The sequence below is a fragment of the Theobroma umbraticum genome, unplaced genomic scaffold (assembly GCF_002168275.2).
Source record: "Theobroma umbraticum cultivar Fairchild unplaced genomic scaffold, ASM216827v3 scaffold_4.1, whole genome shotgun sequence".
NCBI classification, from domain to species: domain Eukaryota; kingdom Viridiplantae; phylum Streptophyta; class Magnoliopsida; order Malvales; family Malvaceae; genus Theobroma; species Theobroma umbraticum.
Genome location: NW_018397258.1, coordinates 5,006,397 through 5,075,030, shown reverse-complemented (window position 1 = coordinate 5,075,030; position 68,634 = coordinate 5,006,397). Strand labels below are relative to the sequence as shown.

The window sequence follows — 68,634 nt, the reverse complement described above, 5'->3', positions numbered from 1 at the left end:
TGCAATAGGACCTTTTAATTCTTCTAACGAGATAAAGTGGAAAGCACAGCCTTTACACAGAAAAAACCGTGACAAAACCAAGCAGGCAGGACGCATCTATGAAATTGTCTTTTGAAGAAGCAACTGGAATTATTGCTGCATTTTAACTATATCATAAAAATTACAATAAAAGAAAAAATTCTGTATATTGAACACCTCTCTCTCTCTAACAAATATAAAAGAAAAAAATAAAAGAAAGAATCAGAAATCACTCCGACGTGGTTGTAGTGGTATAAACTTTGTTATTTTCTACTCCCAGTTTTGCGTTTCCCATCAGCCGGAGCTGGCTGCCTCCCATTTCGATGCAAAGGGTGGCTAACTCCATTGGCTAGTTTCCTAGATGGTGAAGGCCCTGACATGGTATTTAAATTTTTGCTGCAAAAATGAAACGACCCTTTAATAACATGTCAAAAACTTAAAATGATTGTAGAGGATATTGGACATGATAGTATATGTTGCCTTACGTCAGTTCTGGGTTCCTTGCTGATTTGGAAGTAGGTTTCTTAGTCTTTGACTCAATTCCGTTGGTAAAGCTGCTAAGTTTGGACTGATTGAATTGCCAAAGCAAATCAGGCTCGGATGAGTCACTGGTAGCAGCATCAAGATCATCTATGTCATCAGCGCCAGCCATGTTGAACCTGTTACCCCCCATGAACATATTATATGATTGTTCTGGGTAAATCTTTGAAGAATCTTGCAGATATTTCTGGTAAAAGACATCAGACAAATTCCCATTCTCTGCTTCCCAACATCCTAGGGAGTTTCCTACTCTGTTAATGGCATCTTGCTTGTTCACCATAACCTTATCCACCCACTCACCCGACCCTGGTTCTTTCTCATCATCCCTAAAGTTTTGGGCAGGACTGATAACAGGAGGCCAGGGAGGTGAATTTGCTAATAGCTCATCAAGATCAAAACTTTGCCTCTTTTGCCTCAGTGTAGAGTTGGTGCACACCTGCAAGACCAGAACAAGTTATCGAATTTATACTCTAGGTCTACAGAGTATCTATATATCTGTGTATGTGTATGTCTATCGAGAATCCATGATGATGATATGAACAGTCAAGCTTTCTAGAGCATGTCGACTAAACCTGATACATGAATTACTAATGTATTTGTAAAATTTGGCAACATATTCCAACAAAATAATAACCAGAGAATTTCTCCCCATCCAACCAACTTTAATGGGGAGAAAAAGGAAATAGAAAAAACTGCAGAAAGTATTACGCCGCTATCCCCAGTATCATTCACTACACTGCACATAGCCATGAATTCAAGGAAACCATTCATACTCCACTATTCATGTCATCTTTAAATCATGAGGAAGAATCTGGGACTTGTGACTGATGCTGTTCGACTTTATTAATGAAATCAAAATTTGCATCCAATCATAATAGGAAAGCAATAAGTACCTCAATGTTGCCCACGTCACCCATGGGTTGTCTGGAGCCCAACATATCTCCAACCCGCTGATTAGTACTGAAGGGTGATAAGTCGCTAGCCTTTGTTCGGTATTTGTCAGAGCTGGCGGATACAGAGTGCCGACTTTGCTCTGTTTCTCCCTCTTTCCTTGCCAATGCTGCCTTAAGGGTAGCAATCTGAAAGATGATTCCAACGTATTACTAAAAGGAATAGAATCACATTTGCCAACTATCTCAAAGTAACCATCTCGACCAATATGTAGAGGTAATTAAGAATACAATAACCTGTTCTTTGAGTTCTTTAGCATCTGCAGTGTCTTTGTTCACTCGGGCAGCACCAAGTTCAACAGTAGCCACACGCTCCGCAAATTTGAGAGTGCTCATTGTTTCACCTATGGCATCAGGCTCAGGGCTTATGTGAACAAACATTAGTGTCTTGGCCTGCCCTCCTGAAAATTCATTTCCAGCCCCAATATTATTAAATTTTTTAGAAGGAAAAAAAAAATGAATGCAGTAAATGAAGCTCCTATATAGAACTTAAAAAACAACTATTTTGACTGTTTAAACTTACCAAGTGAATCCTGAAGAAGTTGAGTGAGTTTGCTGTTTCTGTAAGGAACATGTGGATTCTTTTGAGCAAGGGAAGCAATCACATCTCCTAAAGCTGAGAGAGATTTGTTTATGTGCTGTGCCTCTTTTAGTCGATCTCCTGTTACCTCAGACTTGTCTACTCTCTCACTTCCTGCAAGATCAACAAGATGCATGCAGCCACGGAGAATACTTCCAGATGTTAAATCTCTTCCTTGAGCATGGACAGTCAAGCAACTGCAAAGTAAGAAAAATAGAATTTAGCTTTTCAGAAGGAAGAAATATTTCAGGATCAAGCAGTAGAAATGTAAAGACATAAGAAGTTACCTATGAGAACGGCTACTACGGTCATTTAGGGCTGTTGCACCAACTGCACGATTCCTGTGTCCTAGGTTCATCAGATCGATAACATCGGATGTTGATGAAACAGGAACGAGGTTTGCATCTGGTACATTGAGACCTGTCTGAGAACTGTTGCGAATTTCTAATGTATTAATAGATTAAGGGTAAGCCTGGAGCGAAAATTGACTGGCAAGGACCAACCATTCAAACTTTTTTGAAAGTAAGAGACTTAACATTTCTTTTTCATTTTTAAACCAATTTCAAGTTTCTTAGCCTTTTATTTTCAGAGCATCACCCAGCTTTTGATCAAGTTCTAGATGAAATTAGAATAGTAAGACAGCTTTTCTAAGTTATCAATCCGTCAAAACAACTTTTCACAGATTTTAACTGAGATAACATGATCTAATTTTATAAACTTGTGGGACGTAAAACTAAATGAATTGAAAAAGGATATCTTTTGTTACTTCCATCTGAAACTAGGAGATCTCTGACTTGCTCGTTATATATTTCAATCATCTGGACAGCAACATCATAGCGGAAGGTATCCTTTCTTTGTTCTGCCAGAAGAAACAAATCGCCTAATGCCCTATAATTAACACCTTGATTTTTCTCTGTCAGGTCTCTAGGTCCAGCCTGGAAATGTAAAAACCAAATAAGCCAATAAATTCAAAAGAAAAAGCTATATTTTATTAAACAAGTATTAATGCATCAAATTATCATACTTCTAGTAAACAATCCAACCATGTCTTACCATAGTGTAAGTTTTTCCTGACCCTGTCTGGCCATATGCAAATATGCAAACATTGTATCCATCAAGAACCGACCGAATCAGTGGCTGCATATCAGAAAAAACCTCCGCTGCAATGCAATAAGATATAACTAAGTAAAGAATGTGAAAATTGCAGAAACATTATCAATAAGCAATTAGCCTCTTAGTGAAGCAACCTTGAGTTGCAGATTGCCCAAAGACTTTGTTGAAGGTGAAGGACTTGCGTCCTTTACCATACTTTGATGGGGTGTTGATGGTGATGTTTCCCTCTTCCATGTAATCCACAGTGCTCAGATAGCTTGACCGTCCAGACAAGAATGGTCTCACACGGCAGTAAACACGGATACTTCCTGGTTAGATAAAGTAGATAAACCTTTCTAATCAATTGGAGGACACAATACAAGGACAAGCATGATGATGTTTAGAACTTATGCAAAAAACAAGTAGGTAACTTACCTTTAAGGTCCTGCACTTGATTGTATAGCTTGCGATTTTCTTCTAGAACCCTATGGTAACCAGAAGCAGCATGAGCTAGACCATGAATATGCATACCTGTAAAAAAATGCATTAACCAAAATTAGAGAAATACCATGCTTAGCGCTTCCATAAAACAACAAGAAATACAAATAGATTCTTCTATTAAAGCAAAGTAAGTATACCAAGATTGTTGAATTCTTCATGAAATTTCATCTGTATGAATTGCATGCCAGTTTTTGTCGCATTAATAGTATGCTTTAGCTCCTACAAAAATTAATAAAACATATAAGTGCTCTAGCCAAGTACATAAATTGACAAGAAAATAGACGATATGACACAATTAGCTCCCACCTGAATATCTCTTTGTTGTTGATCAAATAACATTTTCTGTTTTTGAGATCGACCTTTTAATTCCTCATCATCAATGAGGTTTTTATGAAAGGAATCTTCTTTCCTCCAGATTTTGATGTTCTTTTCCTCAATCTAAATCATTACAATTACGGGAAAAGAAAAAGTTTCAGAAACTCAAACTACGTCACTAAGACATCAAAGTAAAGTCATCTAGTGACCTCTGCAATAGATAAGGATCATTAGATACCTTTTTATTCCCAGGAGTCGGTTTTAGTAGAGACTTGTTGCAATGAGAAGCAGTGATGTCTTTTGATGTCGTTTTCATCTTTCAAATTTGAGAAAGATAATAAACAGATAGTTAGTTGAGATAATAATTATATAGTAAATGACTTTTATTCTTCTGTAAATTTTGAAGCACAAACTTCACATAGAAGAAGACTAACATACCATTTCACATTGGCTCGCAATCCGATGCTCAAACTCCTCTACAACTTTACTGAGCACAGATTCAACAAGCTATTGACAACCAAAGATGACCCAAATAAGTAACAGAAACAGCAAAAAGGATAATCTTCCTTTATGATAGCGGTGGTGATAAATAAAGAGGGTGCAAAAACTAAAAGAATATCACGCAGACATGAAACGGTTGCACTATTAGTAGTGAACACAACAAGGGAGGAAAATTGGAATCTTGAGGAAAAGTATCCTCAAGGTGCAAGGCACCCAAATGTTAATTAGACAACCCTGCATTTGCAATCCTATGATTAGGGCAAAACTAACACATGACTACTACAATGCGATCATTCCACTATCCCAGCCTAGATAAGCAAAGAAGTACTACACAAGTTTGATATGGTTTTTGACAGTAAGGAGCCAATGAAAACTTACCATTGGAACTTCTTCAGGCTTTTTGTCTAATAGAATGGCACGAACCAGCATACTTAACGAACCAGAACTGGCCTGCTTGTACAAGAAAAACTTACAGCATTCATTCTCATTGAAGTAGAATATAACACAAGTGAATACTTTAAACAGTTAAAGCTCACCAACCATTTTATTAGGATCAATTTCACTGGATTGACCATTCAATAATTTGTCATTCATGGTCGAGGTCCTTTGCAAGGAGTTCATGAAAGGCTCTGAATTTTTTCTTACAAATGCCTTTCCCAAAGTGGTGGTGGCAGGTTTTACATTTCCACCAAATTTCCACACTCCATTTCCGCCTGTGAGCTTCCATTCGCTATAGGACTTAAGTGCTAGAACACAATTCACAACCCTTGCAGATTTGCCTCCCTAACAATTTTAGGCAGATTAAAAATAAATAAATAAATTACTCAAAAAAAAAGTTTGTTTTAAAACAAAAGAATTGTTAAAAAAAAATTACTTGGAAAACATACTTGTTCTAGGTCAGATGCCTCAAAAGTAGGAAGCCCCAATTCTTTCCCAGCTACTAAGAAATTCCTTACATTTTCAAAGTACTGAAATGCTGACAATGCAGCTCCATCAGGTATGAGAGCCGCATCACATGGACTTTCCACCACCTAAAAACCAATTACCCCAATGAAATAAACCGTAATTAGAAGTATAGAATCTATTTGAAAATCCAAAATTAGAAAGGTTTTACCTTAGGCACAGCTCCAGTTTGAACTTTATTGAGAACATTGCAGAGGATTATTCCACTCCTCAAACCAAGCCTAAATTCTTCCTCTGATGGCTCTGCCGGCAAATCTTTAGCCGCCACTACTCCAACCATCTTCCTCAGCCATCCAGCCGCTTCATACCTTCTTGATGCTACCATAGAAGATATCATCACATTCAGCTTCTTTTCTTTCTTTTTTTTTTGTTTTTTTTTTCAATTCACAAGTAAATTATCTCATTTAACTCTTATTTCCAAACATGGCACAATTCATCTATCTAAATTTTAAAAGAGTGTAAATGATCAAGGATCAGTCTTTAACAGATGACATGAAACCACAGAAAATCAATCAAGAGCATCCAAAGAATCCATAATAGTTTCAAGTAAAAGGGGTTTTTGTTTTCTATTTCAATATCCGGTTTAATGCATGGTGCATAAGAAAGGAAAAAGGTGGAGGGGATCAGAGAAGGAATTGGGAGAAAACAGAGTAATTTTCAACAATTTTTCATGGAAATCGATCGTTGTGACTAGTTAAAAGTATAGAAGAAATCATTGTTTTTATTAGAAACTTCATCAACAAAATCCAGATGCTGAGAGACCAAAACAAAAAAAAAGAGAGAGAAATGAAAGAGCAAAATGAAAAACAGTACCAGCTTCCTCAGCTTTCCTAGACTCCAAATCAAGATCTTTGGAGCGATTGCCATGCTGTTGCAGAACATCCTCCACAACTGAAGCTACTGAAAACGACAACGTTCCTTCTGCCGCCATTTTCTCTCCACGAATGATTCCAAGAAGAAAAGAAAAATTATCACAACTCCACCATCAAAAATTCTTCCAAATGAGAGCAAATGTAGCTTGAAATGAGAGATCAAACAAGGAAGAAACAAAAGAAACCATATATAGAAAGAGAAAATAAAGCAAAGTTTGGTGGGGTTTTTTCTCTTTTCTTTTCCTCCTGTGATATTTTGTGGGGAAGTTGGAGTAGGAGTTGAAGATCCTTTATGATATTAACACAGAACTTCTACAACACAAATCACATTCTCTATACGAAGTGGAAAAGAAAGCTAATTCTGCTTTATACTCTCAGTCTTCTTTGAATCTCTCTTTTCCCCCACGGCTCCGAGCCTCCTTCCGAACCTCCCGGCTTCAGAAGCGAACTCTTTCTCCTTTTTATTTTCATCTTATTGTTGAATACAAATACGTAGGACGGTGTTCAGGTGCTCCCTTGGCGCGTGGGTTCAAATCATGATTAAGGAAAGGACAAGTATGATTAAGGTAAGTATTAAGTAATTAAATCTTGCGATCGCGGGAATGCGAAGTTTGGTTGGGTTGGCCAATGGCCCCCTTAAATGTAAACTCCGGCGTGGCCCATCAACAACTTGAAAGCTTTTAGACTTTCACCTACGGAGACCAGCCGAAGCTAACAATCTCACTGCTTTACCCTTTATTTGCTTTACAAATTACAATTTATCTGAGACAAACAAATAAATAAATTGGGTTAAAAGAAACTCTAACGTATATTCTAAAAATGAAAGGTCGACGTTCAGCAATTAGAGGAACATAATTTGTTTTTCTACAGCCATATGAACTTTATGATAAATTAGTGCAATTTAATTAAGGTTTTCCATATTTATCTTTTGTTTTTCTTTAATTACCAAGGGACTTCTTCCTCTGATGATAGCATTTATAAGGAAAGGTAATCGCATGCTCTAAAAAGTGATCATAATCATTTCATTAGATAGATGTTACTATGTCCCTTTGGCCTTTAAGTCCATTTGCAATGCAAAGCGAAGCAACATTCTATATAAATCTACCATGAAGTAATTCAAAGCAACCCATTTTGATACTTCATTCTATCAAAGAAAACAACACAGCCCATTTCACAGTCTTTCCTGCCAACAACCCCAAAAGAAAAATGGAATAGAAAGGACAGTCGTCAGCAAGGAAGTGCATACGCATACAGCTGGAAATATATCAAGCTTGATCGATACGTTATGTGTTCCTATATTCTTCCACATACTGCCGCATTTGAAGCTTCTCACATTTGTGGACTGATCTTCCCAGAATTTTCCTTTTTCCTCAGTTGCTCTTGATTTGTTTAATAACAAGCTTAGCTTTTAAAGCAATTCCCTCCAACCCAGTTTAAAGAAACATTTGAACATTCAAAAATTTGGGTGGACAATGGTCTTGTTTTGTAGGTTTCGTTTGATGCTCTTGAGCCAGATAACGAACGTCACAAGAAGTTCAACTTGCAACCGGATGACTTCCTTTCACAAATTATTTGGCAAAGTTCAAAAATGTGGTTGGATTTAGTGGGTCTTTCTCTAATCTCTCATTTTCAAAATTAAAGAATGGTTGGGAGCAACCGAAATGTTATCTCAACGCGGATTTGGAAGCTCATTCAGTTGGATCTCTCATACTGACAAAGCCACAAGAAATGGAGTCTTTGTTGCAAAGCTCAAAATGCTATCAACAAAAGACGACTTACCACCTACCTTGCTCCCGCGTTTAGCCACATTGTTTTCAGGAGCCTAACTTTGTTTACTGTTTGATTAGGTTCATTACACGTAAGTTTGGAACTGGTGGGTCTATGAGGAAAATTACCAAGGATTTGAAAACTATTAATTCTTTTCTGTTACAAAAACTAACTTATTATGATTTGTTAATAAAATAAAAATGCATTAAGAATATTGTTAATTATTAATGAGTAATTATAAGCAAAATATATTTAAAGGTACAACATTAAGTCCAATTACTTTAAATTTTAAACATAATCAATTATTGTGTTTTGTGGAATATTAAAACAAATGATATTTAATTAATTAAACTTATTGATTTATTTTTTTAAAATGAAATTTAAATACTTTATGCTTATTTACATATATAATAAAAATCATACTCAAACACATGAGTGTAAAAATTTAATTCAATATTTAATTCTTCCATAATGTCAAATGAAATGATCCAATATTAAAATAAATCAATAGTCAAACTCAAAACTACTGATTAGTCCCATGACACTTACCTATAGAACCAACCACTTGGTGGTTAAAAAGCACTTTAATTTAACCTTGCTGGAGCGTCTTGGTTGAGTTTGAAAGCCACGAAAATAAACAGCACTTTGCCACTTTATTTATATATGTAACTGTAATCTTAGGCATACCAGCAATGTGTCTTGCATGCGCTGGTTAAAAAGTTTGAAAGCTAAAACAATTTCAAATATTTTTTTCTAATTAAACCAATATACTTACGTGGAAAATGGCCCACCCCAATGGGTAGGCAACAGGCACCTTTCGGTGGTGGAAATGGTGGTTGAAAACTGTTATCAAATGAACTTTGGGTCATCTAGGAGGCAATGAAAGCATTAACCAAATGCCACTATCAGTGTTGGACGTGATGATCTTGAGGCCTAAGTAAAGGAAAAGTGGAAACCTATCTCTTTCCTCTTGGATTTCGCTGTGCCTTTTTTCTTCTTTTCTTTTTGCAAATTGAATGAATCAAACAAGCCTTTTACTAGGGTTGGGACGAATTTCGAATGATTTTGCTTTATATGTTGATTTACCATTACTACAAACTCACCTACACTTTTTGTTATCACTGGAAAGGTAGCAAACTCTTGAAGGAATTATTCACAAAACTAGTCATAAACCCCACACCACATGCATTTCAAATAGATTAGTGAGAGATTTGTACTAATATATCATCAGTGTTTTTTTTTAACACCAATTTATGATCGTTTGTTAGGTTAATAGACTAATTATATCAAAGTAGTTGAGATATTAGAGAACCCTATCTAGAATCTAAACTCCCTTAATAACGTGGATAATATGAAAAATACGTTGTCTATAAAATGTTGGCAAAAGCATTGACATTATTTAGGGAAATCCATTAGAAAAATTTACATAAAAAAACAAATACTTATTTTAGGGAAACAAAAAAGGCAATCCAAACAAATATAAAAGGAAAAACTTGGGCCATGTCAATATTTTTAGGTAGATAATAACAGCCACAATATTTGAAAATCGAAACTATTTCAAATACCCATTGAATTGAACGGCTTATATATATATATATAAAGAGACAGACAGGGAAGAAAAAAAAAAGAAAATGGCCCATAAAAATACGATAAAATATAATAGTCGCAGAAAAGCAGACGTTGGCTTCAACGTTCAAAAATTTCAAATCCCTGGTTCGGTACCAAACCGAACAGGTCCGGATAAGAGCGAGGCCCACCTAGAGCGGCCATGTCGGGTCCCACTTCACGGGACATCGGCAGGCCTTCATATATATTTGTTTTTAAAGGAGGGGGCATGGGGCCCCTGTTTCAATGCCCAGTACATGAGCATTGTCTTAAGACAGGCAAATCAGACGTCGCCGTCTAGCATAAGCAAACGTCGTAGTAGCTACGTGTCATGCTCCTGGTGACAGATTTACAGACTTAAAGAGTTACTTTATTCTCTTGCCACGTGTTAAAGCTTCACTCTTTGGCTTTCTAGCCAAATGGAGTCATTCACAGACCCACCCGCAGCTTTGAGCGCGTGCGATGCATCATTTGTTCTTGACTCGGACGGGGCGACGGCTCGTTCATTGAGAATACCCAAAGCTATTAAAGATTTAAAGTATCTCCCAAGGACGGCTTAAATGCCAATTTCATTTTACTTATACAATAGAAGTAAGTAATGCACTTAAATAAATATATAATGTAAAAATAGGAAAATGTGGGCATATGTCTTTGTTTGACTTTTTTTATAGAGTTACTTGTCGGTTGGCATAAGCCTCTCAAGTAGTAGCCAAGCAGAGAATTGACCGATTAGCTTATAGCTTAGCAATCAAGGCATAGCAATTACTATTTAGAAAATGGCAAAATCAAAAAAGAAGGGAAAAGCTTATCCCAAAATTGACAGACAGAAACAAGCTACAGTCGAGGAATAATGCCAGTAGGGGGACTCCATTTTTATCATTACAGCCAAATTGGAATAGTCTAGCTGGAATTGCACAAAACTGTAGCAAATTTTCCATAATCCAAATCTCTGACACTGTTTCGTTTAATCACTACAAAAGAGAACCATTAATGTGCATCCACTCCAAGGAGGAAAGAAAAGGTCCATCATGCCATTGACAGAAATTTGTGCCCTTCAAATTACCTGATATTATTAATTCTAGACAACGAAATAGGACTTGAAAAGGAGAAGAAAGAAGAGAGAGAAAAGGGAAACATCCATCAATGGAGTGAAGGCAATGGTATAGTATTTCTGAGTGAATCAGAGCCCATATTTTTGGACAAGTGTGAGATTAATTATGCAAGTCCCAAAGCAAGCTTTATTCTAATGATGGAAAAACAAATGATTAATCATTCCTAATTATACATGAAAAGAAAGTTGCTTAATTGTTAAACTATAATTACAATACTAATCAGAGCAAGAAAGCTGGTGATCTTTACAGTTAATATTAGAGAGGCTGAAGTTATCATTTGGGATGAATGCCCTTTTTCTCTTTAACACCTTCACATCACATGTTAAGTGAACCCAACTATGTTGACGCTGGCAACTAAAGCCATGATTATATTCATGGATTACAATGTCGGGTGGGCATCACTTTCTGGTGCAGGAATGTGCAGGTTCCTGCTGCGAAGATGGGAAGCCACATCATACAATGCATCCACATGGGTCACCTTATCCTGAAATCCTAAACTGCCCAATGTTTTTTCCCTTGTAATTGTTTTTTTTTTTGGGTCGTTTTAAGTTTTCAGATTGGGTGGAAGACGATGTTTGACACAATGTTTTACATACAGGATCAGTGGTGTACAAAATGAACTAATAGGATTTTTTAGAGCAAGAGTTAGGACCCAAAAGCAAGAGAAATCCCAAAATTTCCAATGCAAAGACAAAACATGGAAATGGAGTAAAAATTACTATCTTGATTTGCTGACAATTTAATGAAGGGGCAAAGTCAAACAAGTGATGTGTGATGATTATTGTCACTTTTTAATTTTTAATGTTTTTTATTATTATAAATATAAAATTATATTATTTTATAATTACTCTTTAATCACTATTTATTCAAAATTTTGAATTCCAAACGGTTGGTTTGATGGTATGGAATCATACATTGAAATTTGATCAAAAGAACCTCACAGATATAGCCAAGTAGTGGACCACTGGACCTCTTCACAAATTTGATTACACCTGTTATTAGTGCAAACATAATTTTGGCACCCTTTATTATCGCATGGGGTGCTGAGGGATAAAAAATGCATGCCATTTTCAAATGAAAGATTTTTCTTTTCTCATGATCATCTTCTGCAGAAAAAGTGTGGAATTTTTCCATCTAGGGTCGTTAATTTCTTCAATATCTATTGCCCAGAAAGCTATAAAACCCGCCACTTGCAGCTCCAATAATAACAGTTACTTTAGAAAGGGTAAACTTTAGCGTATTCCCATTATCACATTTAAGGATTATATCCACATAGTAAACGAATAAATAGTCCCCATGTTATATTGGAAAAGTTAAAGTATCCTTCATCATGATAATTATTGTTGTTGGCTGGCCTGGATATTAAAAAGTCTTTTGAAGGAAATTTTGGATCCGAATCCCATCTGGAAAGCAAACGCCAGCCCAATTTCTAACCACACATATAACAGTTAAAACTCCAGGGCAAAGCTAAATATCAGGTGGGTGGATAGAAAAGAAGACTTTATTTTCAAGAAAAGGGGTTGTTAACAGGCCAAACCATGGCAGTAGGTGGTGGCGAAGGCCTAAAAAATTAGAAGAAGTGGCTTGTTGTTAGAATGTTTGGTTTAACCTTAATCAATCGAAGAAGGAAAGGCAGAAAGAAAAATTAAAATAAAGAGCAGAAAGCTCATCGCATTCACAGGTTGTCCCCTTTTTTTTATTAACTTGTGGGGGTAGGGCAGCCAGCAGTCTCAAAAAATTATGAAAGCATTGCACTCCTGTATCATTTTAATGGCCCTATACTCTTTGATCGAACAAGACTATGATGGGAGGTGAAAGGGCAGTCCTTTTGTCCTCTCTCATTCCCCTCCCCTCCCCTCTAATTATACTGTGGTGGTGGTACTTGCTGCAACATTTTTCTGCTGATATTTCAGCAACAACATCACAATAATGTCAAAGAGGAAAAGTTAAATAAGGAGAATTTTTTTAGTTCCATTACTCAAAAGTTTCCAAGCCTACTCCACACCCCCACATGCCAGACAGAGGACATAAAAGGAAATAAAAGTCTAGACCATTGAGCAAGAGGAATGTGAAATAAATGTCCTATAGAAGCTATCAGGGGTTCTAGCTTATTCCAGTACTTTCTACTTGGGATTTGGGGAATGGCTTTTTCTTTTGAACTCAACCTCCATGTGTCAATGTGATGTTATGAACTGTTAATCACATCCAATGCATGAAAGGAATCGTCTTGATTCTTTTCGTATATAACATAATGGTCCACCAGAGATAGGAGAAAAGAATGCCCTTAAAGAATGTCAAGAGAGGCACTGAGGGGGCCTCTAAGTTGTCATAGTCTTCCGATGATAAGATGAAGCTCTTAGGATTCCCTTTATAAGGCTAATGAGTTGTCAAATTATGCCCACTTTCTCGTTTTTTGCCACACTTATAACTGGCGTTGGGATGGAGATGTAAGAGGAATTTTCTAATCAAGGCAATTCTCATGTAGACCTAAAGTTTTCAAGTGGGATATGTTTTGAAGAGCATACGTCCCATTCTATAATCTTTAAAACTATTCATTTTACTCTGAATATATCAACAAGAAAATGATTCAAATATCTTATCAGACATCAATAAATGACATAACGTTTTGAATGATTAAACAAAGTTTGATCAGGCTTCTTTGACTTAAATAAACTCAGCTCTTTTGGAGATAAGTTTACAGTATTGTCTCAGGTTTATGATATCTACTTGGAACTCTCACTCTCATCCTCCAACCACATGATCTAGGGACAAGCTTATTAATAAAAGCCAAGCATTTTCTGTTGTGCTCTGTTGGACTTGGAGGGTAGACGTATGAACAGTATAACCAAAAACAGTTAAGCTCGTTTGTGATTTCGTAACAGATTACAAGTGTGTTGTTCCATCAGAAAATCCCTATCCCAACAACTCTTATCCTTGCAAATCCCCATCCCAAATGCCATATACTTGCTCACGAAGCAAACGTGTTGGAATGCTTAACGTGTTTGAATGCCATATACCATTCGTGGGAGTGCTTGTATAGAAAGGCGGTTTGGGACCTTGGGTAGCTAAATTTAGTCCACAGCAAAAGCCCAAAGCTACAGAATTGGACTGGAGTCCTACCCAAAGGCCATTGGAAGGGAACACAATCACCCAAAGGCCAGATGTAGCCCAAAGGAGCGAAGAAGCAGGATTTTCGCTACATGGCATGTATGAGTAGCCCAAGGGTTCACCACGCGAACAAGAAAGGAGCTAAACCCTCAGGAATGCCAAAAACAAAACAAAAAGCACACAACTCAAAGAATGATTTTGTAGTCCCAACTCCCAAACTTGTGATGCCAGCTATCACATTTTCACAAGTACCCAAACGGGGCTCAATCAAGTCGAGATCGAATCCGACTCAAAAAAGTTGTATCCAACTGATTCAGCAAGCCCCGTCTCCCCAAGCCATTACACCTGCACAACCCAATTTACCTTTCCAGCAACCATCTACGTTCAATTTTGCCTAAGTTTTATATAACTTGAAAGTTGAGAACGAGTGAGAGAGAAAATAGGGGCAACCAGCAAAGCAAGTACGTTGAAACAAAGATAAATTACTGTAATTATCTACCAATGCTTTAACAATGTATTAATTTAAGCTCACAGTGTACTTTTTTCGTCATTATCATTTGTCAGTATATCATGTCCACACCTTCCTCAGGAAGCTTTCATCTTACAGGGTTAAAGACGAGGAGATGAGGATCAAATCAATGTTGGTAAAATCTACCAGAAGAATACACTACATAAACATCTGTGAAACTGTATCACTACCAAGATGATGTATTACTGCCCGGTCATATGCCAGGTGACAGCGTGCTATATCTTTGTTTGAGCATGACGCACCCTCACAATGTGTGAGGCTGTGGATCAGGAGGGAAAATATTGACAAGAAACCGATGAATCATCTCAAAGCTAGTGAATGTGATAACAGCTGCAGGTGTGGTCCTGATAAGATTTGTTGCACACCCACGGTAGAATCCAGCAACGCCTTCTTGCTGAAATACTTTCCTAATGCAATCAACCACACCAGAATATCGTTTCTCAGAGTGATGTCCCTGTTCCTGAAGCCTTGAGCGTACCACCTATATTGTGCAAGAATAAAACATAACCTTTTTATTTTCATCAGCTTACATAATTAAACAGCCAATAGTTAGAGAGAAAGAGATAAATGCAACTATTAAACATAGGCTAAGGCAATTAAGACATACTGACATCCCTCTTCTTTTTTACCTTGAAAGTGCAATGCAATCTTTTCAGTTTAAAGTAAGTGAGCGGTTTTAACATACTTAACCAAAATGAGTTGTAAACATTCATTCATCATACCTCATGTGGGTAAGTCAACGTGGATGCAAATATTTTGGAAACTGATGAGGCAACAGCAACATCACGTGCACTGAGTTTATCCATTGTAGTGTTATCTGCCAAGACCCCATTCAGTTAAAATATATTCGATGAATATATACAACTTAACACAAGTAGATTATTAACCTTTATCAGCTAAATATAATTTGATCTTCTCATATGTCGGAAACTGAATGGCAACATGACTGATACCTGCTAATGCAGGCACGAGACCACTGTTCATCATGGAAAATATCAGACACCATCATTTCTTAATTCAGAGCAGTTAAAAACAACTTTAACAAATAGAAATCATCAATTTCTTATTGACAGAGAAAAAAAACCTGTATAGACCCCGAATACCCTCCTCATGAGCTATTCTCCTCAAAGCAGAAAGAGTACTACTATAAGGAACCACTCCCGCTCTCATTCCTTGAGTCTAGATAAAAGAAATGGGACAGATGTCAATGCATAAAAAAGTCAACAGCTCTAAAGCTATTGTATTTAAACAGCTGCATAATACAATTAAAATAAAAACATCAAACCATGTACACTAGATTATAAATACCAGAATTCACCATAAAACAATCCTATAAAGCCAAATCGAACAGCCTAAATAACACTAATCAGTCATCCACCCTTTCAATGCAGGCATTGATTTTTCTCAACTCTCTTCTATCATTTTTTCCCAAATTGTATTTGTCTTCCTTCTAAAGGGTTATTACTTTCCTCTGGTAGGCTTCCTAGTTTCTTTTTCATTTTTGAGGGTTGATTGGCAAGAGGGACATAGGCAATTATCAAAAGCAACAAAAGAGACAATAGGGACAAAAGTTACGATATCCATTAACAAATTATAATTGGAATGAAATAACAGGCAAAATAACTAAGAAAATTAACCCATAGGCGAGGCGCCGTCTTAGCCTTCCCTGATCAGGATCGCTCCCACATATATGCCACACTATCAAGAGTTTTGATTTCTTTCATCATATGTCATTACATAATAAAATAATAAAGTATAAATTTGGTAGACGCACTTGAAGTCTTGTCTTCACAACCCAGAGAGGATTTGTGAAAATGGTTGTCGCAGCTCCTGCACCAGATGCAGCTAGCATGTTTGCACCTATCGAGAGATGGTGATTCTCATCTACACACGAACCCAGGAATAGTAAGTCAGAAATTAAAAAGAAAATGTGCAAGATGATAAGGATAGAAAAAAACCAAAACGGAAGTGTGAATCTTATAGGCTAGGAACTGACTATTAGAACAAAGAAAGCCTTTGAGCTGCTCATACATTGTAAAGTATACCTGCAAGAGGAAAGGATTGCGTCAAATTCAGCAAGTACCAAAACAAGAGACAGTCAGAGGGAGAAAAATAAAAATGACCTCTACTCAATAATTAAGGAAGTGAAGCACATCAGCATCAAAGAGAATAATTTACCATGCTATAACAAAAACCTCAAATGGAAATCTAAACAAACAGATAGATAGGCTTCATGTTTTAATTACTTCAATCATAAAATCCTAAAAAATCGAGTGTAAACTTCTCAAGAACAGAATATGCATAGTTGGGATAGGAAATAGCAAGTATAATAATTATTATGTTGCATGGCAAATCAAAAGTACGCAATGACAAAGAAGCCAGAGTTTGACATTTGTAGTTCAACCTTGTGAATAAATTACCTAACTTTTCAATAGCATATAAAAATTTTGCTCTACAAGCTTCAGTTTAGCTCAATTACTCAATTAAACTAAACAACTGCTGTAATGCCACTGCTTCTTTGGATAATTTACTTGAAATATTCAAACGGACACCTCAAATTTTATGCTATCCAGAGTTAAAAAAAGATTATAAAACAGAATTGCTGATTTTAAATCCGTGTTGGGCTATCCCTATGTACTTTGGGTAATTATAAGCGAAATGTTGCTGTCAATTACACCTGGAATATATGATATAATTTAAGGTGGAGGTGACAAACAAAGAAAATGTGAGTAGAAACCATAGAAAAAAGATCCTTGCTTTTCATGAAATACTTGGGCTACAATCCTAAATACAGCATAACTGCATAGTAGAACTCCGGTTGAAGGAAAGGGCTTAGTTTGTTTCGTGTGTGTATGCAAAATGTGAATTTACCATTGTCATAATTGAGTATGGAAGATTCAGGAAACTTAACTGCAGAGGAACCTAAATATTTTAATTTCATATCAAGTCAGGGAGTGGGGGCAAGAAAAGGATCTGGATAAATAAGCGCTGACCTTGTACTAACTGAAACATGCAACAGGTTGTTTCTTTAAGTTAAATATCCAACTGATCATGAAACAAAGCAGCAAAACATCTAACCATATTTCTTTCCAAAATTCCTGGATCCTTGCAAAATAACTCAAGGTATTGTCACCAAGATAAAAACTTTAGGATCAACACAAGCCGACTAATAATCCACTACAGTCTTTGCAAACCATTGAATTTACAAACTTTGACTTTCCCCATTACATAATAACATCCAAATTAAAAAACTCATCCAGCCTTTACAAACGGGATTGGAACTACTTAGAAATAGAAACAGGGAAAGAACGACTTACTGCCCAATTTGGAAGTAAAGCGAGTACAGTGGGAGAAAGCCCACGATACATGCCACGCAAGCCTTCCTTCCGAAATATTTGTTCTAAGCTACCTACTATAAGACTACCTGACCAAATAATTAAACAAAAAGTTAGAATTAGAAAACTTTAAACAGCTCATATTTCTGTTTTCCTCAAAAGAAAGTAAATCGGATCTGCATACCTCTAACGGCTCCGTTACCGAGCTTTGGCAGCCCATGAACCTGAAATCTTGTCTTTATAACATCTAAAGGACAAACGAATGATGCAGCAATAACACCTGCACGTGCAAAAAGAGGTCGAAATTCAGTTATTGACATAACGGATTAGGGAAAGGGAAGGAAGTATTCAACATACCAGCGGCTGCGCCGGCACCAGCATTGCAAAGGAGAACCCTGGAATTAGGGGCATGAGAATCGTTGGACATGTCTTGAACCTTTTAAATCAATCTGAAAAAAGGCGAAGATTTTAGCCAAAGAAAAGGAGTCCTCTCTCGAGAGGGATATCGCCGACAACCAGAGTCGCATTGCCAGAGGATATACTCGTTGGTGTGAGTTGCGTTAGCTTGTGAATAATCGAGTCGAATCGCCTGAGTTAGGGTTCGATCCTCGTTTGTTTTCTCTTATATATACAGGGGAGGCGCAAAAAAAAAAAAGGGGAACTACTACGGAGAGGATTGGCTCCAGAGTTTGGGTGTCGTTCCATGAGAACGAGGAATCGCCATGAGATTTGGGAAATAAGAGAGACTTTTATTCCTGTTCGGATTTAAAAAACGTGAGGCTTTTGTTTGGCTATCATCATCCTATCAGTTCTCAGCCGGACGATTCGCCACACTTGGGACCCAATGGAATTAAACGACTGATTCTGAGTTAAATAATGATGAATAAAAGGCCATTTTTGCACGAAACAGCCTCGACAGTTGTACAAATTTTGGCACCTTTGGCTTGGGGTTTGGTCCTTGACCAAATTGGGTACCGCACCTAACCTCAACCAGGCTGTGCATGAGCGTCTGGTTGCTACGAGCAACCCAATCCAAGTCAATAACTGAAGTCAATATGACCATTTACATTTTGGAATTTATTATTTGAATTGGAAAACTTTTCTGCCAATGACATAGGGTGGGGGACTGTTGTTCAATTTTGACAAGGAAAAATAAAAGAATTTTTGACAATGTCAATTGCCTCCCCCACAAGGTAATTCTAATCCAAATGAACTAAATTTGTCAAACAATTTATGGTGGAAAATAATTAATGTTCACGTACGGGCTAATTATGATTTCATGTTCTTTTTTTTGAGATAATCATTTTAGTTAGGTCTAGCAATTCATACATTCGTATTTTAACCATATCGTATAAATATAAGATATTAATAATTAAAAAAAATTATGAGAGATAACCTTCAACATAAGTTCAATTCAAAAATATTATTACTATAATTTTAATTAATTTTTAATTAATTTTAAACATAACTTAGCAACAATCTCTTTTAAACAATTTCAAATAAATTAAAATAGTTTCGATTTACTCTATCCCGCCATCCAAATAAAAATTTTAATATTAAATCATGATTTCTCTTTCTTGTCAAACACTATCTATCTCACCATCTAGTTTTTTCTCGCTATCTCATAGAGTAAAAATGATATCAAAGTATGTGTTTTAGGTTTTTGAATTTATTGATTTATATTCATAGAACTCAAAGTTAATGAGTTAGAGTTGATTAAGCATATTTGTAAATTAAGGTACTGTATAACTTTGGTAATCTAAACCTAATTGCGAGGAAGCAAATTACTTAGTTATAAGGTATTGCATTACTAATTTTTAAACATTGTGTTATTAATTTTTAAGTACTGTGTGACTGATTTTTAAGTATTACGTAATTTAATCATTGCATATTTAGTTTTTAAGCATTATATGACTAGTTTTTAAGCTTTGCGTGACTAGAATTAGACATTGCGTGATTAATTTTAGACAATGCCTAAATACCAATCACATAATGCCTTACTAACCAATCACGCAGTATCTTGCTAACTAGTCACGTAATGCCTATCAACCAATTATGCAATGCCATATCAACTAGTCACGTAATACTTAAAAATCAATCATGCAGTATCTAAAAATTAATCACGCAATACTTAAAAATTAGTCACGCAATATTCAAAAAACCAGTTACATAATACTTAAAAACCACTAAAACCATTGAATTCTATTCAATAAGATCAATAACTTCAAGCAACACACCATATTTTATTTAATAATATTATCAATAAATATGTCTACTTAGTGAAGAATATTCAAAATACTTAAAGGTTTTTTTTCTGGTAAGGAATACTCTAAAAATAAATTATTTGACGATAAAAGCTTAAAGGATATAAGTCAGTTTGAAATGTGAACCTAAACATATGTATCGGTTTCATTAAAGATAGTTTTATTCAAAATTAATTTCTTTTAGCTCAAAATAGTTAAAATTATAAGATAAGGGATTTTTTTAAAAGAATCCTAATAATTATATAGGTAACAAACACGACACAATTAATTAATTGTGTTAGGATCTTAAACATGTATACGAATATATTTAATAAATGTGTAATACAACACGACTAACACGTTTATTAAACGTGTTGGATTAAATTTTATACAACATGATTAACACGATTAAAATTTATACGATTTATAATTTATTTATATAATTAATACACAATCTATACGATTAATATGATTAAATTAAAATATGTACAAGTAAAATATGATTCTGTTATTCAAATTTACAACAAAAATTAATAAAAATCATAATATATACTAAATATAATAAAATTCAATATCAATCAATCTTAATCATCATAAAAATATTATCATTTATATAAATCAATAAATAGGTCTCACCAAGCACATCTAATTTTCCAAAGCAAAAAAAAATTAATAAATAGATCTTAACAGTGTACTAAACATGTTTACATGACACGTGAATATAATTAAATAAATAAATAATAAATAAATCACAGGTTATACAAATACACGATTAATACATGAAATAAGATTAACTTAAACTAAAATCCACTTAAACATGTATCATGTTACTATGTCTTGTACAAAATTATCAAATCTAATTTTACCTAAATATAACTAAATACTACAAATTGAGTGTTCCCTTTCAAATTAGTGGTGGTACTTTAGCAAATTTTCTTTCTCGTAAAGGATGAGTTTGGTGGGTTATATTTCCAAACATGTGGCTTAATTTAGAAGCAGAAGTTGCATCCAACTTAGAAAAAAAAAACTTTTTTTGAAATTGTAGAATAATTCTATCTTCATATTTAGATGCAATCTTTATTTTTTTAAATTTTAATATCTATAATAATTATGATGTAGTTTGGTAAAAAGTTTTTCCATAAAAAGCTTTTATTCTTTTCCTTCATTTAGAAGGGAGAAAACTTTTAAGACTAATGTTTTATCCTCTTTTTGGGATTGATCTCACTTCAAAATATTACTCTATCCTTATTGTGAGATCAAATCCCACAAATCAATAAAATAATTATTAGTGTATTTTTAAAATTAAAAGTTTATATAACATAATGTGATTATTGAACTGTTGGTAATTTTTCATATTAAAGATTGTCTCTTAATAAAGTAATATTTGAAAAACATCTCTAAATTCAAAAGTTAAGAGACTATTAAAAACAACCACCACTCAATTATGATATTAAAAGGTATCTTTTTATATTGTGATTCAAAGATTTTGTCATTTAGAATGAAAGGTTGTCTTTTTATAAGATAGTTATTGAGAAATTATCTTTATCCAAAAGTTATGTCTTGTAACATGTAAAGGTGTGTTTAAAATAAAAATGTGCCTTAATAAAACGATTGTGTTTGAAAAGAAGAAACATTTGTCAGTCTATATGAAAGATTTATTGCCAACAATTTTAAGACATGGAAATGACAAGGAAAAGAAACTGAGCAGTGAGAATAACTAAATGAAAATTTAGAAAAAGACATAAACACTTTGAGTTACTCTCTTCTACTAAAAGTATCTAGATTTCGTATCATCTACTTATTATAGAAAGTAGATTATAAAGTCAAACAATTTTAATACAAAATATTTTAGTAAAGTTACGTTAAAAAAATGAAGTATTTTTAAGAAAAGTACATATTGTATAAGCGTTTAAATCGAATCAACAGATAGTGAGAAAAATCAAAGTAAAAGATTATACTCTTAAGGCAATTATACACTTTAGACAAAGTTAAGCAATGCATCTTTTATTTTATAAAAAAAAAAAAAGAAAACAAGAAAAATAATTTCAAAATTTGGATTTACTTTTATAGTTAAGCAATGCATCTTTTACTATATAAGAAAAAAAGAAAAATAATTTTAAAATTTGAATTTACTCTAGAAGGAAAAAGGAAAAATAATTTCAAATTTTGAACCTTAAAGGAATTGAACTCAAGCCTCTAAAATTTAACATAAATGACTTACCAATATTCCAAGCCAATTGATTGGAATTAAAGAAGGGTGGCAAACTTATATATTTGTAATTTTATGCCCATATAAATAAAAAAAAATTAAAAACTGAGACTTCCTCGTCTATTGACAAGAAGTGCAAACAAAATGTAAAACGTTAGGTTTATTGTATTTATAAAACTATTTACATAATTCCTTTTTATATACCAAGTGGTGAGCATAAAATAAGTCCTAAAGATACATACCTTGAAATCCATTTTATCAGTTCTCTTTTAATTCCAAATAATCTCATTTGCACCAGCAATAACAAAACATCATTATTTTCCCTTTTTGTTTTCATCTTTTAATTTATTATTATTTTTCTCAACAAATAATCATTAATTATTTTATTTGATTATTTCATAGGAATCATTATAATTATTTTAACTAAGATATTAAATTTTTACTGTAATAAAGAATAATTAAGATCAATTAAAAAATTATATAAAATAAAAAACAAGTTTTTCACACATAATTTTTTTTTCTTTTTATTTCTACGTTATAATTTATTGACTGTAAGGGTGAGCAATTAAATAGCTCAGTTAGTTTAGTCCATCATATCTAAGAACTAAGTAGATTAAATATTTTTAAAAAATCAACCAAAATTGACGAAACATAATAGAAGATCATATCGGTCAAACATCAAATAGATTTAGTTAGTTCAATTTTTGATCAAAAGGACCAAAATTTTAGTTTAATTTTTATAAATTGTAATGTTAAAATTTATAAAATTCATTAATAATTACAAAATGTGGAATGAAAATTAGTAATGAAAATATATATTTTTATATAAATTTAAAAATAATATATAATATTAATTTTGCCTTTTGGTCAAAATTTAATATGTTTAATATCAAGAATCCACCCAAATAAATTAATTGAACCAAACTTTTTAGATCAATAGACTCAATGGATCACTTGGATTGAACAGTTTTATCCAAATCTTATTTGGTTCAATTGGGTCATTGGTCCAATCTAATTTTACTCATCCCTATTGACTTAACAAACTAACTAGTGTAACAATATGATGAGAAATAAATAAATAAAGATTAAATATTATTTATATATCATGTTTTTAATATAAAAATTGATGCATTGCATAATTGATTAATGTTAATATTTGATGGTGCTATAATAAAACATTATTGAAGTTAAATCATGATAGAAAATATTTTTATAGGATGATCAAAATGATTAAAATAATTGAAGATATTTTCAATAGTTTATACCCAATAGTATAAAATATTAAAATTTTCAAAAAAATATTTTACATAAAAATTTTTTTTTGGACAAATAATTGTACGATTACCAAACAAAATATATAAAACAATAAGCTCGCGACAAAGCAGGGGATCAACTATGGTAACAATAAGGTGATGTTTGGTATTTTATAATGTAACATGAGTACAAATAATGTGATTGTAAACCATGTGATTGTAAAAAAAATAACATTATAATATTTGATATACAAGCAAAATAATAATTAAAATACAGAGTAGATAATACTGCAGTGTTTGGTTTACAAGTATTTTACTAGAAATGTAATGTTAACTTTTAAAATTACTTTTATTTATTAAAATGTAAATTTAATATATTTAAATTTTTTTATTGTTAATTTTTATATAATACCATCTCTTAAATACATTTTTAAAGTCATATGTTTTATTTTCTTTTCTTATTATAATCTTATATATTTTATTTTTATTTTTTAATATAATTTTTATATTATATATTTTATTTTTATTTTTACCTATATTATATAAATTTTAATTTTTTATATTTTAATTATAACATTAAAAAATATTTTTAACAAAATAATAAAGTTAAAGGGTAAAAATATCTTTAATAACATTACAGAGTATAATGTAATATAATTGTATTAGTTTTAGACCGTAATCATATTACATCTTTTGACTGTAATATAATTATATTATAATTTTACATTATAGTGATCTATTATAAAATAAATATTATAATATAATTTAATTAAATATATTATAAAAAATATACTTTTACTTTCTTGTATCAAACTTTACCTAAATGAGATATCAAAATATAAGAGCCAATTTGGAAGCTAGTTGGAAGGCGTGTTTTACATTTCTTTTCTTTGTTTTTTAGGGCATAAAACAAATGCCCCAAGAGACAGAGAGAGAGAGAGAGAGCTGTGGCATAAATCAGAACGGAGTGGTGGTTCTGTTACTACTGTACCATGTTCCGAGTTCACTGTATCAACAGTTGGCCAATCAGCAATGCCGCAGTGAACCACATGGCCACTTTAATAAAGGACCACACCCACCTGCTTTGTAGGCCTTGGGACAGCCTTTGATGGATCCTAGCTAGAACCCTGGTCTGGTCCCAATCCCATCAAACGTCAGCCCATGAGGACAACTTCTTATCCTCAAATAAACCAGGAACCAGGAGGCACTATGGCAATATTAGCAATAAGTTTAACTGTTTAATGCTTGTACAATTCTTGGCACAAATTCGGATCACAAGAATAACAACTTGGGCTTTAAATTAAGAGTCAAACGTAAGAATTGGTCTGTATGTTGACTTACAAAAAATTCATAGCTACTGCTTGATAATATAACATTAAAAACTTGATTGTCTTGTTTTCTTGTTTAATTAACTTTTTTATTTTTTAATTAAAAAATTTAAATTTTAATAATGAAATAAAAAATAATATACTAATCAATAAATTAAATATTCAAATGTTAATTTTTTTTATTGCTTACACATTAACTATGTAGATTCATTGAATTTCGAATCAATTTAAAAAAAATAAAAAACATGCTGACACATTGTTCAATGCATCCAAGGCAACAACAAGAACAGAAAAAGAAATCAGCTAAATTCTATATATTTCCCTTAGAAAATAGTCACTTATAGGATAAATATCAAGCTACCCTAATGAAAATAAGTAAAAATATTGCTTTCAATCATCGAGTCCAAACTTCAAACTAATGGTGCTACCTCGTCCCTACTGTTCACAAACATGGTTATTATTTTTAATTCAAGAGCAACCATCATGTGTAGATAAAGTGCTTATAGATGGGATCGGATTTATTTTAAAATTTAAATTTGATTTGACTCATTTATTACAATAAAAAACAACTTATATTAGTATTTTATATTTTTTGATATATTTATAATATATGTAATAAAAAAATTATTAATATAATAATATACGCAACGGAACCAAATTTAAAATCAAGTCGGATTCATGGGCCGGGTGGGTAACCCAATTCATGGCCACCAGAACAGCATGAATTCTTGTATTTGGAAGCGTCCCCACTTGACTGGAAATTTTCATCAAACTATTTTCTTTTGAGACTTTAATCCTCAATAAATATTTAAATAAAATGAGATTGAACCCGTGATTTCACTTCCTATTTTGAGGAATGAAGATCTCGAGTTTGGAGATTCCTGGAAGTGAATCTCTTCTAAATTTGATCAATGTAGCGTTTTCAGTGTATCGCAAAAGAAAGTTTGTACTTCCACTTGCAGACAAGTACTTGCGACTTACATTTGTAGTTCGCGTAATGTTTTCAATGTTCAGCAGCGTTTTTCTCTTATTAAGTTGGCCTTTTCTGGGTTCGGTGGTGCGCTTTCCCTCGCGACACCGAAAACTTTGACGCTTAAGCTGGTGGGCATTTCGGTCAGAGCAGGAAGGAACTGTGGGCTCGGCTGCAGCTGGTTGGCCTAATTAATGACCTGCGCGAGGCGAGTCGTTTCTTCTTGAATCATTGCTACCGGCGGATGTCTCCAATTTGTCTTTGTTTTTTTCTCGGCGGATTGTTTGTTTTTCCCAAAATACCCTCAAGAAATATTCGTAGTTGGCTCCGTATGGGATCCCAATCACCCTTTCATCATATCATGGTTAAATAATCAAAGCTTTCACAATCAAAGCAAAGAAAATTAATATCTAATACTGCCCATCAAAGTCCGGAGAGACCGCATCCATTGTTAAATGAAATTGCTTGTTTTTAAGATGTTTATCCTGTTTTATAATTTATCACGCATTGCATTACTTATGCGTTTTATAATAATAAATGTTTGAACTCTTAAACATGATTAGTGATCAAACAAGTTGATTATAATTTAAATAATAATAAAGAATTAATTATGTTTCTACCAAAAAAGGAAAAAATTTGACACTAACATTGTAACTACGTAAACTTTTTAATACATTTACATACACAAATACTCACAAATATTTATATTTATATGATTATAATGTTATTATTTGTACATGTGAATGTGATAAATATTTTAAAATTCTCTATCTATTTAAACAACTAAAAACCATATCTTTGTTACGCTTTTGTTAGAAAACATGAAGATACTCATTTGATACCCACTTTCATGATCTTTATTTTTCTTTTCATTCATTATGTATTTGGGCAGTCCTTGTATTAACAGTAGCATTTTCATATGCTACTACTACGTCAAGATAAAGATGGAAGGCTAGATGCGTCAATTCAAGGGAAGAGGTCAGTATCGTCATTTTATTATTCTGCAGTGCTGCTAGTACAATTGTTGAGAGCCCACGGGGGGTTGAGAAGGTCGCAAATGTGTCTACGAAAGCCATAAATAATAAAAGGGGAACAGCAGAATTCAGAACGAAAAGGTCTTTTCAATTTTCCATCACCACCCTCTCTCGCCATTCGCTCAGTCAAGCGAGTTCTTTTATTTCATCCTCCAAACCTTTAACAAAAAGGGAAAACCCACGCAAAAAAAAAAAAAAAATCGTCGAGAATACAAATCCAGCAGAAAAGCAACGCAAACAAAAAACACTAATGGCCTTTCCCTTTCACTCAAGTCCTCAAAATTTTACCGCTTAAAACCCCTCCAAAACCCCATAATCCCCTCGTTATCCCTTCGATTTCATTAATCCAGCAAAAGCTGCAAAAGTTTATTTTTAGTAATTTTACTTTTTGACAAAGAAGATTTCTAGTAGAATGTCAAACTCGGGCGGGTTCGCGGTGACCCGAGCTCACACGGGGGACCGATTCTACAACCCGCCGGCGGTGAGGCGGCAGCAGCAGCAGTTATTACAACAGCAGCAGTTGCAAAGGCAGCAGCTGCAGAGACCATTGCAGAAGGAACTACAGAGACCGATAAAGAAGGAGAGCCGAGTCAACTCGGTCGATTCAATGGCTGAGGCTCGGACGGATTCGGACGAGTCTACATTGTCGAGACCTAACTCGGTGTGCTCCGCTTCGCCGTCGTCGCCGAAGATTGCTAATTTGACCAATTTGGATCGGCTCATGGAATCGGTCACTCCTTTTGTTCCAGCTCAGTTCTTCTCTGAGGTATTGTGATAGGGAAATAAATTTTTTTGACTTTTTTTTATAACTAAATATAAGTTCTGAGAATTACATTTTGAGTTTTCTTTAGTCTGTTTGGTTGCTGAGAGAAAAGGAGGCAAACTTTTGGAGAGCTAATTAATGCTGTTTTTGTTTGGGGCAACATGAGATTTAGCTGAGATAACAGATAAGCGTTATTTTAGGAATGTAATGGAAATGCTTATTTTTAATTATTTATTAGAAACATCATGCTTAGTTTGTTCGAAGTTCCAACTTGTAGAGAATTGGCTACATTGGTGCTAGTTAATGTTGTGTGAGTTTTACCATGACTCTCGTTCTTGTGGTCTTAATTTATAAGAAGGCTTAGATTTATAGTTTAAATGCTTGTTCTTGGAAATAAAAGAATTATTTTTTTTTGAATTTCTAAGCTATTTATGTTCTGAATTAATTATTAAAGTAGAATAGTAGAAATGGTGTTCTTATTTTCTCAAGCTACATTTAAGGTAGAGTTTGAAAGAAGATGCCTTAAATTCTCCCTTGGCAGTCTGTTAGACCTTAGGAGTCTTGTTAATATGACTTAATGGATTTCATTTCTCGTCTTTGTGGGTTGACAGGCAAAAATGAGGGGACAGAGAACTTGTGAATCGGATGTACACCCGTATTATTGTCTTGGTGATCTATGGGAAAGTTTTAGTGAGTGGAGTGTATACGGAGTTGGAGTGCCGCTCTTGTTGAACGGTAGCGATTATGTTAAGCAATACTATGTTCCTTCTTTGTCAGGCATACAATTATATGTAGATCCACATAGGCTGAGGTGAGCTTCTTACTACCATATCTTCCTAACTTATTTCCTCTTCCCAACTCATAATGCCCTATAAATATGATAGAGTTGGATTGGATGCTTATTATTGTGCCGAGAAGATTCTAGGTTTTTATACATTGTGGTTCTTATGCTTCCTTTAGATATTGCAATGATTTAATTACTTAAATATTGTCTTTTTCATTGTTGATTTATATATCAATTTTTTCCATATTGTCTGGCAGCATGAAATCTTGAATGCATTCTTCGAACAACCTAACCGTTCTGATCATGGTTGGTTGGCTTTCCTAAGTTAGATGCATCTGTTTGTTTTGTGCCTATATTTTGTTAAAACATTCCAGGCTTACTGATTTTTAATGTTAATTTTACATGTTCTCTAGTTTCTATGTCATCTAGAAGGGAATTTACTTCCCATACTTGATTTCTAGTGAATCTTGTAAGTTTATACTTCATACACACACACGCACACACATGTTCACTTGAAATAATGGTTCCTTGATTGTTAAACTCTTTATTTATGATGCTACATCTAGTATGCACAATGCCCACAGTTTTGCTTTGGGCTCACGCTTCCATTATGACATAATTGTTTGATAGAATTGTGTGTATGACAGTAAGCTTGGTAGACATGTTCTTTGGCTTTTATGAAAATAAATGATCAGCTTGTTCCAGCCACTAATTCTGTGAATAATGGGTAGTGAGTTTGTTAAATCTTATTCTGGGTGTTGGCCAAGCGTTTTGCTTCATACCCGGTTCTTTCCAGTTGCCTTACTGTTAATTCTGGAAATCCGCCAATGTATTGTACTATCAGGAGGCCTAGTGAGGATAGTGATGCTGAGTCTTCAAGGGAAACTAGTAGTGCTGGAAGTAGTGACTGTGAAGCAGACAGGAGAGTGAAAGGTGGTGTTGATGGAGCATGGGGTCAGCACAACTCCCAGAGGATGAGTAGACCTCCTATGAGTCCATCTAGCGAGGAAGTGGAGGTTGGTAAGTCACCTGGGCTGCTGGTTTTTGAATACTTTGAACAAGAACAACCACATCATCGGAAACCTTTATATGACAAGGCAAGTTCATGTTAGAGGAGATTTAGAATGTTAAGCTCTTTGTCTTCAAAGTTTGGTTTGTCCTGACTTGGATTGTTGACTGACCCAACAGATTTCAAGTCTTGCATCTCAATTTCCAGATATCCAGATGTACAGGAGCTGTGATCTATTGCCTGCAAGTTGGATTTCTGTGGCTTGGTAGGACATCTCATACATTCTTCTAAGGATGGATGATGGAATTGTGACCAAGTCTTTGTTCTTTTAAACTTATTCTGCTATGTGTGTTTGGTGATGCCAATTTTGGTCCAGGTACCCAATATACAGAATACCTATGGGCCCAACACTACAAAATCTGGACGCATCTTTCTTGACCTTCCATTCGTTGTCAACACATTTTAGAAGTATATCCCTCTCTCTCTCATTTACAATTATGGGGCATAAATGTGCCTTGTTGAGTTGATTTTGTAATTTATTTTACGGCTGGTACAGGTAAAAGTCAGCTGCAGTATCCTGCTTCTAGCAGTAGGAAAGACTGTGGCATTGATGCATCTTCAAAGATCTCTCTACCTGTTTTCGGCCTTGCTTCCTATAAGTTGAGAGGTTCAATTTTGACTCCCAATGGATCCCAAGAATGGCAGCAAGCAAGCTCTCTGTTACAAGCTGCTGAAAATTGGCTGTGCGGTTTACAAGTCCATCTTCCTGATTTCCAGTTCTTTGTGTCACATAATTCGCAGTGGAGATAACAAGGTATTAATTTTCTATGACCACTCTTTTGAGTAGGTGGGGGAGTCCAAAGTCTCAGTTTTGGAGTGATATTTAGTGAAAGAAGAGATAGTTTGCTTAAAACTCTGCTACGAAACGGCTTGGTTTTAAGCCTTGTCATTTGTATGATTCCGTAAGTTCCCTCATTAAGCAACAGTGTGCACAAGAGAACAGAATGCTTGTGTTTCAGTGAGGCGCCATAAGGGAAAAGGAGGTATTTGCAACTAGATTGTGTTTTATTGAAGTTGCCAGGTGTCAGCACTGATGGGTACAAGGCGGCTGTTCTGTCATTTCCAGGCAGGGTCCTAGAAAACTAAGTTCAGCTTATTGGAATCTAGATCTCAACTCAATTATTTTGCTGTGTGGCTGGTTCAAATTCTATGATCTTGCTATGCTTGTGAATCACTGACCAAACAGCCTTCCTTGTCTGCATCACCTGATTCTTTGATAAACGTTTGGAAATGTTGATGAACGTCTGAATGGCTGTACCTTATCTGCACATATATACCCACACCTGTACTTTTCAGAAAAGGCAATACTCATAACTTATCAGGCTGTTCCTAAATGTTTCTTTAGTTTTGTGATTCTGGGTTGCTGGTGATTGCTGTTCCTAGTCCCAGCTGCAGCCAAGTTTTTAGCACTTCCACAGTTTGTCGAGCAAATTATTTGCAGTAAAGTTTCTCATGAACCTTCGGTATTGCTCACCTCGTTTGGGTCTCTGGACCACAACTTACGTACTCCACCTCTGGTGGCCCACCGGTTGCCGCTATTACTTGGTTTGGACCATCGTTTTCTTCCTCAAACTAAAAATCAGAATTAGCGGTGTGGAAAGTGACTCGCTCAATAGCAGGTAGCGACAACAGTGAAACGGAAATCAAGTCCAATGCTTTGGTTAAAGCTTGAAAGTTACCAGTGACGAAGGAAACTAGATAGAAAGAGGTTGGACTCACAAAATGGTATTTTATTTTCGGTTCTGCCACTGGAATCCCTGCTATTTGTAGCTTTGCGCTTTGTACAAGGGACAAGGGAGCCAAATAGATAATGCGTATTAGCCGTTGCATGACGCCTTATGGGTTCCGCCATTCTTATTTATTTTTCATATGCTCGCACTTTTAATTACTATTTATATAATTTTCATAATTTATAAGTAAGTTTTATACATATAAATAATGTTAATGATATATTAGAAAATACGGGATAAAAATATTTATGATTATCACTTATACGTATAATTTTCATAATTTATAAATAAACTTTATATATGGAAATGGTGATGAGGCATCGGAAAATATGGGATAAAAAAACGTAATAGAAGAGAACTTAGTTTTGTTCCCAATCAGGCTGTCACCCGAGCTCCTAACAGGGCAGGGCCGAAGGTTGAGGGCCATGCAGCGGCATGTTCTGAGTTGGGCCTCTGAAACAGTGTTTTTAAATTATGGCCTATCACTAACCTACAACTATAAGAAGAAAATCTAAAACAACCTTATCCCTAGAAATTGCGATAACTCCAGAGTTGGGATAAACCCAATCAGGGTTGAAAGCTTGTTAGTTGTTACGATCGAGGTTAGCGTCTTATTCCTGCCACGAAGCAATCGCAACACTATCCTGGAAAACCTTATCCCCATACTTGCAGAAACCCAGAATCCCGCCCCTCACCTTTCCACATTACGAATGCAAGGTACAAACTTTTGCTCAACTAATCTGTTTCTTCTCTTCCTTCTTACCTATTAAACATTCTCTTTTCCTTTCTGGGTACTTTCTATTTTGGTTTTATTGTGCCCTATTTTTTGTATTGAAATTATGAATACGTTCCTAATTCTTGCATTTGGTTTCACCATGTCTCATTTTGAATATTTGATGTTTCTGATAATGTCTTGTCTTTACATTGTTCAAGTATGGGTATCCGGGGCCGAGGCAATTTGGATCGCCTAAGGACGATATGGACTCCTGAAATGGACCGATATTTCATTGATCTAATGTTGGAACAGGTGAACAATGGTAATAGGTTTGATGATCATGTGTTCAGCAAAACAGCATGGAAGAACATGATTTCTATGTTCAATGAAAGGTTCAACTTTGAATATGAAAAAGATGTTCTCAAAAATCGGCACAAAACGCTGAGAAATCTGTACAAAGGTGTTAAGAATCTCTTAAACCAGAAGGGTTTTACCTGGGATGCAACGCGACAAATGGTGATCGCTGACAGTAAAGTCTGGGATGAATATATCAAGGTACAATGCTTAATTATGTGGTAACTTAAAAGTATTTATTACATTATTGGGTCTTACAGGGTTCATTCACAGGTAAACCCAGATGTGCGTCCTTACAGAGTAAAAACTATCCCGTACTATAATGATTTGTGTTTTATATATGGAGATAGGAGAGCTGGGGACAAGGGTAATAATTCTATCCTTGGTAGAACTAATTTTTAGCCTGGTGTATCTAATTGTTGGAAGGTTTCGTATGTGCTTCTACCTTGCTGAATGCTGATGATTGTTTACCAGGTGATAATGTTCCTGAGACATCATCACACTTGGAGGAGGATGAAACAGGTTCAGCCTCCCAGCCAGAATGTGCCAATGAGGGAGCTTTGAAGGCTGTTCATGAAATTGCAGCGGATGAAGATTGTAACTCTGTGTCGCAAGAAGTGAAGGACACGCCAGAGACTATGCCAAATGTAACAACAACCCCACTGTATAGTCGTACTAGGACGAATTGGCATCCACCAATGGACCGTTCTTTCATTGATCTTATGCTTGAGCAAGTGCACAAAGGGAACCAGGTTGATGGTGTATTCCGCAAGCAGGCATGGGTGGAGATGATTGCTTCATTTAATGCTAAATTTGGTTTTAACTATGACATGGACATACTAAAGAATCGCTATAAAACTCTGAGAAGGCAATATAATCTCATTAAGAATATTCTTCAACTGGATGGATTCGCCTGGGATGATGCTCGTCAAATGGTGACAGCTGATGATAGTGTATGGCAAGACTACATCAAGGTATGTTCTATGTGTAAACTCAAACTTCACCTTAATAGCAAAATAGTTCAGTCCTCTTACACGTTCCTTCTGCACCAGTTCGTCTAATCTGGCCATATTGTCCATAAGACGTTCAAATATTTTTTATCATACCTGAAGCTTAGATAATGTACTTGGAAGCCACATAGGATCAGTGTCAGTGTGTCACAGGTACCTTAGGACTTAGGCAGAGACAATATCCACCATCAAGGATTAATGGTGTCATTTTATTTTGTTAGGGTCAAGAGGTGAAGTGGAAAACGGTGCTGCCTTTGTTACATTCTTTCTTCATTTTATTCATATTCTTGTATGGTTAACTATTAAGCCTTTTGAAAAGTAATGGAAACGTTCTGATGCATATTTTAACACTCATTTCATTCGATGAGATTTTAAAAGCTTTGATGGCTAACATACAGGGCCAAAAGGATGCTCGGCAATTCATGACCCGGCCAGTGCCCTACTATAAAGACTTGTGTTTGATATGTAATGATCCCGATCCTGATGAAAGTGACTGCTTTTCCCTTCATTGTTTGGAACCACAAAATCCAGTCCAAGAAGTGAAGCCCAGGCAAGAAGCTAAGAATTCTCAGTCTCTTGCGGCATCAGTTTCCAGTGAAGATGAAATTGGTAATGTGCTGGAGCCAGCACATCTCGGTTCGAAGACAATTGGGTCTAAACTTAAGTACAAACGTCAATTAGAAAACCAGTTAAATTCTGCACATTCAAAAAAGTCACGAGGTGAAGATGACAGTATGGCCAGTGCTCTCCGAGAGATGGCAACTGCTGTTACTTCATTAACGGAGAAGAAGGATGATGGGAGCTTAAACCCCATTTCAATAGAGACTGTAATTATAGCTGTACAGGCATTACCAGACATGGATGAAGACCTTATATTAGATGCATGTGATTTCCTGGAGGATGAAATCAAAGCAAAAACATTTCTGGCGCTGGATGCCAAACTAAGAAAGAAGTGGTTGTTGAGGAAGCTTCGTCCTCAGCAGTGAGTTTACTTGAGTTTAATTTTATTCTTAGCAGATTAGGCTCCGAGCCAGACAGGAAGTTAGATTTGTGTCACAGCTAATGTAAATTTCAGTTAGTTGAATAAAGTTGTTTATAAGCAAATTGGCACCATTAACATTCAGCAAGTGTCAATATTCTTGTGAAAATGGCTTAGATGTTATATATTCCAACAGTTCCATACTTCATATGTTCCATCAACATCCAGAATTTGTTTGTTTTTCTTGTATTCAAAATGCTTATATTTTAAGGTTATTAAGGATACTCCAAAAAGGAGCATTGATCCTATGAGAACCACAATCAGTCATAGACAGCCTTCGAATCACAAATTTGAAAAAACATAAAACATTGTGTGAATTTGATAGTGCCTATGAAGCTTTACAATCAGATGAACTTGCAAATGCAAGAACGGAAGAGGAAGTAAACAAAGCTGATATTGGCATTATGCACTAAAGACAGGAAAAATACAAGAGTCTTAACTCTTTTGTGGCCAAATTGATAACATGGACCTGTAAGATAAATTACATTACATTCCTAAATCTATCCTAGCTTTCTCTATCAAACTATCAGCATGTTCAACACAAGAAAACATGGATGACGGCACGTTTGATAAAGTTTGAAGTAGAGGACCATCTTCGCGGTCTTGTTCATAAGGCACCATCAAAGATGGTGGACAACAATAGTCCTTGTACAAACTCGCACCTCCTTGCCTTCTCCAAGTGCTCCTTATCTGACAAAGGTGGTGGTTGAACATCTCTGTCCACCATAAGACTATCATCGATAAAAAGGAGAAAGAAAAAGTAAAACCATATCCTGATATCATTTAAAGCAGAAGGCAAAGCATTCTTACATGTCTCAAAAGTTATGAAGCAAGTGAAATCAGTTAGAAAATAATAGACACTTAAAACTTGCTATCAGCCTTGCATTCAAAGATAAAATGGGAGCAAAACCTCAAAAAGACATCATTTCCATTCTTGTTTCCCACCAACCGTTGTTGGCTATTTTTCTAGTCCAGTCAATGTGATTATGGTGTGTAGTCATTTGTTTAAGCTACAAAACTTATAAAAACAAAAATTTTCTTTGTCATTCTTATTTTTTCATGATTATTTTCACATGTACAACACCTCTTTACCATTTGAAATAAATAGCATAATCATGCTGTTATAGCTCAGTTTCTAAAAGATTCAGCATTAGCTCAACCACGTGGAAGAGGGCTAGGAGCATGAATCATGCACACAATACCTTAAACACATGATAGAATAACTTACTTTTCTAACATATTCTCATCTGAGCCTTTCTCTTCCAAGGTTGCTTCAGTAGAAGAGGCAGACTTTACACTTTCAGACGAATCAGCTGGAGGTACGTAGGAAAGAAATGAAAGCACCGGGTCGGGTGCTGTATTGGAGGAAGGAAGTGAAGACCATGACCTGGCAAGAAGAGATTGATAATGTGCATCGTGCAACTCCTTTCTCAAGGAAAGAGTTGAATAAGAGTCGCCTTTACAAAATTTTAATTTGTGGTTGCTGTAATCACTGGTCAAGGGACACAGGTCATAAACCTCAAAGCATCATCATGGTCACACAAACAAAATTGCAAATTAAAGGGACCTTTTGAGAGATTCCTTAGAAGAAAGTAGAGAAGTTGAGAAACCTTTCACACACAATGACATAACCTACAAGGGGAAAATGAGTTAAAAAAGGAAGAAAAAAGAAAAAAAAGAGAAGTGACATCTTCAACTCATATGAAATAAAAGGATATCTTGAAGGTATTCCCATGCTGTGTTGTTATGTGGTCAACCATGTTCATCCCTACCCTCAGAGTACAGACAGGACATACCTGCGCAATTATAAGCAACACCGAATTACAGATTTAAACATCATTTGCCTCTAAAGTCCAATTAAAATTGAGCTATCTAGAATTATTCTGAGATTCGATAAGAATACTTCCTTTTGGTGAGTTTCACATTGCATTTGTTCTTCTTAAACAAAAGACCCAATATTATGTAATGAGGCATATTTAGGAAACGTTCTATAAGCTAGAATATACCCTGACAACGTATAAAGCCCCAATTCCCGCCAATAGGCCAATTCACACACAATGAGAGAGGGAGAGAGAGAACATGCTCTGACACTTTAACTCCAATCAATGAAACCAAAGAAGGGAAAACAAAAGGAGCTCTAGAATATTAAGAATGAATGTCAGTTTCATAAAAGAAAATGTGCATAATAATAAAACCAGAATGCAGTGAAGGAAAAAACAAATTTTGTCCAGTAGCCCTAGCAATCATCCATACAATACCGTGACAGAAGAAAACACAAGCCATATAGTTGGGCAATCTGGATAAAGTCAATAAACACTTCTCAAGCTTATGTGAGTCAGACTGGGTAAACAAGAACAATTTGAGCCAGACAAAAATGCAAGATGGTAGAAAATATTGCCCATAAAGAAAATTACAAGTTCATAAAATGATACACAAGAGTGGTAATGCTGAAAAGAAGGGTGGGAAAAGAATTGAGAATTCCAGTTATGATAGCATGTATTCATCAATCCACGCTTTCCAGGTTGATCAACAAACAACTTCAAATGCCTTTCATGCTCCCCCAAGTGGCAAACACATAGCATTAAAAGAACGATCAGTACAGTCGAAGTTCATATAGCTGAGATTCAAGGCATTCTTGTGCTGAGTCAACTTATGCACTGCTAGGAAAAGATTCCTTCATATCTAACTATTATCCACAATTACTAAAGTAAAGCATATCCAGGAACAGCAAAAACATTCCTTAAGTACCAATTCTAACAATCTTTCCAAAACTAACAAACTTTTATGCCAAACAAGAAATTCAGAAGGGAAGGACGTACCCCATAGTTAGCTTCAAGATGATGCTCCTCGTCAATATGGCAGCACAGTCCAAGTAAATCAAAATCCTCAGAACAATATGGGCAGGGATATTCTGTCTTCAATTCATCATCTTCTTCAATCTCTTCAAAATCAATACAAAGATCTGCTTCCAAAAACAACAACACCCCATTTCACTAACCATCCTAAATCCAGAAAAAAAAAACCCCCACAATGGAAACAGAAGAAGCAAAAGAAAAAAAGGAAAGAAAGAAAGAAACTAGTTTTTTTTAATTAAATAAAAACTAACCACTTTGGGATTTAAGAGTAGATTGATAGCTCCTTGATGAAGCTGAGAAACCAAAGCTCCAAGTATCATCCTCCATTGAAATTAGATCACTGTCTAAAACTGCAGCTGCCTTTCGTTTGTAAAAGCAAAAGAATCTTGGAACACGGGTGCTTCTTAGATTTCCCTCTTGCTTTCTGGTTAGGGGCAAAGAGCGAGTTAAAGGGGGGAGGAAGTGAAGTTCGGGGAACAAACTGGGAAACTTTTCGTTTGTCTTTTTTAAGATCGTAAAGAGGGCTGGATTCTTAGCGAACACGAATTCCGACTTCTGAAATGACCAGCAACTCCCGCGTATTTATCATGAACTACCCTCAGCAACCTTCCTGTAAAAACACCTTCCGGATTAAGTATTTTAATTACATTTCTGTCCGTTAAAGTTTGAGTTTATTACGGAACTGTCAAATTCAGATTCGTTTTATGGAAGTGCGGGTACCGACCGGGGCTTTTTTTGTCTTTTTCGCTCGTCTTTTGTTCTTTGCTTTTCATTTCACTGGAAGCATAGCAAAGGAATGTTGATTTGATTGCAGATGGGGTGAAAATTTAGTTGATTTGATTGATTCCAATAGCTCGGATCGAAAATTCTGAAAATTAAATTAATTGAACTTTCATAAAACGTAATTTAAATTGACAATAATCGAAATTAACTTTCCTCACACTATACGGTCGATTATAACTATTTTCAACATTTTTCTCAACCACTTTGATAACATTATTGAAGAAAAAAATAAGTAAAACTATTCATGTCCATATTTTAATCAAAATAAATTTAACCTATGAAGAGGTTTAATAAGTAAAATAGGAAAAAAGTATAACCCACCAACTGACATGGAGTACCAAATATTGAAATAAACACGATATAAAATACAAGCTAACTTAATAAAAATAAACTAGTTTAAAGGAAAGAACATAAAGTCTTTCATAAAACTTCTCAAAGGAATTGTATTTCGACAACATTCTTCAAAGATGGACCTCCCATAGCTTTACACACATCCCCTTAGCATGTTAAAGAAGAAAAATTCTAATTAGTATAAATTTTAGATTAAAATAAATTAAATATTTTCTAAACGCATATATTCATACTAGCTAAAATTACCTCAAATAGTTAAACACACCTCTTTATTAATCAATTATAAAGTCCAATGCAATTTCTAACAAATTGAAAAATATATAAACAAAAATAACAAAAAGTAAACTTTAAACAAAGAAGTAAAAAAAAAATGCAAGAATTGGAAAAGAAAAAGAAATGACAGTATAAATAAAATAATAGGTCAAATAATACTACGTCAACGAAACCTCCTGTCTATAATTACATAAAAAAGAGCTCTTAAATTTTAATTTATACTTGAATAGTTTTTTAGATCTAATGTAAATTTAACAGTGTTAAATTCATTATTAGCAAACATTTTATGCTCACATGACATATAAATTACCTAATTAATAAGAAATTTGGTTAATGAATTTGATAATTTAAGTTAAATTAAGTCTAAAAGTAAATATTATTTTGTTATATTATTATTTAACTAATACCTGGATCCACCGGTAAACCCAAACAAAACCCAAAGTCTATCCAAGCAAGGGCCCAACTACTGGATCTTGGCCCTTTTTATTTGATGATCTGTTTGTTTAGGTGCCGTCCAGTAACCAGTTGGCCCAGGGGTGCGGAACCCGCAAAGTAGCTTCCATCTGTCCAAGCAAATTGATTCCGGAGAGAAATCGGTAATTCAATTCAAAGCTTTTACCATCTTCAAGCATTCCCTCTCTCACTTTCTCATTCCTTAAAAGAATTCCCAATTTCCTTCTGAATCGTCCTCTTTCACGTTCATTGCTTTTCCGATTTCCCAAGAAAAACCGTTAGCGTTCTTTTTTCCCCAATGGCAACAAGAAACCGGACCGTCCAGTACAAAAAGCACAGAGACGCATTAAAGAGCGTACGAGCTCCTCTCTCTTCCTCAGCGTCCGGTTCCGGTGGTCCGGTTATTGAAATGGTTAACGCTTCTTTCCTTCGCTCCAATCGTTCCTCTTACACTCCTCTCAGCACCGAAGAAGACCCTGGTCCTTCAAGGTAACTACCTCTCCATATCTTTTCTTTTCTTTTTTTTTTTTCTGTTGAATTTATCTCTATGTTTCCTCGATAATTATAAATTTTCTTTTGTTTTTTTGTTTGTTGCAGTAGTGGTGCGTTTACGATAGGTTTGCCGCCGGTTTGGATTGACGATTCGGAAGAAATAGCGGCAAATATTCAACGAGCTAAGGTCAAGATGGCGGAGTTAGTCAAAGCTCATTCCAAGGCTTTAATGCCTTCATTTGGAGACAGCAAAGAAGATCAACGCGCGATTGAGGGTTTAACCAAAGAAATTACAGATCTATTAAGGAAATCAGAAAAGAGATTGCAAAAGCTGTCGAGCAACGGATCGTCCGAGGATTCCAATCTCAGAAAAAATGTGCAGGTAATTAACGATAATTCTATTATTCTCAAATAATGTTGATTATTTCTAGCTTCAAATTTAGATAATGTGAATTTGGTTTAATTGAATTTCTGGTTATTTATTAACTGAGTTCCTTCTTTATATCTAATCCGTGTTATTCTAAAATTCCTCTTGTGAGCAGCGTTCACTAGCAACAGACCTTCAGAACCTGTCCATGGACTTGCGGCGAAAACAGTCAACTTATTTGAGACAGCTGCAGCAGCAAAAAGAGGTTTGTTTTGATTGATATTTGGTTAGTTTGTTAATTTCTATGAAGCTTTCTGTTACTCTGATTGTTTTATATGCTACTTAACTTTGTATGTATATATGTTTTGTTGCGTAGGGACAGGATGGTGTTGACTTGGAGTTGAACTTGAATGAGAACAGAAATAGATTAGAAGATAGTGAATTCAGTGACATGGTAATGTCATTTTCTTATTTGTACTTTCGATCCGAACTATTTCTATAGGTGAATTGATTTCTATAATTAGGACTTAGGTGTTAAGGGATTTCAATTTATGCTGCAAAGTGGGTGATGTGGTGTAGAAATGTAGATTGGAAGGATGTCAAACACAACTGAAGCATAATTTATGGTGGATACTTTTGGAATTGGAATATGCTTGAACAAAGTTCACCTGTTTTGTAAATGTTACAGCATATAATAGATTGCAAGGCCTGAATCATTTAGGATTCAATCCAACCAGTTCTATGGTCTGCTATATATAATATGATGGTTGACTAATGCAGGGTTTTAATGAGCACCAAATGAGCAAGCTGAAGCAGAGTGAGTTTTCAACTCTAGAAAGGGAGAGAGAGATCACTCAGGTATCTCAATGCATGTTGTTAATTGTTTCAATGGTAGTTCCCTTCTAATGGATATAGTCATTTTGTAGGTTGTCAAGTCAGTAAACGAGCTTGCTCAAATCATGAAAGATCTCTCAGTCCTTGTGATAGACCAGGTTTGAGACACATTCTAGTATTATGCTATTAATTGTGGTTGATTGATACTGGCTGATTTGTATCTAATATCTTCTATCAGGGCACGATTGTTGATCGGATAGACTACAATATCCAAAACGTAGCTACATCTGTTGAGGAGGGCTTCAAACAGCTCCAGAAGGTTCTCTATTTCTGCGTCTCACTCACCCACCCATTCATCAACACACACACACACACACACAGACAAACTCATCACTTATATTTCAGCAGATATTTTATGAACCATTTCCCCTTCCAAAACCCCTGGATATCACAGACCACGTGTCCTCATTTGGTATAAGATTTCTTTTGAACTTAATGTATGTGGCATGTGCATTAGTTGCTTTGGCAGTCCTTAGGTTATTGTGATTTGGGCTTCAGAATTAGGTTTAAGACAATCATGTTGCGTATTTTGAAATTGCAGGCTGAGCAAACACAGAAGAAGGGAGGGATGGTGATGTGTGCAACAGTGCTTGTAATTTTATGCTTCATCATGATAGTCCTTTTGATCCTCAAAGAGTTATTCCTGTGATCCTATTATCATACTGTACTGACAGCAGCTTAGCATCCTAGTTTGACATGATTCATCATGTATATATTCAGACCGGCGAACCACCAATGATTTTCCTTAGAATGGTCCTGATAGGAATCATAAACTAACATTGGTTGTGGGGAATTTGTACATAGTTTTGTATCACACTTTTTTCTCAGAAGTTTGTGTAGAGGTCATTCCAGAAAACTTTTTCAAATAGGTGCCTGGGAATTAGATTGTCGAATATTCCTTTGTCATTGTAATGAGGTGATTTTACGTGTAACAAGAAAAATTTGTGCGGATATCTCAAAGTAATGAAAAGCAGAAGGCATACAGGGATTGTTATGACCTCATGATATTCTGCTCTCCCTTCCATATTTGACGCAGAACTACATGTTTCTAGAACAGGATTAATATTTACCTATGAGTATCATGAACATGCAAAAAGTTTTTGTATTATTTTTTTGGACTGAGGCCTGTTAACAGACCAAATTGCTCCTGAGCCAGGCCCTTTTCGGCGTCCACCTCTATCCGTGCGTATTCTAGTATGGAAGCATGATTCTACGATATGGTAGATGTACTGGAATGTGGGACTTGGTCAGGAAATTTTCTATTTTAACTTGAGCAGAGGTCTATATTGGGGTTCTTTTCAAGTTCTAGTTGAGAAACTTAAGCTCATATATACGTAAGACAACTAAGTGAACATTTCACTGTCATGCCCTAAGGTTCGACGAATAAAACTGCCAAGTGCATCTCCGTTTTAATTAATAAAATAAAATAAACTGTCAAGTTCTATCTTCATTGTATACAAAAAGTACAAGGATCCTAACTATAAGAGGCATGATTTGCTTAACTGCTAAAGCATAAATACCACGAGTAAAGATTTTATGACCACGGTTCCACTGTAATGATCATGTTTATATATATATATATATATATATATATATATATATATTCACCATTATTAATAGTAAATGAATATTTCTGAAGAGTAATATGAAAAATAATAAATAGCATAAACGTATGCTCATTAAAATAATCATAAATAAATGAATAATATGTAAAAAACACACCTGTGATCATTTCTCCAAAAATTATAAATATTTATCGATAATGAATTTTTTTTTTCTATAACTGATATGATTGTTAATAAAATGAAAGACCTTAGATTTTTTCGCTACCTCCTTAAAGGGAATACTGGGTTAGAAACGTCTAGGTTTCATCCTCGTCTTGTTTAACAAACCAAACAAACCCTAAACATATGCTATCCCGATAGCCTCAATCAATAGTTCAGGGGGAAAAGCAAGCAAAATTATTCAACCACCCTGGCTAGTATCAAAAGAAAATTTAATGATCGAAAGAGTAGATTTATTTATTTATTTATTTATTCCCCTTTATTTTCAAGAGTAGGTTTTACATGTCTTGACTCTTCTTCTAATGATAGAAAATTTAATTTGGAGATTTAAATTCTAATTTGGAAAACGAAAGTTATGAAATAACTTAAAGAAATAAATGCTAGTTTACCTTTTTTTGTGCTTATAGTATATGCTTATAATCCAATCAAAGGCATGCAAAAGAAATATTTTTGGTTGTTTGACATTTTACACAAGAGAAGAGACCAGGTTAAGTACGAACAGCGGAGACGTGGCGACCCATCACGTGACGCTCCCCGGCAGGTGGGTTACTCATTCTCTCGAATTTGTGGGCCTTTCAGCCTTTTTCCTTCCATTTCGTCAAAGCCCATTTAAAGTTTTTACCGGAAAAGGAAATTATAGAAAAACAGTGACTTTGTCTATACTTGTTGTCTTCTCGGCATGTCTTGCCTTTTCCTAATTTATCGCTTCATCCGTTATTATTATGTTTGGTAATTAAGATTCAAATATCTAAATCTAAATTTGTTCAAATTGAAGAGGTAGTTAAGATTCGAATTTTATTCCAACTTCATATCAGTTACATACTAAAATTCAAACTTAAACCAATTATCCAAATTATTAAAGGGCAAACTCGATCCAACATTAATGTTAAATTTATACATTCATTCAAGTCAATATTAAATATTTAAATTCATACATTTCAAAAGTAATTAAAAACTTCATGTCTAAATTAATGTTAAACAATTTGTAAATTCTATAATAAACAATTCATTGACAATAGGCTATTCAAAAACAAAAGTAACCATTTTATATTATACCATTTGGAATTTTCAGTTCTATTAATTTGAATGTTGATCATATGAAATGTGAGTAGTTATCATTAACAATTTATTTTTTTTAAAAAAAAATGAAGTAACTTAATTAATACTATGGTTATCATGATCATCATAGCATGCGTTTTGGAGTAAAGAAAACTATTACAATTAATTTGTGTCATACTTCTATAAATATTTATCTATAATAAATGTTTTTTTTTATAACTGATATGAATGTTAATAAAATGAAAGACCCTAGATTTTTTTTGCTACCTCCTTGAAGGGAACACCGGATATCTTCTTTTTGAAAGTTGAATATAGGGTTAGAAATGCCTAGATTTCATCCTCGCCTTGTTTAACAAACCAAACAAACCCTAAACAGACGCTATCCTGATTGCCTCATTCAATGGTTCAGGGGCAAATGCGAACAAAATTATTCAACCACCCTAGTATCAGAAGAAAGTTTTAAGGAAAAAACAATGGAGATTATTCCGCAGATACACTTATCCGAGATGTGGAGTGAATAAAGTTTGGTCACCAGCTTCTTGTTATTAGTTTACATTTGCATTGTCTATTTCTGTTTTTTGATTCCCATAATTTTATTCTTGGATAGTTGTTTCGATTAATGGATGAACAGGATATTCAAATATCCTTTTTGAAGAACAGTTGTGCGGATAAAGTTAACAATAGTGTTGTTGGTGAATTTCCGGCTGGTTTGAAGATTCTCATAGTTGATGATTCTAGAACATGTCTCCTAGTATTAGAGATAATGCTTCGAAAGCTTTTATATGAAGGTATATTGGTGTGGTTAGTTTGGTTTTGATTTTATGATCATTGCTATCTTTAATTCCTTTTTCTTTTTCCCTTTCAAAATTAACACTCTTTTTTCTTTAATTTTTGAGGTTTTTTTGCTTTTCTTTCACCTTTTCTTGAGATGATGCATTACGTTTACGTTTGAATACTGCAAATAGATCATCTGAAAACACTTTGACAATGATTAATCGTGATTTGCTTCTGTTTTCTAATTTGATGTGGTGATTTTCAGTTACCACGTGTCGGTTAGCGAAGGACGCCCTTGCTTTGCTTCGAGAAGACAATGAAAGATTTGATATTGTCATATGTGATTTACATATGCCTGAAATGGATGGGCTTAAGCTTCTTGATATCATAGGATTAGAAATGGACTTGCCGGTTGTTAGTAAGTAAAGAATGTTTTCTTCAAAAAAAAAAAAATCCCCACGCTTTTGAGTATGTCTTTTAATGATTTTTATCGTCCATATTAATTTGATCCTAATTCTGTTTATGTTATCACAGTGATGTCTGCAGATGATAAAAGAGGAGTTATTATGAAGGGAATAATCCATGGAGCTTGTGATTATTTGGTAAAACCAGTTCGCTTAGACTCGATTAGATTCATATGGCAGCATGTGCTTCGTAAGAAAAGACGTGGCTTGGGAGAGTTTCAGCAGCCAGGGAACAACGTTAATGACAGGTTATTGCAATTAGAACAAGCTAAGGATGCTGATCAAATGCCCGCGAGAGATAAAGGGAGCCTGCCAAGCTTGAAACGGACAAGGGAAGATGAAGATGAAGATGAAGATGAAGATGATGGTGAATTCTCTGATGAAGTGACAACTACGAAGAAGCCGAGGATGATTTGGACCCAAGAGCTCCATGATATGTTTGTTGCTGCCGTAAATCAACTAGGACGTGACAGTATGAACTCTCCATTGCATAGTTAATTCTTCAGTCTATTTTTGCATAGTTAATTCTTCGCATCTGATGATCATGTTATTGCAGAGGCTGTTCCCAAGAAAATTTTGGAGCGTATGCAAGCTATGAATGTTACTGGTCTTACAAGAGCAAATATTGCCAGTCATCTTCAGGTAACGTTCTACTTTCATGAAATTCCTTTAACAGGTTCTAGATTATTCGAGAACTAAAACTGAGTGAATTGCCTCTTTTTTTTTTTTTGACAAAAAACATGCTCGTAATATAAATTGCATGGGCAGAAATACCGGATGCATCTTCAAAAGGTAGGTGGACCCTCGACTGAGAACAGAGATCTCAATGCCTTCTTTGAGCAAGCTTCTTCAATTCACCAGCACAACCTACAAGCACAACCCACTGTCGCTTCATGTCATCAACTTCCACTGCAAAATCTCATGGCTCCACAGTCATGTAGATTTGAGAGAGCAAATGAAAATTTTAGTGCAGGTCCAAATGATCATCAAGGGAGCAATATTTTTGACACAATGGTTTCAGACTCAAGTCGCAGTCTCCCAACTGAATTCTCCTCGCATGATCTCTCTCGAGCAAACTTGTTATACCATAAAGATTTTGCTGGTGGTGTTGCCATCTCGAATGAAGAACACTTTTACAGAAACGGAGGAAACGTGACTGAGCTTTCAAACCCACCTCCAGCTGTAGATGAGTTGATCTATGAGCCCTCCTTTCTGGTCAGACAATTTGATCAGGAAGACATCTTTCGTGGACCATTTGTATAGGTTAGCTTTCAACATTCAGTACTTCCACTAGTTCTTTTTGGTGATTATGAATCTAATCAAAGCAATAGTTAATACTTATTTACGTTTATTATGGTATTTTGTAGCAAAAGGGTGCAGTCATTGGACATCTGATCTCAGTCCAACCCCTGACGGCTAGCCATAAAAATTTATTCTCCATAGAAGATCATCCTAGTCATCTCTCTCTCTCTCTCATGTACTTCTCGTGCAGTTGTCTCTTGTTTTAGTCAGCCAGAAGATTAGCATCCAAATTTTCTTTCAAATGTACATTTTATTGTTTCTTTAAATTAGAACATGCAGCGAGTAGGCTATCTCGAACGAGTTTTCAAGTTCAATTTTTTTTTATATATCGAAATTTGGAAGCTCTGGAGACTGGAGCTAGTCATGGCAGGTTTTTCTCTATGCTGAAATTTTGTTTTCATTTACTTTTATTGAAAGCTCCTTGGCAGATAACATTTGCCTTTTACCATTTCTTTCTTCTTGTCTTGTGAAAACAATTTCCTTGTGTTTTTAATAGATCAAAAGAAGATTTAGATTTCCAAAGAGCAGGAGCTTGCTCCAGTAATTGGAATTAACATCCTGAATCATTAGGAACTAAATCACTTGTTTACCAAATTGCTGTCAAACCATCAAAACACAAGTCGTCGGAAATTCGGAGGATTATGCAGCAAACAAACATTAAATATCTCACCTAATGGCCAAGAAATGGATTAATAATTGAATATATGCAGTAAAATGCTAGTACGTCTTAAAAGTTAAAACATTTAGCTAAACTATATAACTTTTGTATATGCAGTGAGAATTGAATAATAGCTCAATGCTAAAAAATCCACCTCTAACAGGAGGCCAAACATGTATTGGCCTCAAGAAGGGCAACTGAAGAGGGAAAAAAGAATTTGGAGCGGCCATAATAACAAATTCATCCAACTAAGGCGATTGAGCAGCTATCACTGCATTAGCAAGAAAAGAGCAAGAGTTAGAAAGCCAAAAATGCTGGTTGCTGCACTGATCCTGGGAGCTTTGTTAGTTGGAAGTATAGTAGGAAGCGCACACTCTTCTCCGTTGAACAAGACTTTAGATGGAAAACCATCCCCTTTTGCCACATTAATACCAGGTGTAGACTTCTTGGTGAATGAGATAACTGATTGCTGTGTACCAGGAACACGGGGATCCTTTTTTGGATTGGCTCCATCTGTTTCTGCCAGAAGATAATTCAACCCCGGACGACCTTGCATGAATATCGTATTATTGGAACCAAGCAGCACACTTCCGTTGAAGGTGTAGACTTCTTCAAAGCCTGGTACTGCTTTGTCAAATTGAACGGCTGCGAACCAATCTTCAAAGCTAGTTTCACCCCAGTTAAAAATAGTGATTCTTGCACTCCATCCACCTCTGTAATCTGATAATAAGTGCCAGTTGATGCTAACTCCACAGTTATCTCCACATGGCAATGGATTTGGAACTGTTCGTCTATTTATCTCAGCCCACTTCAGAGCTTCAACAGTTCTGTTGTCAAAAGGTATAAGAAGAGCATCGGGTCGTAGAAGTAGAGCTGGTTCTGTGGCACTGCAGGTCTGGCTTGGGTTGCCATTGCAGCCGCAAGCACATGTGTTGCATGGAATAGCAGAATCATTGAAAAATGCTGAGTATGAGACACAACATTTTGGAATTGCCTCCTTGGAGTGTGTAATATTGCAAACTACTTGCCAACTGGCAATTGCTGCTGTTTCTGAAGGCAAACCACTTGGATCAGGGAATTGACTTGGGCTTACTTGCACTGGGTTCCCGCATTCATAATCTGGATTCATAGTGCCATGGATCTTCCAGTTCTGGGGTGGAGTTATCTCTGTCCTATTCAAGTCTGGGGGCATCTTGAAAACTTGCATTTGAAAAGATGATTTAGACTTGCTTGGATCCATTAAAGGTGGCAGAATTGTCCCATTTCGGCAGCAGAAGGGAATTCTCCCAAGAATCGAGTCATTTGCCCTTGTTGGGGGAAGGTCAATAATCGTAGGCCTTCTCTCACAATTCAATGCCTGTGAAAAATCCATATCCTTGAAGTACTGACCTTGCCTGCCGAAAATACAGTCTGTTGTATCAACAACATAAGGGTAAGCCCCTTTCATGGTATAGATGAATTCCTCCCTCATCCAATCAAAGCTCAATTGCCAATTATCAAGGCGACCAAGAGGGTTATGGTTCGAGATTGAAACCTCTGCCCAGTAATTAGTATCATATGCCCTGATCACATCATACATGATTATAAGATCACCTTCTTGCCTGGGCAAGAATTCATCATTTGGCGCATTGTTTGAACCAGAGTTTATATCTTGAATGCAGCATACATGCATCTCATTGTTCCCTAGTGAAAACCATAAAAATCAACTCATTAATCAATAGAATGCACATAGTTTTCCAACTTTTAAATTCCTAAAACAGATCAGATGCCTAACAAGAAAGTAAAATGAAAAAGTTTCACATTTCAATATGTTATTGATTACAATCGTTTTTTTTTTTCATTAGACTTTTCAAAAATATTAATTGTGAGGGTAAATTATGTAATATCCCTGGTCAAAATCATTAGCGTTTACTATAAAACAGGTCAATGTTGAGAAGGTTCATGAATTGACGCCATACATTTTGACTTTTCAATGAATCTTACACTCCTGGTATTTTATGCTCCAAAATCATCTTTTTCAAGTTATTAATTAAAAGAAAATGCAAATTTCCTTCTTGTTTCTCCTTTTCTACTATTGAAACATAGATCATTAGACCTATTATCTCCCAAATTAATCTTATAAAACCAAATTTAACGAAACATTATTCATTAAAAAATTGATTAAGTAACCAAACCTTGGTTGGTGAGATTATGACAAGAATACCCGTCATTTACAAGACTAATATTAAGCGGCATGGGAACATCTGGAGCTCCAACACCAAACTGGGTACCCACCAACCCGACCCGAACCTCCATTTGTGTCATGTCTCCAGCAGTCTCCACAGCCGATTTAAGGTCACTCATAGGGAATCCGGCGAAAACGGTGCCGTTACCAACCTCAGCAGGGAGCGAATTCCCATCAGCCAAAACAGCGTTAGAAGCAGAGACCAAAAGCTCCTTGTGCTGAAACCCGACAAACACTCTCCAAGACTTGAGCTCGTGACGTCCGTTGTTGAGAACAGTTAAAGTGGACTCGAAACGGTACGCCTGGTTGTTCGGGTCGGTGGGAGGGATGGAATGGCCTGCGGTGTAAGTGTAGGATAAGAATATACCGTTGCACGAGTCGGAGGCTGGCGCAGGAGCTGGGGCTGGAGTTGGAGTTTGGGGTTGAGAAAGTGATGTGTCGAGGAGAGAAACTGAAATGAAAAAGAAGGTGAAGATGATGCGATGGAGTTTCTCATTAGCCATGGTCTTGTCCGAGAAACTTTAGAGAGAAATGAATTGCTGCAGGAATTCAAAGAGGGAGTTGGTTTTGGTCAGGGGATGGGCTTAAAGAAATGGAAATGATGAATGTTTGTGGAGTGCCGGCTCTGTTTCTTTTCTTCTTTCTTGCAACTTTGCTGGCATCAGCCAAGCAAGGAGCGAACTGGTCTTGGCTCTCTTCTTTCGTTTCTCTTCTTCTACAATATTTATTTATTTATTTCCCTTTATTTTCAAAAGAGTAGATTTTACATGTCTTGACTCTTCTTCAAATGATCGAAAATTCAATTTGGAGATTTAAATTCGAATTTGGAAAATGAAAGTTATGAAATAATAAAAAGAAATAAATACTAGTTTACCTCCTTTTATTCTTATAGTGTATGTTTATAATTCAATCAAAGGCATGCAAAACAAATATATTTGTTGTTTGACATTTTAAACCAGAGAACAGACACGGTAAAGTTCGAGCAGCGGAGACGTGGGGACCCATGACGTGACGCTTCCCGCCTGTTGGTTGACTCGTTCTCTTGAATTTGTGGGCCTTTCAGCCGTTTTCCTTCCATTTCCTCAAAGCCCATTTAAACTTTTCTTTACCACAAAAGGAAATTATAGAAATACAGTGACTTTGTCCGTACTTGTTGTCTTCTTGCGGTTGCATGTCTTGCCTTTTCCTAATTTATCGCTTCATCAGTTATTATTATGTTTGGTAATTAACATTTAAATATCTAAATCCAAATTTGCTCAAATTGAAGAGGTAGTTAAGATTCGAATTTTACTCCAACTTCATATCAGTTACATACTAAAATTCAAACTTAAACCAATTATCCAAATGATTAAAAGGCAAAATTCGATCCAACACTAGTGTTAAATTTATACATTCATTCAAGTCAATATTAAATATTTAAATTCTTACATTTCATTTTTCAAAACAAAAGTAATTAAGCACTTAAAGTCTAAATTAATGTTAAACAATTTGTAAATTCTATAATAAACAATTCATTGACAATGGGCTATTCAAAAACAAAAGTAACCATTTTATATTATACCATTTGGAATTTTGAGTTCTATTAATTTGTTTGTTGATAGTATATGATGTGAGTAATTATCATTAATAATTTTTTTTAAGAAAAATGAACTTCATTAATACTATGGTAATCATGATCATCATATTGATATATATTAGCTTATGTTTTGGAGTAAAGAAAACTATTACAATTAGTTTATGTCATACTTCTATATATCATTAAATTCGTAATTCGTAGATGTCATAAATCTTAATTAATAAAAAATAAGATGAATTTTGAATTTATAAATAAAATCTTTCTTCCACTTAATAAGTTTGTTTATTAAATTGAAAGTGTGAACATATAACATAAAGACTCAAAAAATAATTAGTCCACTACTTGTTATTACACATTCTTTTTCCAAGGAAAAAAAAAACTAGTTTGGTTGAATTACCTTACATGTCCAATTAAATTGGAAAATTTTCATTGTATAGCTATATTTTTCCTTGAGTTCAAAGTCATAGTATTGCTGGGAAGTGCATGTCTTATATTTAAAAGTCTCTTCTTCATTTTTTTTAATTTTTGGTTATTAATAAATGCAATACTAGTTGTTTACAGATATACTACTACGTCTTTATTCATGTTTCTAGGTCATCAACTTTATTGATTATTATTTTAATAATCCTTAGCCAAGTTTAATTATTAATTCCATAAGAAATTTCTTGCCTGCATAATATATACTCAATGCTCTCTCTCTCTTATCTCTTGCGAAATGTCAATGGTTTTCATTTATAAAGGGGCCTGAAAAAGATATGTGCAAGGGCCTTGGCTTGTTGGTGATGAGCAAGGGCAACATCCGAGGCAGCACTACAAAACATACTTGTGCTTAGCTACTTGGCTAGCTTGTTGGTACAGCCAATTCAAGGACTGGGGCCTCGTTTTGACTTGAACTCAAATCTTCTTTCGCACTTGACTTGTCCAAAGCTTCCAAGTTCTAAGTGACCGAAAGTTTTAAGGTTAATCGAACCTTTGATAACTCAGTTGAACTGTTCTGACTTGTGTCTACTGCTTTAAGACATTACAATGTAAGTAGAGATGGAACTCCTATGTTTCATCGGGAAAAAAAATATATTACAAATTTTAAAATAATGAGCGGTCGGATTAATATAATAGAATAATATGGTTTCAAAATCTTTCTTTTTTTCTTTCCGCTGCCACCAAGATTGGTGTAATAAATTAATACTCGTAGAAAGGAACCCAGATCCCAAGGAATTATATGCATGCAGGGGCAAAATTTTGAACAATGACCCCACATAAATTATGACATTATTTAATTGAGTAACCCAAAATTTTACACCGTTAAGATAAGTCGACCGTTGGACTTGGAAGTTAAAGAAGGGCCTCCACTTTTTGACTTTTCTCTTGGTCCTGGCCCCCCTACGAAAACATCGACCGTTTCAATTGAAAAAGTAACCGTCCGATCCTACTAGATCCACGGACCACGTTAGTCGACCGTTACTATAAACCTTTTAGGCTCCTAGTAGAAGAAATTCCTTCCCACTTCAAAATTCGAATGCAACCTTTGCTTGGAAATGCACCACCTTCATTCCTCTGTTCAAAAAATTTTCATCTTTCTTTAGATTCTTTGAGTTTTTTCTTCATCGGCGTGTTTCTCTCTTTCTAATATCTTTTCCTTCAAATTTTGAGGTCTTTTTTTGAGAAGCCAAATCTTATTTGTAAAGATGGTGAAAACGGCCACTTCTCAAACTTCTTCTCCGGTGACGATAACGGTTTCGTCAGGAGGCAAAGAAACTGGGAGTAGAAGTATGGGCTTGACTAGCCCAGTTCCACGTGCTTCAATTGTGAACAACCCAAATTCCCCTAGTCCTCTCGGTAGCAGAGGAAATAGAAGGGCTTCAAGTGGAGGAAGATATTGTTCGATGTCGAAAGATGAACCCATTGAAGAGATAAATTCGGAATTCGTTAGCTACACAGTCCATATACCTCCAACTCCTGACCACCAATCCATCTCAGCCTCTCAAACAAGCCTTAGTGAGGATGGGAAAGATGGGCTGAAGCTGAAGCCTGAGAGGAGTTTCATTTCGGGTACTATTTTCACAGGAGGGTACAATTCGGTCACTCGTGGCCATGTCATTGATTGTTCCTTGGAAAGACCTGAGACACTGAAATCGGGCTTGGTTTGTGGGATGAAAGGGTGTGATGAGAAAGCAATTCAAGGAAAATGTGAATGTGGGTTTAAAATTTGTACAGACTGTTACCTGGATTGCGTGGGGAGTGGTGGAGGTCATTGCCCTGGGTGTAAAGAGCCTTACAAGGATGTTAGTGATGGTGATGATGACGAAGATGAGGTTAGGTCTGAAGCAGAAGATCAGGCTTTGCCTTTGCCTTCAATGGCTGATTTCAAGTTGGATAAAAGGCTTTCACTTGTGAAATCATTTAAAGGGCAGAATCATCCACCAGATTTTGATCATACGAGGTGGTTGTTTGAGACTAAAGGGACTTACGGATATGGAAATGCGGTGTGGCCTAAAGATGGATATGGGGTTGGATCAGGTGCTAATGGGTTCGAGCATCCACCTGATTTTGGAGAGAGAAGTAAGAGGCCTTTGACTAGGAAGGTTGGAGTTTCCGCAGCAATTCTTAGTCCATACAGGTAAATTTCAGATTTTAAATCAAGAGCTTTTATCTGCCTTCAATTTCTGTCGATTTGATTAACATTTACTTTCTAACGTTGGTCATTCTTTGTGATGCTAAATCCGAAAAATTTTATCTAGTAAGGTTGCTGGAATATGAAACTGATATTTCTTGCTTTGCAAATCATTTGCGTGTTAACAGTGAGAAACTAATTTCAGATATGATGATTCTTATTTTTTGCTATCCTGTATTCCCAAATATAGTCTGGTTAAGTGATAACTGAAATTCAATAGTTTGTGCTATCCTATGTTGAAGATTAGTCTCCTATATCATGAATTACATTTGTTTGTATGCAGACTGCTTATTATACTACGTCTTGTTGCCCTGGGTTTCTTTCTTACATGGAGAATTAGGCACCCTAACCGTGATGCAATGTGGCTATGGGGAATGTCCATAACCTGTGAGCTCTGGTTTGCCTTTTCATGGCTTCTAGATCAGCTTCCTAAGCTCTGTCCTGTAAACAGATTAACTGACCTCTCTGTTCTGAAGGAGCGTTTTGAGTCTCCAAACCTTCGTAACCCAAAAGGAAGATCAGACCTTCCAGGTATTGATGTTTTTGTTTCCACGGCTGACCCTGAAAAGGAACCCCCGCTGGTCACAGCAAACACTATCCTTTCAATCCTAGCTGTTGACTATCCAGTGGAAAAGCTTGCTTGTTATCTCTCAGATGATGGTGGTTCTCTTCTGACATTTGAAGCTTTAGCTGAGACTGCTAGCTTCGCTAGAATTTGGGTTCCTTTTTGCCGGAAACATAATATAGAACCTCGAAATCCTGAGGCATATTTTGGACAGAAGCGTGATTTTCTGAAGAACAAAGTGAGGCTTGATTTCGTTAGGGAGAGAAGGAGGGTGAAGAGAGAATATGATGAATTTAAGGTGAGGATTAACTCATTGCCTGAGTCAATTAGGAGGCGATCAGATGCTTATAATGCCCATGAAGAGCTTCGAGCTAAAAAGAAACAGATGGAAATGGGAGGCAATCTTTCAGACCCTATGAAACTTCCTAAGGCCACTTGGATGTCAGACGGTTCTCACTGGCCTGGAACTTGGGCTTCTGCAGAGCCAGACCATTCAAAGGGAGATCATGCTGGGATTATTCAGGTACATTTCACAATTAAACTTGTGGAATTAATGGTTATTGAATTTGTGTAATTTCCAAGTGCTGAAATCTAGTCTTTCTCCGCAGGCAATGCTCGCCCCACCAAATGCAGAACCAGTTTATGGTTCAGAAGCAGATGGAGATAACTTGATTGACACAACAGAAGTTGATACAAGGTTGCCTATGCTGGTTTATGTGTCTCGTGAGAAAAGGCCAGGTTATGATCACAACAAGAAAGCGGGAGCCATGAATGCGCTGGTTCGAACCAGTGCTATAATGTCAAATGGGCCATTCATCCTCAATCTTGACTGTGATCACTACATTTACAATTCTTTGGCTCTAAGGGAAGGTATGTGCTTTATGCTTGATAGAGGTGGTGACAGGATCTGTTATGTTCAATTCCCACAAAGGTTTGAGGGGATTGACCCAAATGACCGGTATGCAAATCATAATACCGTGTTCTTTGATGTGAGCATGAGAGCTCTTGATGGGTTACAAGGTCCAATGTATGTGGGCACAGGCTGCGTTTTCAGGAGAACTGCTCTCTATGGATTTAGTCCTCCTAGAGCCACTGAACATCATGGGTGGTTTGGTAGAAGGAAAATCAAGTTATTTTTGAGGAAACCCAAGGTGACAAAGAAAGCAGAAGATGAGATAGTATTGCCTATTAATGGGGAACACAATGATGATGATGATGCAGATATTGAATCTTTGCTTCTTCCGAAAAGGTTTGGAAACTCTACTTCTCTTGCTGCATCAATCCCAGTTGCTGAATACCAAGGAAGGCTGCTTCAGGATTTGCAAGGAAAGGGAAACCAAGGCAGGCCAGCAGGTTCTCTTGCAGTTCCACGTGAGCCTTTGGATGCTGCAACTGTTGCGGAGGCAATAAGTGCTATCTCTTGCTTCTATGAGGATAGAACTGAGTGGGGAAAACGAGTAGGATGGATATATGGCTCTGTCACAGAAGATGTGGTGACTGGTTATAGAATGCACAATCGTGGATGGAGATCAGTCTACTGTGTAACCAAGAGGGATGCATTCCGAGGGACTGCTCCAATCAATTTAACAGACAGGCTGCACCAAGTTCTTCGCTGGGCAACTGGTTCTGTTGAGATATTCTTCTCGAGGAACAATGCACTATTCGCTAGTCGTCGAATGAAATTCTTACAAAGAATAGCATATTTCAATGTGGGAATGTACCCTTTCACCTCTATGTTTCTCCTAGTCTACTGCATTCTACCTGCAGTTTCTCTATTCTCTGGGCAGTTCATAGTGCAATCTCTCAGCGTGACCTTCCTGATATTCTTGTTGACCATCACAATCACATTATGCCTGCTTGCTATCCTTGAAATCAAATGGTCAGGAATCACTATTCATGATTGGTGGCGAAATGAACAGTTCTGGTTGATTGGTGGGACCAGTGCCCATCCTGCAGCTGTTCTACAAGGACTCTTAAAGGTTATAGCAGGAGTTGACATCTCCTTTACATTAACTTCTAAATCAGCCACCCCAGATGATGGAGATGATGAATTTGCCGAGCTATATGTTGTAAAATGGAGCTTCCTAATGGTTCCTCCAATCACAATAATGATGGTAAACTCGATTGCCATCGCAGTGGGTGTAGCAAGAACCATGTACAGCCCCTTTCCACAGTGGAGCAAGCTTTTTGGAGGGGTGTTCTTCAGCCTCTGGGTCCTGTGCCATCTCTATCCATTTGCAAAGGGTTTGATGGGAAGGAGGGGAAAAGTTCCAACCATTGTTTTTGTGTGGTCTGGCTTGCTCTCCATCATTATTTCCTTGCTTTGGGTGTATATAAGTCCTCCAACTGGAAGGCAGGATTACATGAGGTTCCAGTTTCCTTGATATATTTCTGTTATAGCTGCAGTTGTGCAAATGCAGCAACACAAAAGGCGTGAAGTTTCTCAACTTCATTTTGTAGCATTTATTTTCTCTGCCTTTTCATATTGAATGTAATTTGGTTTGTGATTTGTTACTTTTGATACTTTTTTATTCGTATGTAATGTAATGTATCTAAATTCTAAGTACAGCTTTGTTGTTTGTTCAAAGGGCTAAGAATCCCAAGATTACGTGGTAGTTTAAGCAGACAAAATCCATTCTTGTGGTGACTCCTGATTGATGACACAACTTCGATTGTTCAAACTAAGAGCCTTTTCAGTTCCTGGGGTGCATCCTGATTTAAAATATTACAGATTGGTTGATCTTCCTCCAATGAATTTTCTTGATACCCCACACCATTTTTCAATGAAAGCCCAGCTGCACATAAATTTGTTCGAATATGAAGTTCGGCACCATTTTGCATTCTTGTATGCTTGCCCACAAGAATCTAGTCTAACCACTGTCCTATCTTCTGTTTTAATGCGTCGTGTCGATGTTTCTCAATGGTTCCACAAAGTTTCGAGAACTCCCATGGCTTGGCTGAATCCACATGTCAGAACGAGGCACTCCAATGGAATGAATCTTTAGCCCACTCCATGACAACAGAATGGTGGATCCAACCATCCTCTTCTAGAAAGTGAACAATTTCCAATTGCTGTTTTGCTCTCCATTTCATGACAAAGTATAGGCTTTTCATGGAATATTTCTTGCCATTACATGAATTGCACATTGATATACTGTGAAACAAGCCTGTAATGCCCCACTTAATTTAATTTGATAATCCAAGGTGTATGCCCACACTGAAGCAGCTCCTAGCTCCCTACAATGTACAATCTGAGTAAAGGCAATCCGGCTCGCTAACTTAGCTATCTCCCGGTTGCACATGTATAGAGATATAGACACAATAAATTCTGAAGCTGCGCTCCCTGCCAATAGTCCCATCAAAGTCAAAGCTACATTTCCTTTGGCAGAGTTTTCAAGTGGTCCTATGGATCGTAGTCGTGGTAGAAGACATCGTTTTAATCCATGTAGGAGCGGCAAGGGCATTCATGTGTAATCCGTCCTACTTTAGCCGCTCTGCTTGCAGCTACAGGCTGCAGCCCTCAATCTTGGGTCGGTTGCAATTTTTAGCAGCCAGTTTTAAAACGTTCCTGTCATTTCTATTTTATATGGCAATTCCCTCTTACTCTTGAAAGTAGATGATTCTCCTTGAACACTTTTAAGATGGAACTTTGATCAAACTTTTGATCAGTTTCCATTATTCTTTGTATTAGGCGTCACCAAGTTCCTGTCACCTGTGTGTTGGGGTCAACTGAGGGGAGGCGGAATTGATTGCTTTGCTGCTTCAATAATTGGTATCTCTCTCCCTAACAAATCAACAATTCTTAGCTCTTTAAAAATGTTTTTTGGGTAAAAAATCATTTGGAAATTTGCCATCATATTGCAAATAATGATAATCTTTGTTGTAACATGGCAAATAATGAACAAACTTAATTACCCATAATTCCCATCGCTAGTTCATTGAGTCTGAATATTTATAAATCCATGGAATAATTTTTATAGAAGCAGACAAAATTATTCTAAAGAAGGAGAGGAATCCAGCATGGGGTGGCAGAAGTGAAAATTTGAAGTAGTAAAGAATATGACATTGTAACAGCTAGATAAGCTATGCCATGGTTGCTTTTTGGAGGAAAAAGACCACTCTTTAGCTTTAAACTAGAATCTAATACTAGTATAATGTTAATCATTAAAATCCAAGTCAAAGGAACTCCTTTGAGCTGTTTGCTCAGGCCTCAGTCATTACAATTTTCTGTCGTCCATGAGGTAGAGAAAATGATTAGAGGTCACTTCGATAAAGATCTTGGATTTGAGCTTAATATTTCCCTTCCTACTCTGGGAAAACTAAAACAAAATAAATAAATAAATAAAGCCTGACTAGTGTTTTGGTGCCTTTGTCGGTGGCACTCTAAAAATTTTGACAGGGGAATAATTATCAAAATATGTGGTTGAAATTGCCATCTCAGTCAATGCCACTCCGTTCTTGGGGTTGGTTGTTTCTTATTTGCCACCCATACAACCTTGCTTTCATTCGTCGGTAGGGGTTCAATAAGTCGGGTCAATACAGTGATAGGTTCCATCCAGCATCATTTTTTAACTCCAACTCGATTTGAAAAATAATTGAGGATTATCATTATTAACTTATATAAAATATTCGAAATTCAACTCAATCTGAATTCAAATTCGAAATAAAAATTTAAATTAAATTTTAAAATATATAAGTAAATATTATGTTTTATTTATATAATATTTTAAATTTTAAATTTTTGAAGAGATTCATAAATCACTTAAATCGAATATTACAAAAAACGAATTTGACTAGTCTAGCTATTCGAATAGCTCCAAATCGACCTCGATTCAGTAATAAATAAGTTAAATTCAAGTATTTATTGAATTAACTCTAATAGTTCACGAATAGTTTGATCCCTTGCACGCTTAATCCTCAATAAGTCTAAATAAAGCTCCTGTCGTCTCTTATGAGGTACCGTAAGAGGAGCTAGTTCTTCAAGTTTATTCCTCCGTTGGATTTGCATATGATGTTTGGGTGCAAAACACAGCTAGTAAATATGCCCCACTTAATTTGAAATGAAGCAGAAGCCTTTGATTCGAGATTAGGCAGGAAAGCTTGTAATTGTGGCACTGGGGGTGGCGGTGTGGACCAATGATTGTTGATACTTGATGGTCCCCTCTTTTACCCCATATTAACCCAGTGGCTGTTTCTAGCTGTAAAGGTTCTCAAGCCCTTCAACACTCATTTTACACGTAGCTTTTTTCCTCTTTTGTGCCTTTCCTCACATGCCACAGTCGACTGATAAATAGTTTTAGGGAACCACAAACCGAACATGTCTCTGTGCTTTAACCTCTCCATGGGGAAAGAATAGAAGCTTTGCAGGAGACCAAATTTATTCCGCCTTCAACAGCGAAACTATAACTTGATTTGGTCTTTGTTACATGATTCCAAATGCCAGAGCTACTAATATCAAGGCTGCCATGAAAATCACTGTCCACATTCAATACAAACTTGGTGTGTTTATGGAATAAAGGGGACAGTTTTGTAGCAACACAAAGAAGACCACGCAACGTGTTTGGAGGTTTCTTAGACACGCTCATGTCAATAAATTGTTTCGTGTCGTTCCCAACAGATCCTTCCATACATTGGTTAAGATGCCAGGCATCTTAGACAATGGCATTATGCCCGAACAATAGAGGAAGAGCTTTCGATTCCTGGTAAAGATCCAATTTTCTTTGCGGTTTATCTGCAGATTTAAGCGCAACAGGGTGTAAACCAAATTAGTGCATAAGAAAGAAATGCGCAGACTCCTACTGGGGACCAAGTTGAAAGCGATGGTCTATGGGTCCGGCTACTCTCTTGTACATTGTAAAGCCTTGTAATCTTCAGGCATTCCACGTGAAAAACCTCCTCTTGATCGCAATATAAGCCAGCAATTCCATCTACATGAATAACCAACTCCAAAAACGAGGGTACAACAAAGAAGGTCGTCCGTACGCATGAAAAATCAATTAGTAACAGCCTTTTTCACCTATATTTATGGGTGATAATACTTGGATTGCAGAGGTTTTTTATTATACAAAGTCAAGGATTTTCTATATGGAATCAGGGTAAGGTAGTGCAATCACCCTGCCATGCCGGCCTCTCCTTCTAGAATCACCTAAACCCAACCAAATGATTAAAAACAACTGGATTAGGATATGATTAGAATAATTGAGATCCAAAGCTGTCAGCGTCAGACCGCTCTTTTATGATTTCAACGCCAAAAAAAAATGTAGGCCCAGAAGCACCTGTTACTATGTCCAGGTCATAATTTAATTAATTAAATTATAAAAAAAATTTCACAGTTAAAGCATTAACCAGCGACCAAGCAGAGCAGCCGCATGCAGGCTGACGCCGCATAGCCATATTTTTAATTTCGATCAAGAGTAAAGGGGTTGCAAATCATATGGTGCTGACTAACCGTAGATGACTCGTTGATTCTACAAAGATCCAAACAACTGGCCACGTGTGATGCCAGGGCAAAAGGAATCGGTCCCCATTCCTACTTTGGACATTTCCTACGCTACAATGACAATATGGGTCCCTCTTTCGATGCCACCATTTTATTTTGATCGCTCGACTTGCCACTGATCATTACCATAAATTTATTCGGTGGATAATACAATTATTATAAAAATAGAAGTATGTACGTATGCTTTTATTGGAGTATTAAAAAATAATAAAAAATTACCAGGAAATTGCAACACAAATCTGACGCCAAAGGGAGAATATGTGTTGCCACCTAAGTGCGCAAGGGACAGTGTGGGAAGGTAGCTCACAAGTCTTCCGCCGCTGCCACCAAAGCACAAAGCCACCATTAAAAAAAAAAAAGAAGAAGATGAATTTTACAGCCCCAATGAAGTGAGCGGCAATCCAAAACTCTTTTAGATTCTTCCAATGTCTAAATTACTTCTCCAGGCGGTACCGCACCCCCTCAATTCGGTCCCTTTTGGCCACCATTTGTAAATGGACGACCAACTGGCAATTAAAGCTCACATGCCCCCTTTCCAAGTCCACTTCATTGCTCATGGCACTCCACCTACAAGAATATGCAAAATTTGGCTGATTCATTTCTGAATTTTTCGTCTCTCTTAACTTCAATTTGATAAGTGAGGTGGTGTGTATCTTTATAAAAGCAACAAGCAAGCGTGTGCACATACTCATGGTCATAGAGCTATGACCCCCTTTTTACCCTACCTATAACACTGCACCATATTTTTGCCAGAAAGGCCTACCACCGTACTATCCTGACTAAGAAAAATCCATGTGATCCAGCGATCGTCCTCCACTAAACCTAGCACAAGGGCATTTAAGGAAACATAGATGAAAAATTATCCCAAAGAATCGAACAAGTAGGCCGACACACCAGCCAGAACACCATTAATCTAAGTTATGTTTCTTGCCAGATGCTAGTAGTAAATACATTACAACAAAAATTTACAAGTACAATTTGGTCATTTTCATATTTTCCACCTTGTTGCCACTATTACCACGTGACTGCTATCTCCACGGAATGGATAGACTTCGGTAGTTTGATTCCGTTTGGACCTATAAACCAACTGAAACTCTAAAACTACATTGCTAAATCTACAACACAACTCCATTCACTCCAAAAAAGAGTTTCAGTATGCAATTGTATTAATTGAGTATCTCCTTTTCTCTCTCCTCTCACTCTGTCTTTTTTTTTTTTTTTTTTTCAGAAGCAGGAACAATAGAATACATATGGACTGAGGAATGACGTAAGAAAATAATTTAAAAAAAATTGTAAACAAGAAGAATGAGTAGGTCATCATAGTAAAAAAGAAGACGCAAAAATAATGAAGAGAAAATGGCAAAATAAGAAATAAAAATAACAAAATAAATGACAAAAAATAACAGTCCTGTGGAAATTTACCGGCGAGAATTCCTGCTGTGATTTCATTCTGAGTATCCGTACAAGTCATAAGGCGCCCATAAAGCGTCGAGTGGACACTGCTTTTTCGAATCGAGCCTAAGCCACGGCTTACCACTACCGGACCAATGCAAGAGGCTAACTGGACCGGGTGCAAGTCCCGACAACTTCCCTCACATTGTCCCCACCCAGCCCATGCTGGTTCCATCTATGCTCGATTGGTGCCACGCGTCCGGCAAAAACCAACAAGAACGGCGGCAACGAGCCTAGCTCGTAGATCCGGTCACTTTTCTGGACCTCCATCCACCTCTCGATCCGCTTTGTGTACCGACCCGCCTCCATTTCACCAGATCTATCACCATCACCCCCGTGTTAAAATAGCAGGGCCTCCTACCATTGAACGTCCCGAAAACCGTTGGTCCGACCAGAAACCGCCCGTGAAATATTTTGTGAAGTTGGCGTGGCAGTATTCCGGTGCCCCGATTGTTCGCCTACCCAAGTTGGTACTCCACAGCTTAGAGATATCGTCAACAACGACTAGATCAGAGTCCAAATAAATCACTCTCCGTACGCACGGCTCCAGCAGATCCGCTAAGTAATTTCTAGCATAATTTAACGGCTGTTCAGAGCGCTTGCCTAACGGAAGAAGATATCAAGTTCCGTACAATCTCAGGATCGAAATAATAAACCTTGAACTTCAATTGAGGGAACGTGGATCGAACCAGGGTTTCCAGATTGGTCTCTGAGACAAGGAAATGGAAGAAAATGTTCTCCGGGCACAAAGAATGCTGGAGAATGGAGTGCACGGCCGCGATTGAGCCTCGGAGGTACTCGACATCGAGAGTAATAGCCACGTGGACTAAAGAAGGATCGCAAACGCCGGTGATTTTGTGGCCGGTGAAGCCACATTCATCGGCATTGCGAAATTCGGCGGCTTTTCGAAAAGAGAAGCGGTCCTCCAGTGAGTTTGGCGAAGTGGACAACTGATATGACGGCAACCGGAGGTAGCTGTCGAGGTGAGAGGATCTAATGGCTTCAGCTGGAGGAAATGACTGGAGTGAAGGAGAAAGAACAATCATCACCATTGCGGCGGAAAAGAAACCTGAAAATCGCATTATCCAAAGCATCTTAATACCGTAAATTCCTCTCCTCTTCTTTTTTTTAGATTTGAAATCGAAGCGATCTGCTAAGATTATAGAGAGGGAGGATCGAAGGAACAATAGGGTTCCTTTTAGGTCAGCCAGAGTTCAAAAGGGTAAAATGAACAAATATGGAGTGAGAAGCGAAGTACAGAATCGATTTCTTTTTTTGGCTCTGTGTCAAAGAGGAATTTGCCGTGGGAAGGAAGCGACCTTTGTTAGGAAAGAAATACTAGAAAGGAATCGGTGGAAAATGAACTACGGCGTAGGAAAGGGGGCACGGTGCTACCGTGCGCCGCCAGAGTAACGCTCTCACTCCCTTCACTTCTCCCCCTCTCCGTCCCGTCCCCTGTCTCTTTGGGCGAAGCTGATGGGTAGCAGAACAGAGATAAGAGGCAGAGACAAGAGAGAGAGAGAGAGAGAGAGAGCACGATGGAGGTGAGATGAAGAGTTTTTTTTTTCTTTTATTGTTTCTTAGCTTCGCGTTTTCCACCATAGAAATCCACGGCCAAACATAATTATAATTTTTAGAATACAGAGTATATATCTAATACCACTAACAGAGTAATTAAATTTGGAAATAAAAAAAAATCCCTATGTAGAAAATGTAAAAGATTTATTGCTCATAAATGAGTAATATATACACTGGCAAAGCTTCGAAGTAGGAAGGCAACCAGCTGTCCTTGTCTTCTACTAAAATGACAATTGTGTCCCCTAAGCCTGCACGTACATTTTGTACACTTGGATTGTTGTACACGTCACTCATTGCCTTTTTTGTTGGTGTTCGATCAGTGTTTCACTACTGTTCAGTGTTAACATCAATAATAAAAAGGCTAACCCAAATGCAAGTGTGGCTGGGTATGATCCGAGCCCACCCGGTTACTTTACTTTTATAACCCGATTGGGTCACACCCTGACTCTCAGCCCCACTCCTTTTTTCTTTTTCCTTCCCCTTCAAAAAGTGGGTTGATGGATCACATCATCTTAACTTAACAGAGAAAGGTTTTTTCGATTTGGCCTAGCTATGATTGTGTTTACACATAGAACAAGTGACCACTGACCATGAACAGACTTCCTGTGACCTGGACTTGCTTTTAGAGTAAAAAAAGAAATATGTTTTGCCAAAAAATACAAACAATCAATGTCCTCATGCTCGTTTACGATCCCATTTTTATCTGTTGAGAGGCATGCAATTATTATCTTTTATATCCTGGATTTTAATTTGGCTTAGCGAGACCGTAGCGATAAAATGTGCCTAGTAGTTTAGATGCAATGGTAATTTTCTCCCAGAGAGAAAAGAGAATCTTGGTAGTATCAAAACTTGTGTGTTTTGATGTGGGATTGATGTAAAGTTATTAGGATGTTACTGATAAGGATTAGTGACCATATATATAACATATATCACAAGTAATGGCAGCTGTCCTGATTGAGAAAGAGTTTGTCTTATTCAGAAAAACAATTAGTATGGTAACTGAATTCCCTCCAGGACCTAATCTGCTATTGGAACAAACTAAAATTGTTGAATGTGCCATGTAATTGAAAATCTGGTTTACGTTTATTTGATATCTTTTTATGCTGGAACTTATAACAAGTCACTAACACTTTGTTTCACCACTACAGGATTCTCAGTAGAATAATTTCTGACAATATGGAGGAAAAATTTGATTTTAATAATCAACAACAGTTTCCATTTTTGTTCAATAATTAAAAAAAAAGTACATACTTCAAATCATGAATAATGTTAATATGTCTGATTTTTCTACTAATCAAATTTATTAGTATTTTAATTACATTTACACCAAATTTATGAGAAATTAGACTGTCCTACAATTATTATTTCTTTAAAAGAAATAATAATACATTCACCGAATAAAGTCTAATTTTTCTCCCTTTCCATTTGTTAATGATGACAGAGGCATGTACGGTTGTAGTACCATATATAAGATTTCAAAATATTAACTGCCTGTATTGATTTAACAGTTTGTAGAAACATAATTAAGATGCAATCAAGTCATCAAGTTCATAAAAAGGCCCTTGAACCCATGTGACAAATCTTTCCCATCGTTAACCATGATCAGAATTATTGCCGCAGCAAAGCATGTCCCCCGAGCCAAAAATAAAAAATAAAAAAAAAATCAATTCTCACTGTTCAACGAAAATTCTATTTTCTCAAACCTTGCCAATATAAGAATTTTCTCAAAATTTCATCTCAAAGGTGGTTTCTTTACTAGATAAAGAGTTAACAATTACGGATATTTTATTGACAAGACTGTAGCACTAATTATATGTTAATTGACAAAACTGTCCTTGATGGACCGGGGTCCCGCCGAATATGTGGACCCCATACAACTATTCTTTGTCCTTTAGTCTCACACTTAACACGTAGATTTTAAAATCTAAATGTTACACGAAAACCGAGCTGGTTAAAAAGGCAAAGATGAGCAAGCAAAATCCAGTGTGCTCTGACCACCCCTCCCCCCCAATCAGAAAACACCAGAGACCCCATGGGCTATTGCAGAGCTTAGCAGAGTCCCCTTAAGACCAACGGCATACAGCCACGTGGATTGGCCGAAATCACAGTGAGGTCAAGTCCACGTCGTAGGTGCGCCGGTGCCAGGGGACGGTACCGGGTACGGTGCTGCTCACCGCAGCTGTGCCAAACGCAAGTCATCATGATTAATGACGCTTTGTGAAGCGTGTTCCTCGGTGAGCTCATCGGCACTCCGTACAACTTAACTCTTTCAACACTCCTTTGCTTTCTCCAGCCTGGAGTCCACTTTAACTTCACCCCAAGAATCATATGCCTGCGGGGTTTCCAAACATATGGATTCAAATAGCAACCTGCACCCATACCCGTTGGTAGCTAGGTTTATGATGTAGTGGGAGTAGACTTTCTTGATCTATCAATCAAAGATTAAAATAAACCTGCAATAATGAGACATGTGTCAGGCGTGGCCCCACCTATGTATTGAAATGGGGTAACATTTTCACCAAGGCTCAGATTACTAATGGGTTATTTTATAAACAAAGGGAGGTAAAAAGATGTCCATGCTTCTGCTCCTGTTTCTAATCACTATCATTAACCAAATACTGACTTGAACATGTAACCACACGACGCGAATACCTACTTGATCATAAAATACTTAAATTTTTATCCCAATCTCATTCACTAAATTAATGTTCAAGTCCAAGCGATATTCTAAAATTAAATGTTTGAAAAAAATGTTTAAAAATAGTAATGTCACAATTTAGAAGAAGGCACTGTACTGATAATTTAAATTCTCCATTTCAATCTTATTTTACTTTTATCCATTCTGCAAACTCAAATAACAATTTGATACGCAGGATGGTGGATAAGGTAAGATAAAATTTATCCTACCCTATTTTCGATATACATTTTGAAAGAAAAACATAATGCGAAATATAAAGAGATATTGTCCTAATATAGAAGGACTCAGTCGTACGAAAATAAAGTATATGTTATTTTAATCCTATAAGATAAGATGATGTGCTAGATAACTTTATTTTCATGTTTTTTATTTAATCCTTAAGAACAACGTTTGTACTAACAATGAAAGAAAGGATAATTTTGATCCATTATGAAAAATCATTTTATCCAACCCTTAATCTTATTCTTAACAAACATAAGAATATCACATGTTCATTTCAATCTTTGAACATTTGATAAGATGATATTATTTAATCCAATTAATCTACTTTTTTATCTCATTTTATTCTATTATATTCTTCATCTTACTTAACATACGGGTAAAATATTATCTCCAATGGGAGAAGGATATTTGCTAATATTAAATGCTTGTTTGGTCTAATATTTTTTTTTACTTATTTATCTATTAAAAGTTGAAATTAATTTAAACAAAATTTTTGAAAAATCCTTTAAAAAATAATTTTTAAAAAAACAAAATTTAAAAAAAAAACTTAAAGAAAGGAGCATTCCCTTCTTTTGTTTTACAAACATGTCAGACTTTTCAAAAAATACGTTTCCCTCTCAATTAATCTCTATCTCGTCTCCTCTCAAATCACTATTTTTAAATACAAAATCATGATTTCCTTTTTCTTTATCTTTCAATTCAAAAACTATTAAAAATAATAAAAAAACAAAAGATCTAGTAATAAAACAAAAAAAATTATTTTTATAAATATTAAAAGAAAAAAAACTCAAAATTTAAAACTACATTCAAATACTATTTAAAGCTTCTCTCTTCATCTAATGCTTTTACTATTATATAAGTTTGAGAGTTATTTTATTAGTTTATGAATTTTTTTTATTTTAACATCTAAATTGTATATAATCTCGAAACAAATTTGTTTTGGTCTAATTTATTAAGTAATTGAAGATGACATGAGTACTTTATGATAATTTAACTAAAATTAAAATTTATATAATTTATGTTGTTAATCAACTAATCAAATAATTTTAGTTTAATTTTAAAAATTATTTTTTTTATAAAAATTTCATAATAGCTTTTAATTAAAAAAAAACTAAACTAAGTATTTAATTTTAACAAATATGAAAGCTGGTTAGCAAAGGCTTTAATGGGAAAAAAAAGTAGATATTTGTATTGTCATCATAAAAACAGGTACCTAATAAATGTGCTGCAGGTACAAATCTGTCTGGGCTAAATTCAACGCATTTGAGTTGCTTGCAACCTTTCTAAACTGACATTTATGGAACACATTTTTCCTGAAACAGTCCCTTGTTGTAAAGGTTAGCAATCGGATAATGACTTGCAAACGTGACCGATTAGAGTTGGAAGGCCTGCTCCCTTTCATCACGCCCCTGTAATATGAGTACTATACATCTCACCAACTGTGCATAGTTTATAACTTGGAAGCTTAAATACGTCATTCACATGGAAACACAAAGCTTTAAGCCAAGCTTTGGAACAGTATGTATATGGCATGGGTCGGCGTGACAATATTCTTCTTTTATTTTGTTTGGGAGAAACTTATTCCACGGGCACTTTTGACTTTAAATTTCATACATTTAACAGGCTTCGTAATTCTAAATTTATTTATCTAACACGCAAATGCATGCTATTATTAGATGTAAAGTATCATTGCATTCCCTGGGTCTTATGGCCAGATGCAGGCATCCTTGTCATGAAGGTCCTGGGATCGAAAGTAATCAGAAGCTTTGACTGCAGCAATAAAGTATTATGTTTGTTTAAAGGAAGCAATCTTTTATAAGTAAAGCTCAATAGAAATAGACAGGTATTTTTCTGATTTTACGTTGGGTCAACTGTTCTGAACTTTTATTGATCAATAAGCTTAAGAGGCAGAGTAGAAAAATGCATGAATGGTGGCTGAGGAGAGCCACCTCCAAACCTAACAAAGGAAAAGCGAAACGGGGCAAGGCAATAAAAAGGCGTAATGCATTAATTTAAATTTGGTCAACTTGATGAAACCTCAACAAATAGGAGAGTTTAACTTCGAGGCAGGCATGCAGCTCCAGGAAGAGCCTGGCCTGACTGTGACAGAGTCAGCATTTAACATTGCAAAAAGCCTTTTTTTTTTTTTGCCCCTTTGAAGAAGAAAACTAAAACTTTAATGCAAAGTGTGGCAGCGGCGAAATTTCAATGGAGTGATGGCGTCAGGTTAAGTAGACGTTAATCGAGTTAGCCGTTGGAACGAAGCAGTCATGTTAGGTTGACTCTAGAAACAGAGCCCAGAACTTGCATAGGGTTTTTCTTTGTTGTAATTTTTTATTCCGTAGCCGTTG

General features: G+C 35.9%; 10 protein-coding genes across 15 annotated transcripts; 5 read left to right on the top strand and 5 right to left on the bottom strand.

Moving 5' to 3' along the window:
• Positions 1-129: 129 nt before the first annotated feature.
• LOC110413567 (P-loop nucleoside triphosphate hydrolases superfamily protein with CH (Calponin Homology) domain-containing protein) lies at positions 130-6,753 on the bottom strand. The gene is made up of 19 exons (XM_021424424.2): positions 6,274-6,753; positions 5,612-5,778; positions 5,385-5,528; positions 5,038-5,280; positions 4,876-4,947; positions 4,435-4,503; positions 4,235-4,312; positions 3,988-4,119; positions 3,819-3,900; positions 3,616-3,711; positions 3,336-3,509; positions 3,142-3,248; positions 2,845-3,023; positions 2,376-2,537; positions 2,032-2,285; positions 1,746-1,909; positions 1,452-1,637; positions 504-994; positions 130-414 (listed from the first exon to the last, which is right to left on the bottom strand). The coding sequence occupies exons 1-19, from the start codon at positions 6,389-6,391 to the stop codon at positions 282-284; spliced, it is 3,051 nt and encodes a 1,016-aa protein (XP_021280099.1). The 5' UTR covers positions 6,392-6,753; the 3' UTR covers positions 130-281.
• A 7,633-nt stretch (positions 6,754-14,386) lies between these two features.
• NDT1 (NAD+ transporter 1) lies at positions 14,387-18,633 on the bottom strand. The gene is made up of 9 exons (XM_021425469.2): positions 18,146-18,633; positions 17,973-18,068; positions 17,771-17,877; positions 16,450-16,498; positions 16,228-16,337; positions 15,538-15,632; positions 15,341-15,429; positions 15,176-15,270; positions 14,387-14,934 (listed from the first exon to the last, which is right to left on the bottom strand). The coding sequence occupies exons 1-9, from the start codon at positions 18,213-18,215 to the stop codon at positions 14,698-14,700; spliced, it is 948 nt and encodes a 315-aa protein (XP_021281144.1). The 5' UTR covers positions 18,216-18,633; the 3' UTR covers positions 14,387-14,697.
• An 8,224-nt stretch (positions 18,634-26,857) lies between these two features.
• LOC110413608 (uncharacterized) lies at positions 26,858-31,273 on the top strand. Its single transcript, XM_021424474.2, has 6 exons — positions 26,858-27,591; positions 28,200-28,399; positions 29,217-29,469; positions 29,561-29,646; positions 29,758-29,849; positions 29,938-31,273. Exons 1-6 carry the CDS (start codon positions 27,238-27,240, stop codon positions 30,189-30,191), a joined length of 1,239 nt encoding a protein of 412 aa, XP_021280149.1. The 5' UTR covers positions 26,858-27,237; the 3' UTR covers positions 30,192-31,273.
• A 424-nt stretch (positions 31,274-31,697) lies between these two features.
• LOC110413616 (Myb/SANT-like DNA-binding domain protein) lies at positions 31,698-34,442 on the top strand. Its single transcript, XM_021424485.2, has 5 exons — positions 31,698-31,888; positions 32,105-32,441; positions 32,514-32,607; positions 32,715-33,214; positions 33,649-34,442. Exons 2-5 carry the CDS (start codon positions 32,106-32,108, stop codon positions 34,234-34,236), a joined length of 1,518 nt encoding a protein of 505 aa, XP_021280160.1. The 5' UTR covers positions 31,698-31,888; position 32,105; the 3' UTR covers positions 34,237-34,442.
• A 221-nt stretch (positions 34,443-34,663) lies between these two features.
• Positions 34,664-37,708, bottom strand: LOC110413617 (protein DEHYDRATION-INDUCED 19 homolog 3-like). 4 transcript variants are annotated; one of them, XM_021424486.2, is made up of 5 exons: positions 37,396-37,708; positions 37,109-37,254; positions 36,008-36,085; positions 35,518-35,774; positions 34,664-35,020 (listed from the first exon to the last, which is right to left on the bottom strand). In XM_021424486.2, exons 1-5 carry the CDS (start codon positions 37,469-37,471, stop codon positions 34,897-34,899), a joined length of 681 nt encoding a protein of 226 aa, XP_021280161.1. In that variant the 5' UTR covers positions 37,472-37,708; the 3' UTR covers positions 34,664-34,896. The 4 variants fall into 4 exon arrangements, with proteins under 4 accessions (XP_021280161.1, XP_021280163.1, XP_021280164.1 ...); XM_021424488.2 differs by having other exon boundaries at positions 34,664-35,005; positions 37,396-37,628; XM_021424489.2 differs by having other exon boundaries at positions 34,664-35,005; positions 37,109-37,251; positions 37,396-37,623.
• Positions 37,709-39,094: 1,386 nt separating this feature from the next.
• On the top strand, positions 39,095-41,790 carry LOC110413836 (tlg2p-like protein a). 3 transcript variants are annotated; one of them, XM_021424822.2, is made up of 8 exons: positions 39,095-39,493; positions 39,605-39,878; positions 40,039-40,128; positions 40,246-40,317; positions 40,644-40,721; positions 40,790-40,855; positions 40,936-41,016; positions 41,299-41,790. In XM_021424822.2, the coding sequence occupies exons 1-8, from the start codon at positions 39,303-39,305 to the stop codon at positions 41,404-41,406; spliced, it is 960 nt and encodes a 319-aa protein (XP_021280497.1). In that variant the 5' UTR covers positions 39,095-39,302; the 3' UTR covers positions 41,407-41,790. The 3 variants fall into 3 exon arrangements, with proteins under 3 accessions (XP_021280497.1, XP_021280496.1, XP_021280493.1); XM_021424821.2 differs by having other exon boundaries at positions 39,101-39,493; positions 39,602-39,878; XM_021424818.2 differs by having other exon boundaries at positions 39,104-39,493; positions 39,602-39,878; positions 40,240-40,317; positions 41,299-41,789.
• A 2,379-nt stretch (positions 41,791-44,169) lies between these two features.
• LOC110414511 (two-component response regulator ARR14-like) lies at positions 44,170-46,356 on the top strand. Its single transcript, XM_021425739.2, has 6 exons — positions 44,170-44,388; positions 44,640-44,792; positions 44,909-45,310; positions 45,395-45,480; positions 45,607-46,101; positions 46,206-46,356. Exons 1-5 carry the CDS (start codon positions 44,220-44,222, stop codon positions 46,099-46,101), a joined length of 1,305 nt encoding a protein of 434 aa, XP_021281414.2. The 5' UTR covers positions 44,170-44,219; the 3' UTR covers positions 46,206-46,356.
• A 474-nt stretch (positions 46,357-46,830) lies between these two features.
• On the bottom strand, positions 46,831-49,727 carry LOC110414510 (COBRA-like protein 7). The gene is made up of 2 exons (XM_021425738.2): positions 48,973-49,727; positions 46,831-48,481 (listed from the first exon to the last, which is right to left on the bottom strand). The coding sequence occupies exons 1-2, from the start codon at positions 49,523-49,525 to the stop codon at positions 47,067-47,069; spliced, it is 1,968 nt and encodes a 655-aa protein (XP_021281413.1). The 5' UTR covers positions 49,526-49,727; the 3' UTR covers positions 46,831-47,066.
• A 2,380-nt stretch (positions 49,728-52,107) lies between these two features.
• Positions 52,108-56,421, top strand: CSLD5 (cellulose synthase-like D5). Its single transcript, XM_021425737.1, has 3 exons — positions 52,108-53,215; positions 53,553-54,357; positions 54,443-56,421. The coding sequence occupies exons 1-3, from the start codon at positions 52,284-52,286 to the stop codon at positions 56,216-56,218; spliced, it is 3,513 nt and encodes a 1,170-aa protein (XP_021281412.1). The 5' UTR covers positions 52,108-52,283; the 3' UTR covers positions 56,219-56,421.
• A 3,922-nt stretch (positions 56,422-60,343) lies between these two features.
• On the bottom strand, positions 60,344-63,485 carry LOC110413496 (putative galacturonosyltransferase-like 7). The gene is given in 6 exon segments (XM_021424333.2): positions 60,344-60,900; positions 61,756-61,926; positions 61,928-62,087; positions 62,090-62,176; positions 62,179-62,377; positions 62,379-63,485. Coding segments are annotated over 5 exon segments (1,095 nt in total). The 5' UTR covers positions 62,880-63,485; the 3' UTR covers positions 60,344-60,900; positions 61,756-61,778.
• Between the last annotated feature and the right edge of the window lie 5,149 nt (positions 63,486-68,634).

Bases quoted from the DNA above. Each gene is read 5' to 3' on its own strand.
- LOC110413567 (XM_021424424.2), bottom strand. From the start codon at position 6,391: ATGGCGGCAGAAGGAACGTTGTCGTTTTCAGTAGCTTCAGTTGTGGAG. The intron at 4,120-4,234 runs GTATCTAATGAT...GTAATGATTTAG, and splicing joins CGACTCCTGGGAATAAAAAG to ATTGAGGAAAAGAACATCAA. The intron at 3,510-3,615 runs GTAAGTTACCTA...TTATCTAACCAG, and splicing joins TCAAGTGCAGGACCTTAAAG to GAAGTATCCGTGTTTACTGC.
- NDT1 (XM_021425469.2), bottom strand. From the start codon at position 18,215: ATGTCCAACGATTCTCATGCCCCTAATTCCAGGGTTCTCCTTTGCAAT. The intron at 17,878-17,972 runs GTATGCAGATCC...TTATTTGGTCAG, and splicing joins CGGTAACGGAGCCGTTAGAG to GTAGTCTTATAGTAGGTAGC. The intron at 14,935-15,175 runs GTATGATGAATG...TGCACAATATAG, and splicing joins CGTTGACTTACCCACATGAG to GTGGTACGCTCAAGGCTTCA.
- LOC110413608 (XM_021424474.2), top strand. From the start codon at position 27,238: ATGTCAAACTCGGGCGGGTTCGCGGTGACCCGAGCTCACACGGGGGAC. The intron at 27,592-28,199 runs GTATTGTGATAG...GTGGGTTGACAG, and splicing joins CAGCTCAGTTCTTCTCTGAG to GCAAAAATGAGGGGACAGAG. The intron at 29,647-29,757 runs GTAGGACATCTC...ATTTTGGTCCAG, and splicing joins AGTTGGATTTCTGTGGCTTG to GTACCCAATATACAGAATAC.
- LOC110413616 (XM_021424485.2), top strand. From the start codon at position 32,106: ATGGGTATCCGGGGCCGAGGCAATTTGGATCGCCTAAGGACGATATGG. The intron at 32,442-32,513 runs GTACAATGCTTA...GTTCATTCACAG, and splicing joins TCTGGGATGAATATATCAAG to GTAAACCCAGATGTGCGTCC. The intron at 32,608-32,714 runs GTAATAATTCTA...ATTGTTTACCAG, and splicing joins TAGGAGAGCTGGGGACAAGG to GTGATAATGTTCCTGAGACA.
- LOC110413617 (XM_021424486.2), bottom strand. From the start codon at position 37,471: ATGGAGGATGATACTTGGAGCTTTGGTTTCTCAGCTTCATCAAGGAGC. The intron at 36,086-37,108 runs GTACGTCCTTCC...ATAATTGCGCAG, and splicing joins ATCTTGAAGCTAACTATGGG to GTATGTCCTGTCTGTACTCT. The intron at 35,021-35,517 runs GTAAGTTATTCT...TATCGATGATAG, and splicing joins GATGAGAATATGTTAGAAAA to TCTTATGGTGGACAGAGATG.
- LOC110413836 (XM_021424818.2), top strand. From the start codon at position 39,303: ATGGCAACAAGAAACCGGACCGTCCAGTACAAAAAGCACAGAGACGCA. The intron at 40,318-40,643 runs GTAATGTCATTT...TGACTAATGCAG, and splicing joins ATAGTGAATTCAGTGACATG to GGTTTTAATGAGCACCAAAT. The intron at 40,856-40,935 runs GTTTGAGACACA...ATCTTCTATCAG, and splicing joins CAGTCCTTGTGATAGACCAG to GGCACGATTGTTGATCGGAT.
- LOC110414511 (XM_021425739.2), top strand. From the start codon at position 44,220: ATGGATGAACAGGATATTCAAATATCCTTTTTGAAGAACAGTTGTGCG. The intron at 44,389-44,639 runs GTATATTGGTGT...GGTGATTTTCAG, and splicing joins TCGAAAGCTTTTATATGAAG to TTACCACGTGTCGGTTAGCG. The intron at 44,793-44,908 runs GTAAGTAAAGAA...ATGTTATCACAG, and splicing joins AATGGACTTGCCGGTTGTTA to TGATGTCTGCAGATGATAAA.
- LOC110414510 (XM_021425738.2), bottom strand. From the start codon at position 49,525: ATGGCTAATGAGAAACTCCATCGCATCATCTTCACCTTCTTTTTCATT. The intron at 48,482-48,972 runs GTTTGGTTACTT...GGTTTTCACTAG, and splicing joins TCATAATCTCACCAACCAAG to GGAACAATGAGATGCATGTA.
- CSLD5 (XM_021425737.1), top strand. From the start codon at position 52,284: ATGGTGAAAACGGCCACTTCTCAAACTTCTTCTCCGGTGACGATAACG. The intron at 53,216-53,552 runs GTAAATTTCAGA...GTTTGTATGCAG, and splicing joins GCAATTCTTAGTCCATACAG to ACTGCTTATTATACTACGTC. The intron at 54,358-54,442 runs GTACATTTCACA...CTTTCTCCGCAG, and splicing joins ATCATGCTGGGATTATTCAG to GCAATGCTCGCCCCACCAAA.